The 66,471-nt window shown below is 40.9% G+C and overlaps 3 protein-coding genes across 4 annotated transcripts in view; 1 reads left to right on the forward strand and 2 right to left on the reverse strand.

Moving 5' to 3' along the window:
* Window positions 1-7,806: 7,806 nt before the first annotated feature.
* On the reverse strand, window positions 7,807-31,886 carry CD38 (CD38 molecule). Its single transcript, XM_039698740.1, has 8 exons — window positions 31,416-31,886; window positions 18,415-18,544; window positions 17,668-17,803; window positions 16,899-16,981; window positions 15,157-15,233; window positions 14,443-14,535; window positions 12,162-12,248; window positions 7,807-10,089 (listed from the first exon to the last, which is right to left on the reverse strand). Exons 1-8 carry the CDS (start codon window positions 31,652-31,654, stop codon window positions 10,008-10,010), a joined length of 927 nt encoding a protein of 308 aa, XP_039554674.1. The 5' UTR covers window positions 31,655-31,886; the 3' UTR covers window positions 7,807-10,007.
* A 12,707-nt stretch (window positions 31,887-44,593) lies between these two features.
* LOC120497359 (ADP-ribosyl cyclase/cyclic ADP-ribose hydrolase 2-like) lies at window positions 44,594-62,397 on the reverse strand. 2 transcript variants are annotated; one of them, XM_039698737.1, is made up of 9 exons: window positions 61,997-62,397; window positions 57,820-57,949; window positions 56,667-56,802; window positions 56,101-56,183; window positions 55,629-55,705; window positions 53,050-53,142; window positions 51,498-51,584; window positions 50,974-51,033; window positions 44,594-47,900 (listed from the first exon to the last, which is right to left on the reverse strand). In XM_039698737.1, exons 1-9 carry the CDS (start codon window positions 62,164-62,166, stop codon window positions 47,786-47,788), a joined length of 951 nt encoding a protein of 316 aa, XP_039554671.1. In that variant the 5' UTR covers window positions 62,167-62,397; the 3' UTR covers window positions 44,594-47,785. The 2 variants fall into 2 exon arrangements, with proteins under 2 accessions (XP_039554671.1, XP_039554673.1); XM_039698739.1 differs by having other exon boundaries at window positions 44,594-50,273.
* A 3,747-nt stretch (window positions 62,398-66,144) lies between these two features.
* FBXL5 (F-box and leucine rich repeat protein 5) overlaps window positions 66,145-66,471 on the forward strand; it is a 34,149-nt gene continuing 33,822 nt past the window's right edge. The window contains exon 1 of the mRNA XM_039698773.1: window positions 66,145-66,417. Coding sequence (XP_039554707.1) covers window positions 66,145-66,417 — 273 coding nt within the window. The remainder of the gene's footprint in view (window positions 66,418-66,471) is intronic.

Consider the following 66,471-nt stretch of genomic DNA (forward strand, 5'->3'; position numbering starts at 1 on the left):
ATGAAATAAGCCAACAATCCTCATCACCACTGTGTGCTGACTTTTCAAATGCTCATACAAAAACTACAATTTTCTAGACAATTTAAAAAGTTTCAGATCTTCTACATTCACATTTAAATTACTGAAGTCTGTATCTTGCAAGAAATCACTTTCTTGGCCTCACTGTTTCTTTGGATTTCTAGACTACGCCGACAGTTCTGCCGTATTCATCCTGCCTTGGAGGCAAAACCCCACATTCCAAGGAAGGTCCCAGAGATGGAGGCTGATCCCTTTCATACACCTCACAGCTGAACTTTGCTTGTGCTTCCACTGCACAGAAGACAAGAATTCAAGTTAAATGCTCTTGGAGTACACCACAGTTATCACAAAGCTGTACATATAAAACATTGGCTTTCACCCAAGTTTTTGAAAAAATCAAATAGCAGTAGTAATATAAAAATAGAATCAAGTAGTGGCACCTGGTGCTAGACATTTCATTTAATGGCCATTCATATGAAGAGGTGGATCAAATGTGTAATGAAATATTCAAACAGTCACACCTAAGTGTTCAGTTCAGTCAAAAGCCTACAGTTATTCACTGCTCTTTCATTCTCTATCATCTGTTAATGAAGAAAAATCCTCAGGACATGAGGGACGTGTTTGACTGTGTGTAACCAAATATTTGCTGTGCTTAGTTACAAGCAGCAGTACAGAGCAGCCTCATGGGGCAAGGTGTTGGTGCTTTGGGTCAGCAGGAGCAAGACTTGGGAGAGGAATAAAGTGGGAAATAATGAGCAGCAGCAGAGCAACAGCAATGGTCATGCTGAGCAGTGTTGCAGAAGGCAATGGCCAGGTTGCATGGGCTCAGCCCACCAGCAGCCCTGCACAGGCACTCTCACCCTATCTGAGGATGTTGAATACCTTATTTGCTAATAACAGGAGAAACCTGTTACAATAAAAACTGTAAAGATAGGGGGCAAGAGAAATGTGTTGCAGCATGATTTTCCTTTGGGGAAATAAATCATAAGACCAATGTGCATGGCCTTGCCTGAACTTTACCTATTTTTCCATCAAGAAATGTAGTCCTGGATTCACCTGCAGCATTCACACAGGATTCTGGACACCTCATGACTTAAACATAGCTGAGGGAAACTGCAATGCAAAGTATATGAATGTATTTTGGACAGACTGGTGTCACTTCACATGCTGCCTGCAACCACAGTATATTACTTTTCTTAGAGAAAACAGAGAGAGCAGAAACAAATTGCATCAGCTCTAGGAGTGTGTGACACCAATGCTAATCTTATCTGTGCTTCTTGCAGTTTAGACATGTGCCTTTGATGTGTGCCATTGTCCAAGGTCCTATAAGTCACAGATCGAGTTCTGCTGTGTTATTTCACTGAAAGACTTACCCCAAATAACCCTATGGCTTGCAAGCAGCATACTTTGCACAGAACCTGCTGATTGCAGAAAATTTAAAAATTTAAAACTGAAGCTGACACGTCAAAATCCAACATTAATCAGCTTCGTTTGCTTAATTCTATAGCCAGGAAAAGATCCTTTACCTGAGGCTATCTTGCAAATTTTATAGGCAGGAACATCCCATGAAACAATATTTCTAAAGGGAACAGTTTGTTCTTTTTCAGTAGGTAACAAAAGCTGTGGTTTTGTTGAGATCTGTATTAAGACACTATATCCATGACAGGGAAACACAGAATTATGAAATTAGAAGTTCTTTATTATGCTAGTCCATCACCATTATTAGTAATATGTGTAAATTACCACTAAATATGCATTATTTTATTCAAGCAATGATTTTGTAATTTAAATTCACTGCATTTTCTGAGCATCACAAAGAATGTGGGTGTTTGGAGGCTGTTAAGTGTGAAAGTGGCCAGAGAACCTGGCTAACCCCTCTCTCCTCTGGCTCCACTTTCAGCTGCAGAGTGTATGGTGAAACCTCTCAGAGATTACAACATTTTTACCAAGCGCTGGCTTTTCTGGGCAATCAAAAATCCTGGCAATCACACAGGGAATGAAAATTCACCACTGCCAATGATGCATCATATTTCTTTACTTGTTCTACAGCTCTTTTTTCTGGGAAATGCTGGGTCTGTAGTGGCAGGGCTCCCATCCAGCCGCTGGGGCCTTTTTCCCTGCAGTGGTTCTTGTTTCCTCTCCTCAGGTTTGAGCTCTTGAGCAGGCCCAGGGAATGGCTGATGATTTCCTTCTCTGGGTGGTCTCCCTCGGTCAGCACTGCTCTTTGCAGTGGTGTTCATCAGGAATCCTGGCAGGCCTTGGATTGGGCTGCTGGAGGACAGCCAGGACATTAAAGGCTCTGCTCGCTCCAGGTGCGCGGGGCTGGGCTGGTTCCTGCTTGGACTCGGAACTGGGGACAAAGCAGCACAAAAGGCTGGGCTCTGGCTCAGTAATGATTAACTGGAATATCCCTGGCAATGCTAACCAGGGTTTTAACTGAATTCAGGTAACCACAACATCCTTATCTCTGGGTAGGGATGTTTTGCAACAGATTCTGCTGTGGGTTCATTGACCTGCAGGTGCCTTTGAGCTCACGGGACAGCCAGGCTTTAACATTCACTACAACTCACCTGCTGCTGGAAATCACACAGGCAGGGATATATGAATAATTTCCTATTAATTTTTAATTTTCTACATCAAGCTTAGCATGTCAAGTTGTGATCACAGTAACCTTTCCTGAATGAATTGAAGATTATGTCAGTGAAAAGAGTGAAAGGTAATTTTAGAGAGGCACACTGGTATGGTTCTGCTGTGGGACTGTATAATTTTTGACATTGTAATTAAAAACCAATTACCTTTAAACTGGCATGATTTGTCATGCTGCACATCCCAAGATCAAAATCAGTCATCTCCCAATAAATTATCTCTGCTCCTTTGGGACAATATTGGGAGACTGTGAACAGAAACAGTCCAAACCAAAAGAACATCAAATATTAAGTGATTTTGCTCCTTTTCTTTGAAACATAGATCATCTATTTTTGGCTTCAAAGTTCAGTCATATCCCACAGTCCATGTCCTCTGCCTTCCATTTAGCTTACTCATGGACATCTCTGTTTTACTGGAGAACTGAGTGAAAATGGCATAAACAGGAAAAATGTGTAGAGTTATGGCCAAATGGAACACTTGTGGGACACAAGTGTGGCACTTGAGCAGGGTTGGGAAGTTAGAGGTAACTGCAGAGCATCATCAGGTCTACAGCTATGTCTTCATGATTTTCTGTGCTTTAACTTAGCATTCAAACCAGGAAATACCTCAGGCTTTGGTAAAGAGATATTTAATTTCCTGGGATTACTGTTTTTCTCCTAGTAAATTGAGACAGAGAAATGTTGATGTTGGTGAAATCTTTTAGGCTTTAAGGAAGGCTAGTTATTAAAGTTTGATACACATAATTTGTTCTTGAGAATTCTTTTTCTCAGGGAGGATAGAGTGACAAAAGGTCTGGATTGGAAAAAACTACAACTTATAGTTGTAGTTCTGTTATAGTTCTGTTAAACTAGAATGTTTGGGCTAATAATTAAAGGTAAAGATTATTTTGTAATCAATTAACCATGATCAAATGGTTAATTTTAATTTAATTAAGAGAGTATTCTGATGTAAATTTGAAAAACTTGCCTCCTATTATGTGTTAATTGATGCCATGATGTTACATTATGAAAAATAATGTGTGAAATACATCAAATGAAAGACATACTTGAAAGAGAGGTTCCTTGAAACATTCCTGCAGCCAAGTATTTTAACTTCACGGTCCACCCACTTCTGCTGGTTATTATAGCAACTGGGTTGGTTTTACATGGTAGAGAACCATGTAAACTGGGTTGCTTTTACATGGCCTCTCAACTTTGCCCCAGCAAACTTGTGAATGCTTTCTGTAATAATTTTATTATAACTCATTACTGATAAACACAGTAAAAGTAGGGAGTGCATTTCAGTCTAGCTGTGTCAGTCAACAGGCCACAGGGAATACAAGATAAATATTTGCATTGAAAGAATAGTAAAGAATGGGAGAGGGTGAAGAAAAAAGATACAGATTCTAGCAAATGTATCATCCTGAAATGTTTACAAAGGCTGATCTCTCTAATTCACCGGGAAAAGAACAGGAGTGCCTGGCTTAAGAATTCCTGTCAGGAGGAAAAGCTACCCTTCCCCAGAGAAGAAATTATCTGTAACACAGGATACAAGAGGAAGTTGTTAACACCTGAGTACAATCACAGAATGAATCATGGAATGGCCTGAATTGGAGGTGACTTAATGATCCTCTAATTCCAACTCCCATGCCGTGGACAGGGACAGCTTCCCTAGGCCAGAGCTCAGAGCTCTGTCCGACCAGGCCAGCACAGGCAAACTATAAATTAATTTCAGTGATGGTGGAACAGCCTGTGATGAAAAGTGCTTCACTAGCTCGTGTTATCAGAGAGCATGAGAGCAGTGCTGCTCTGCACACGCTGTGTTACCCAGAGCACAACTCCAGGATGAAACTGAGGCATGACACAGGATGAAACTAAACCACTCCTATTCATAAGAACATATTCACAATATTCATAAGAACAGTTTAGACATTATGATAACCCTTACAATCTTAAAGTTGTAAAATATCAGCTTATCATGCCTCCCATTCAGGAAGGAAATCTCAAATTTGAAGATTAAATTGTTTGCCCAATGTCCCATAATAAGTCCCTAGTAGCCACAGAAATTAATCCCTCTCTACACAGTACATTCAGTACAGCTACGGCTCAAACAAAAATGTAGTTGATTAATGAAAAAAATATTTAAACATACCCTGACCTGCTTAAACTTATCAAGACATGTATTATTATTTTACTTCTTCAGATGAAGCAGCCCAACCTACCAGCAGTGTCTGATATTACTCAAGAAAATTTGGAACATAAAAAAATGTGGAGACAGTCTTCCTGCTTCCTATTTTTAGTAGCATTTTAACACAGGGAGTGAGTAATCTGAATTACAATTGTGTTTATTTCTATAATTTACCTCTGTCTAGACCACTTCTTAATGTTTCCCTACTGTAACCCAAGCACATAAACACAAACTGAACTTGTTGAAAGCTTGCTGTGGGGAAGAAAAGCTGGCTCCTTCTGGTCACCTAAGGTAGGATGTACCTATTACAGCCCAAATTATGCTCTGGGAAGGGTCTCATCATCAGGAAGTCTGTCACCCATCCCAGTGGGGCTCCAAATGACTGTCCAGGGAGTTTCACACCCCTCTGGGTCTGACCCACAGAGATCACTTTGCTGACATAACTTTGCTGATGTCTTCACACAAGGGGCCTTTTGTCCATTCCCTGAGGGCTCAGAGCTCAGCTGCAGAGGTCTAATTGCAATGGAGAGCTATTGATTGGATTATTATTCCTAGAAGAGTAGGAATGGAAAAATGGTTTCCCCCAGAGTTTTCCCAGTCCTCTGCAAACCATTATTTTCACTCTCTTTTATTGACTAATTTATAAATTCATCAAGAAACACACCCCAAGCCCCCATTTTTAAGCTACCTTTTAAGATATTTAAGGTGTAAATATAATTTACACCTGTAGCATTTTTACTCCACTAGGCCTTCGGAAAGAAATTGTCAGATTTTTTCCATGGCAGTTCCATCAGGCAATTTTGGCTGTGCTCGTGTAATTAAAATGAGAAAAAAAGGGCCAAAAATCTAAGCAAGTATGGCATACGCAGAAAAAGAAAAGCCTAAAGCAGCTTTTAGAAAAGCCTAAAAATGTGGTCTCAGTCTTGGAAATTCAGGCAGTCAGCAGAGAACAAGATATGACCTAGAGTGAACAGATTAATAACAATTTATTTTTCTCTAGCAGAATGCAGATTTTCTAATTGACTGCATATGATATGCTCAAATGACCTCATTATCACACAGTCAGTTCCTGAAATCATCAGCAAATTTTAGGACTGTGGCTTTAGATACTCAGAAAATGGATTGTGAAATTATAATTTTTAAACATTTTGTAAAAGCCTTTTATCTGCTGCATTTGAGGGGATCCTTAGATGTCCTTTCCTGCTTTATAGCATTTCTCAGAGGGAAATATATTTGAGGCTAATTTTATGCAACTTTAACTACCCGGAAGTTAATTTTATGAATTTGAGCTGATAATCTAGGAAACTTTCATAAGGAGTAGAGAGAGATAAGGATGTTGTGTTGGAGTGCACAACATCCCTTCTGTCTGCCCTCGTGGAGTGGAGAGAGATAAGGATGTTGTGTTGGAGTGCACAACATCCCTTCTGTGCTGCCCTTAGTGCTGCAGAGCAGGATAAATGCTTTCAGGAGGTGCCTGGCTTGTCCTTTTGTTTGTAGAGGAAGTCTTAATCAGGTGAATAACCTTAAGTGACAGAAAACCTATCTAAATATTGAGCATGGATTTTAACCCTCTCTGCTCTATTCTCCCTTCATGCACACCCAAATCCCAGTAATTAAGTGACCTGTGGGTAAAGCAGCTGTATTGCTGTGAAATGTGCTGGTGTGGAGCACGTGCTGCTCTGTGTCCTTCCTGGGTATTCTGATTTGGGCAATCACTGCCACACAGGAGGGGAGGAACAGCAAGCAGGCAGCTGCCCCCTCCTGCTCCACAGTGCAGTGCTCAAAATAAATATGTTCTTCAAAATAGACTACTTTTTTCCATTAGATATAAAATATGTTTTCTTTTCTAAGCAAGGAAAAATGTATTTTCCCAGACTTTGTGCCTTTCTTGGTTCATCAGGAATTTAATGAAATTTCTGCTGGCAAAGCAGAGGGATAACCACTCAGACATACTACTTGTTTTTAATATTTTCACCAGCCTCCATATTTTGCATGCAAAAAATTCTCTTTGGATCAGCCATTGCTCTTTTCAAGCTGTTTAATTGGAAGGATCAGCATCTTAGTCCACTTAATTGCCATTTTAAGCCTGTAAATGATGCTGTTAAGAGAAAGTTTCTGAGAGTCAGCCTTCCACAGGGTTTCCGACCTGAACACTTGCTGATCTAATTTTTCTCTTCTTTCCACTGAGCTCTATTATGCAAGACAGTGTCTGAGGGTCACTGTTTTGAGTATCAGGAAATCTTCCCAGGTACCCGCATGAAGCCCAAAAAAAGTAAAGGGAAATTTCAGCCTCATACTGATGGACACTGCAGGGCTGCCACTACATCAGGTTCCATCCAAAACCACTCCCCTGTTGCCAGAGCCCAGGGGGACCCAGACCCTCTGCAAAATATGCTGCCAATACTCATATAAACAAATCAAAACCCCTCTCAAAGATTTTTTTCCATATTACAGTGCTCAGGCCAGGCTGAGTGGGGCTTTGAGCAAGCTGGTCTAGTGGAAGGTGTTCCTGCCCATGGCGGGGGGGTGAAACTGTGTGAACTTCAGGGCCCCTCCCAACCAAAACAATTCTATATGACATGAAATCAAACATAAGGCCAAGTGCTGGTTGCAAAGGAGAACAGACCTTTCTATATTTCATTTGTTTCCTAATAAGTTTAATGATTGCAGGCTCTGGTCAGGTGAAGTGCATCAAAGACCAGGGGAGCAGCCATGCTGCTGTGACAGGGTCAGAGAAGTGGCTTTTCCAGCTCTGTGTGGTTCTGGGAGTGATAACATCAGTATCACCCTATCACACAGTTACTCAGATTCCTCTCGTGTTTCTGGGCAGCACTCTAGCAGTGTTTGATGTGGGCCTGAGGCACAAGCCAGACTATTCACCTTGAACAAATTGAGAGTTGGCTTTTTCAGACTAAAAGCATATTTTCAAAACCCAACCTTTTCCAAACCATATTGAGAAACATATATTCCCAAGAGTGAGAAAAATGCATTTTTCCTTTTATTTATTTTCTGTGGATTTGGAACACTTTGTATTGGTTTGGAAGGGTTTTTTGCTTGATAAGGCTTCAGCAAAGCAATAGGATTTGCAAGTATACTTTCCTGGCAGGGCATGTCTGCACGGCATTTCAGATGTGTGATCATGCATAATAAAAATGTTTGTTGGGAATGAGCTTGCTCATGTTCTGCCATGTATGTGATCCAAGCAGCCCAGACTTGCCAGCCACCTGCATTGCAAAGCCATCACTTACTCCAGCACAGTTGCCCATATTAATTGTGCACCTCAGCTTCCAAAAGCACGGTTGGCTTCTTTGCATCTTACTACATAACCACTGACAAGAACAATCATCTTTCTTAACTACTATGGCCAAGAACAATCTATGCTCAAGATAAAGACTCAGGATGCTTCACTTCCAGCCACCTACAAAGACAATAACTTCTCTGTATCAGATGGAGAACACAGCTGGGGAGGAGGCTGTGCTCTGTTTCTCTGCTCTCCTGGGTGGTTCCATGTAGTGTTTCATACATTGAACAGATTTCTGAGTTGTTTTTAGGAAGTGGCCTATTTTGGTATTCTGAGAATCTTTCTTTCTTAACTTTCTGAGGTTCTGTACAATGTCAAACTTAATTAAGAACATTTGTCATCATCAATTTTATTATAGGTCTTGATTTTACAGTTAATATATTGCAACAGAAGAGGTACAAAAGTGAGCATGAAGACAAACTTGTAACTTTCTGATAGTCAGAAATAACCTATTTGAAAGTATTGGTTTGTGTCTATGTTGATTCATCTAAGTAGTTACATAACAACTTACAAATAAAAATACATTTCACTTAATGTAAACATGGGTGAGGTCTTGGGTTGGTCCAGCCAGGCTCAGTGCAGGCCTTCTATTGCTATTGAAGAGATGGGGTTTATCTAGAGATGCTCAAAATTACACCAGCTTGTGTAGTTCCATAAGGATGCTTTGCACTCCCAGTATCATTAAAACATGTGGCAGTACAAGCTTCTCCCTGTGGGATCATGGAAACCCCAGAGTGCCTAAAGGTTTGGCAGCTGCTGGTCACATTGGAAGTATGTCTGTAGCAAAGCCTGCTCTGTTCTTTGTGTCAGTGGCACTGCACAGAGGCACTACAGCCGTGGCCACAAGCTGGCCTCAGATACTTGTTTTGCTATAAACACTGCACTTGAGACTGGTAAAATAGAAATCAAAGGAAATCAGTGAAACCTGCTGCTTCAGTGCACCTTGGCATGTCTGTGCTTGTGAATTATACACCTCAAGGCATCACCTTTCACTGCAGAGACTGAGGTCAAGAGAGGCTCCTTATTGTGGCAACCGTTTGATGTTTGTTTCTATTCCAGTGGATGGCCAAGTTGTGGCCTGAGGGACCTTTTATGAAAGTTGGAAGGCTACTGTTTACTGCTATATAAAGAACAAAATGTAATCTGACCAGCAGTGGTATATCCAGCAGGATTTTAATGGAGCTATCTGAGTCAGTCTCACTATTTTCTCTCCCAGCTGCATACTAAGCAGTTTTTACAGGTGCAGGCAACCCTGTGAGCAGTTTCTGTTTTTTTCTTAGCTCAGCTCAGCTGTCTTCCCACCAGCTGCTTACTGTGATGCCCATTAAAAGGCAAGAACTGCTCTGCCTATTCCATTGCTTGCTTTACCTGGTCAGAAATGTCACAGTACCTGGGAAAGTCATGATTTATACTATGTGCCAATGGCAACATTCCCCTCTGGGGAAGTTTGCACTGGGATGCAGGGAAAACGTAGCATGCTCTGGCCATTTCCTGCTGAACCTCTCAACAGGAAGGAAGATGAGCACTGATCTAGGCGAGTTCTGCCTACCCTGGAAAGTCTCTTTTTCTCTGTGCACGCCCCAGGGAATCCCTGCTCTGTGCAAGCTGTATAGGAGGGAGCAAACCAGGGCAAAGCATCTGCCTTCAATCGCTGACCACAGCCCAGCCCGTCTCTGTGTGTGTGTTTTTGTGGGTGTACAGCAGCACACCTCAGGTACCATCTCCTGCTATTTGGCTGTTAGTATCACAGCAAGGATTTCTGGTTATGGACTCAGCACACACCATGCTACTGTTATCACTCTTAGCTATGTAGCCACATCTCCTCCAGCTCTGCACACAAGTAAGGGAATTCTTCAGTAGTGCGGAGAGCTCTGCCTCACGGAATTGCTGAGCTGTTGGTGCAAAGCCTGCAGTCTGTGTGGTCTGGGCTATGCACACACTGAAGGAGCTGAACAGGCCTGAAATTAGACACAAAACAAACAAATATTTAATGATCAATTTGCAAGTACAACAGAATTACTTCACAGTTACTGAATCCAATGTGAAAATCAAAGTGCATGTTACATCCATGCTTATTAAGCAGATTAATTTTCTTAGGGTAATTTGTTTTGATCTTATTGCAGAAAGGTAACTTTTTGGTGTTTTTAGGAACAAGGACAAATCAGTACAAACTAAAGTAGGATCTGACCTCACAGCATGTCAGCTATTCTATAATATAAAATATAATTATGAAAAGGAAGAAAGATCTCTTGCACATACTGTGGAATTCCTGCCATGCTAGAAGTTCACCATCTGTCTTACTCACTGGTAAACCCTACTGCTACAACAGAAAGCTGTTGCTGTGAATGTCAGATATGATAAGATGTTTTTCTAAAGCATTCAGTGAATCCAGTTTTAGAGTTACTTCTGGAAGATACTGTTGAGATGGAGAAAAGCAAGAGAAAATGACCAGCAGCAGTTGCTACATGGTGTGCAAAGGCAGATGCTCAGCTGACACAGACCCACATGATTCTGTTTGCAATGACTACAGGGGAGTGCAGTCAACTTACACAGTCTATCCTGAAGTTTAGCTTTACCGGTAAATTTTTTATTTTATTATTATTATGCATATAAAATAGCAAAATTAATTGTCTGTGTTGCTCAACCCAATTATTTATATATGTGTTAGTTGAGCTTTGACAAAAAGCCCTACGTGTCACTTTGCCTTCAGCTGGGAGTTGTGAGACACAGCAATGAGTGTCAGGCTCCTCCCTGTGCTGAGCCACAAGGGGTCTAAGCTATTCTATATTTCCCCATCCTGCCTCTTCCCATAGCTTAATTCATCATAGGCTGAAATGATCTTTACCTACTTACAGGTCCTGGGAGTATTTTTTAAAGGCTCCTTTTACCCAAAGAGAAAGTAAGCACACGATTTGGCAGATTTATGCTCCACACCAGTGCTAATTTTTTCACCAAGTGCAGAGCACCCATTAATCAGGTTCAGCAATACCCAGAGAGGAATATATTGCTGTGCCTTCAGACTTAAAGACCTATCATTTTTCTCCTTTGCAATCTGTACCTAGTTACAGGTCCTGGGAGTATTTTTAAAGGCTCCTTTTACACAAAGAGAAAGTAAGCACATGATTTGGCAGATTTATGCTCCACACCAGTGCTAATTTTTTCACCAAGTGCAGAGCACCCATTAATCAGGTTCAGCAATACCCAGAGAGGAATATATTGCTGTGCCTTCAGACTTAAAGACCTATCATTTTTCTCCTTTGCAGACCAATTTTTCGTTACTTAAACTATTGTCACAAACTCAGAAGTTCATAGAAATCTTTGTTTACTTTGGAAATGTTCTTATCAAAGTATGAGTCCTTGACACTGAAAAGCTGTTCCTGGCAGATAAGATATGAGCAGTATTGAATGCTTGCCACTTTTCTAATGTCTCTAAAGAAATATTTTGCTCTGTGTGAAGGTCTCTGAACCCACACATAGGGAAAAAGGGTCTCTGGCTTTTGTGTTTCCTCAGCAGGAAGATGGAGATTTCAGGCAAGTCAGGACTTGGGCTGCAGTTTCACAGACTCCTGATTTTTGCTCCTGACAATGGTAAATTATAGTAATCAGTAGTGCTTATCGTGTCTCATGCCTCACTCTGTGACAAAGCAGCAGGACAGAAAGCATGCTCAAACCATGGTGAAGGAAGGAAGGACCACCCTTGGCACCCTGCATTATCTGTATGCAGCAGGGAGGAAAGCTGCCTCTGTGGTTCAGAGTTTTTCAGGTAAAAGCCCAGTCTGAAGAAAATCTGGTGGCTGGATTGCTCCCTTCCTGGAAACTGCTGAACATGCTCAATGGGAAGTGTAGGGCAGAGAGCAAGCCCCAGAACCAGCCAGCCCCAGGGCTGGAAGCCCCTGAGAAGGACCCAGCCCCACTGGAGGGACTGGAGGGATGTCATGGCAGTAAGGAGGAAGTCCATTCTAGCTTGCTGTAAACCTGCAATATTAGTTTCATGTCAGCAAAGTCATCACCAATAAGAGTGGATAATTACCTGTAATTGTCTTCACAGATGATCTTAAAGTTTCGTTCTTCTAAAATGCTTATTAACCTCTGAATGGACTGACCTGAGCAGGATTCACTGTGGAGAGAAGACTTCAGTTACTTGTGTTCCTTGTGTGTACAAAATGCTCACCTAAATTCCACACTATGTCACTGCTTTATTGCAGGTAAGATTCTTTAGAAGCTTGTTTGCCAATGTGCTGGGAAGCCCCCTGGGTCTGTGGAGCTTTGGCTACCCCGGGCCCTCGCTGGTAGAAAAGCTATGTGGTGTCCAGCTGTGCACCTTTCATGAGAGCTTTGTGCAGCAGGACATCTGTGGGACATGGCTCAGTCCCATTCCCAGTTCAGGGTGCTCTGGAACTGCTCCACCCACAGCAGCACATTACAAGGCTTACTGAAATCTGCCAGAGGGCAAAAGGGTCAAGTCCTCTGAGTGATGAGAAAAGGCCAACCATGAAAGCCAGCAGTGAAGTGCCAGGTAGGAAGTCAGAAGGAGGAAACTGATAGAAAGCAGGGGAGGAGGCAGGCTGTGAGCACCTCCTGTATGTCTGACTCAGTTTACACTGCTGTTGCTGCTGCTGCTCTGTTTTGGCAAGGGGATGTTTCAACCACTTTTGCACTGGTAGGAGCCCTAACTTGTGTATTTCTTTCCCATACAGATAAAAGTTTCAAGAAGCATGTAGCACTCTCATACCTTCAAGATCTGTATCTCTATGTTTAATTTAATTAAATAGCCCAAGGGCCCCAAAGCTGTAGTGAGAGGTTTGACAAATGTCACAGGCACAGACAGAGACACAGCAGAATTCTTGTTACCTCAAGGTAAAAATCATCCCCTCATCCAGAGTATAGGACTCCCTTCTACTACTGGGGACAAGGCCAATTCCTAAAATTTGACATTAGTGGAGAGCACTGCTAGCTCTTTTTTCTTCACTAGACTTGACAAGTTATCAGTGATTCAACATGGAATACAAATCAGAAGTTATAAGGAATACATGCTATTGGGGCTACGCCCCCACCCCACTCTCTCCTTGGAAGCAAGTAGAAAATAAGAAGGAAATTGCTGTGAGCTTGTCACAGGAGCAAGAGGGCTGGCAGGGCACTGCCTTGTGGAAGCTGCTGAGGGGGAGCATAGCAAAAATTGCTGCTGTTGGGAAATGATGGGACAAAGGATTCAGTGCCATGTGTGGGGAAAATGATGTAAAGATCACTCAATGTCCTTTTCTCCAGCAAACCTTTATGCAAAGGACCACAAGACTGAGTCTGGTATGCTGAGCCCAGCACAGAGGCACCATGTGAGCCATGGCAGGTGTGTCAGCTCATGTGGAAAGGGGACAGACACTTCTGGGTGTCTGGGCTGAGGGAGGGGCTGCAACACTGCAGCTGGAGCTGTGTCAGAGAGAGAGGCTGTCTGAGCAGGGCCACGCTCCTTCCTGAGCTGCACTGCATCATCACAGCCTGCTCCCTGACCCATGGCACCAAAGCTGCTTTTCTGTCATGGAGATCATTAATAATAGGAAAAACTGGGGGATTATGACCATGTGAGCCACAGAACTGGCTCTGAAGGGAGGGGTCAAAGGCACAGAGCCTCATGCTTAGTGTTTCAAATGTGGTAGATCTGCAAATGAATCTGATTGGGATGAAAAATAACAGTCAGAAAGGCTCAGATGTGATTTGAGGTTGCTATTCTGGTATCAGTAATCCCATGGTAAACATTTAAACTACAGACTTGTTATTAAAAATCACAGAATTATTTAGGTAAGAAGAGACTGCTTGAGATCAAACCAATATGAGCAGGAAAAGGTTTCCCAGGTCCCAGTTAGGTTTTTAGTATGTCCATAGATGGACACTCCACAACCTGTTCTGTCATTCAAAAATGGCTCAACACAATTATACTACTCCTGTGGACAAACATGTCCATGTTTGGATGGATACATGGACATGTTTATCCTTGCAGATATAGCCTGGTCTCTGACTTCATTGCTGCACCCATAGCAAAGGTCTGTAGACCTCAGTGCAGCTGAAAGGAACTTAAAGTTCACAGGACTTCTTGAAAGCAAGGAAAATGTCATTGTGTTTTACCTATAACTGTTCAGCACTACCTACAAAAATACTAGGGGAAACAACAGTACAAATGTTATTTTTTCCCCACAAAGTAAGCACCTAGAAGGTGAGTGTAAAGCAGATTTCCTGAGTTTTAGACAGTGTTGCTGCCAGTTTTAGACAGTGTTGTGCCTTCCACGCACTGCTCGTCACTGTGCACCAGTGTGACTTACCTTTGAGGCCCACCAATGTTTTGCATAAGCCAAATGTGCACTTCAGTGACTTTATCTGGATCCAGGTTAAAGATCTCAATACTTCCAAAAATGCTGTAAGAATGGAACATGAAACAGCAAAACACTCTTAGTTATCTCAGAAAGATGTAGAGAGTATTCCCCCGCAAGTACCAGGGCTTATTAGCACTGCTGTTACACTCTGTGAGAGAACATTATCTTGCCAATGGTTTTCATAGAATATTTAATTGCCTTATGGTCAAATGTTGTCTCCCCATTCTTATTTCACTTTCAGGAGAACTTTTGAAACCGCCTGCAGACAGAAAGAGCTGAAGTTTTGCCATCTTTAGTGCCTCTTCTCCTGTTCAGTTTCCTGGCTATTGGTTTGGTTTGGTGCCAGGGAAATGACCATGGCTGCTCCCCCAGAAAGCATATTCTTCATTTTTTGATATTATTCAAGACTGCAATTCCAGCCAGGTAGCCAAATCCAGTGAAGTAAAATCAAAGGAACTGTAATAATCAACTGAGCAGTAAGAGCACACTGCATACCCCACCCGCACACCCTCTGAAGGATTTCAGTTAAAGTCCCTGAATAGAAGGAGTGAAAAGAATCAGCTTCACAACATCCAAGGTGTACCAAAATCCCTTCTGCACTGGGACTCACAGGCAGACAACCACATGCAGCCCCACAGAAACATGAATGTGTTGAGTGAATACCTGCTGCTTCTGAAAGCTCCAGCTTCTATTGATCCGTTGAGCATCACTTGAACCACACCACATGCTGCTTCTGCAAACTGAACCAAACCAATGGACATTACACTCTGACACTACCTGCAGTGCCATGGCAGATTTGGGGCTGGTAAAATTCATTTATGTCCTCAGAACTGTCTAATACAAGCAGAGGATCTGGGCAATATTTTTGCAGAACATTTCAGTGCAAAAAAAAAAAAAGCCTCTGAAGGCTATGGCAAAACCGTGCTAAAGCCTCATTAGACAGCTATGAATTGGCAGTCTAAGGTTGCATGGGGCTGGTACAGCAGCTCGCTTGGTTTCAGTTTTTATAGGGCTTTCCAGAGCCCCTACAGCTGCAGCTGTCTGTAGTAACTCAGAGTAATCCTCAGACTGCTTTAACTCAGAAAGTAAGGACAAGACAGAACAAAGGTATCACTAGTTTAAGGACACACAAACCACCACATACTTGTTTCCTTGTGACACATGCTCCATGTTCTTTTGTGGCTTGGGATTTTTCGCTCTTGATATTTTTGTAAAATTATCACTGAAAGTTTTTTATTTTGATTTTTAATATACTGGATCGTGTAATAAATGCTTTTATATTCTTAAAACTCATGCCCAAATATTTAAAGACTACTAAGGTGTATAAAGTACCTACTCTAGATATATAAGCCAAAGGCAAAGAATTTTTAAAAGCTTAATGCAGGTGACTGTACTCATCAAATCTTTCATGTCCTCATAAACAATGCAGCTCAAATTCAAATCTTGAGAGCTGCAAGGTTTCAGGCAGTTTCATTATGCATTACTTTCAAATGTATTAAGCATGAGTTTTACTAGATCTTCAATTTATATGGCAAGAAAGCCTGCAGCTGAGCAAACCTGAGTCTTTATGTGGTTCTATCTCTCACACACTCTGGAACTGAACTGTTTTCACTCCCAGTTTACCCACAAAACTTTTTTTTTTTTTTATGGTGAGTAGACTTTTTCTTGCATACAAGAGAACTGGAGCATACAGGAATGCTTGTTTTCCACCTGGGTAGTCATCTACTAATACTCATACCAAGTGTGAAATCTTGAGAGACAGGTAAAATTGAAGCAATACAGGACATTGGGTTTTTCTCTGGCACTTTGTTCCTGTAAAGAGCTGATTCAACAAAGCCAGGCTAATTGCTTGACTGGGACTAGCAGGATCTCATTCCTGTGATGGGAGTTGGCATTGGTCTGCGGGTGGGGACATCACAGGAGCCTTGCCAGGCACTGATGTGGGAGGATGTGCTCTTCAGGTTTATGCTGGGAACTGCAAGGGGATTCTCAGCCCCTTGGAAAATGTCTGTGCCAATTTGGATGCTGTTTTCCACATTAGCATACAAAAATAGATTTTACCATAGCAATTTATGTTCTGTGATTTAATTAAATGAGGTGATTGTTATAATTGTGAGTATTGCTCACAGAGCCCCAGGTCTCTGCCAAGGGTTGTTCTAGACACTGACACTCAGCCTCTGTCCACAAAAAGAATGCCTGAACTACAAGGACATCAAAGGTTGTACATAAAATATGGGACCTTGGATTCCAACACCATGATTTTAAACACTTGGACCTAAAGCTTTTGTCAACTTTTACTATTCCATCTTTTAAGTCCAATCTGAAAAATTATATTTTTTGGCAACATCAGGAACTTAGTGCCTTTCCTCACTTTTGGATTCAGGGAGATTTAGTCCAGATCTTACCATCTTGGATGCCATTTTCCAGAACACAGAGCCAGGGTTGCTCTCACATTCATTTCGTTTTGGACAAGATTCATAGTTGATTCCTGAGAAAAAATACATTCACAGAAGAGCTAAGGTTAGAGTGAATATTTTTGCAAGGCTTCTGTAGCTTTACAAGCAAAAAGATTTGCCCTCTGTCAAAGCAAGAAGGCTAAATGGGGAGAGGGCTCAAAAAGGAATTTGCAATTGCTCAAAGGTCTTCCTGTTTGCTCACAGTATTTTTGGGGAGGCAGTTGCACAAAGAACTCTCAGAAAACAGGGAAAGGAAAACACACAATCCCAAATGTGAGAGACAGGCTGACTCTTGACAGGTACTGTCTGATTGCATTGAAAAATCAAACTTTGCCCAACATTTTCAGTAATTCCAGCCCAGTCTAAAGGTTCCTAGCCTTAAGCACCAACCCAGGAGTCATGTGGGCAGTGAAACCCCAAGGCACCTGCACACTGCCCCAGCACTTTGACTGGCCCATGGCCAGGTCCTTCTTGAATGACATTCCTGCTCTGCAGTTTGTCCCATAGGAACCACAGGGTACAAGCAAGCAAAGGGGGATGCATGTGGCCATTAGTTCAAGCAACAACTTGGTGTTAAAATAACATCCAAAGTTGTGGTTCTTAATTTAACCTGAGAAATAGGTGTTATTTTCAGAATTCCAAAATATTGGACAGATGAGATTTTAAACTAAATCACTAGAAAATTATGTTAAAAGGACTGTGTTTAGATGTAGATTACCTGGGGTAGAGGGGTCTCCACACCATGAAATTCTATCAGCCATATATCCCAACAAGGTGTCCTCCAAAGTAAGGAAATTTTGATTGGATTTTGTATAACGATGAACAAGGTCACCTGTCTTGCTCCAGAAGAGTGACTGTGAAATAAGGTACAATGTCTGGTAAGTGATAGCTATACTACAGCTGGCCAGCAAATTTTTCTGGAGAAAAGCAGAAAGTTAATGATAATGAAGGAGTTCTAGTTTTATTGAAATGCAGTGAGTTCACCCTAATGGATCAGTCCTTATTTGGACACTGTCGTTCACAGAATATTTTGGGTGGGGCTTTTTTTGGTGGAAAGGGACATGGTTAGCTTTTAAGGGATTTTGAAAGAAAGGTTTGGCTAGTTTTCCTAGGATATTTACCAAATTTGTTGTTTGCTTTAGAGCTGCACATGGAAGAACAGCTTTCTGGAAGCAGTGTCTCTCTAACAGTATGAGGTCCTTACAGAGAGCCACACGCTCAGGGAATGGGGACATCCCTGTCGCTTCACTGGGATGATCCTGGCTTGAGACAAGCCTTACACAGGGATGGTTCCCAGTGATAGATGGGCAGGGTTACTGGGGTGCAAAGGTGTGGCTGCAGGACTGCTGCAGTAAGTGCAAAAGCAAAATGCCATCCTCATCACCCTACAGACCCCCAGAGCTGTTATGGGTGAGATCCCACTGCCCAGACCTGGCATCCCAGCCCTCCCTGCCCTGTGCTGTACCTTGTTGCAGGGTATGGGATGGCTCGCTAGCTCCATTAAAGGCTGGTAATCCTCTGGTGTGATATTACAGGGATTCTTGTAAATGAAGGCATCTCTTAATGATTCCCATATTTTTAGACAATCCTTATCTCTGCCAAAAGATTAAAACATAGTTAATAAATATTTACAGCATTTGTGCCTGTGAAAGATTCTCCTTCTGGTGTGGTCAAACACTCTGGATCAGATGTTAGAAGAATTCCAGCTATGCTCAGGCACCAAATACATGATCCATTATCAAAGCAGAGTATCTTCGGCAGATTCAGTATATACTGAGGAAAGAGCAGTTCAAAATAATTTCTCTTTCCTGCATTTCAAACTCGTTTGCTGCAATATCTGAACGTCATTGAGGTTTTTACCCTTTAAAATGATCAGTGTTGATTTTACATAACCTAAAGATCAAATTTCTTGATTATTCACTCCAAATCATGAGAAACAAATAGCTTCTCAGACTATAGGTTGTACATTTTAAAAGTATGGTCAGAGGACACTGTCCCCTCAGACACAGCAAGCCAAAAACATGGCCATGTATGTCCCTGCAGAGAGTTTGATCCTAGAGAAAAAAAATCTGTAATTTTAGCTAAAACAAAAGCAGAGATTTAGCTTTTTGGGACCTGAGATAATTTTTTTTCATGCACTAATTTGCAGCTATGAACTTTGCTAGAGGGGTAGTTGATTTGCAGAGGTATAACCAAGATCCAGAGCAGGTGCCACTGTACAACCTGTCTGAACCTGAGCCTGGGAGCAGGGACAGGGCACACCAGCCTGGAGGGTCTCCAGCTAAGCAGCCAAATGAGGCAGCCCTGGTGTGTCATGTCATGTCATGTCATGTCATGTCATGTGTCACAGGGCCAGCCCCAGTTGCTTTAGGGATGACGCCTCCCATTTATATGAACCCAATTTACCTCTTGGCAAGTAAAGATGAGTAACAATGAACATTTTTTAATTTTCCTTCATTCAAGAACCTAAAAGCACCTTCAGTTGCATCACTGCAGATATAAGAAGCCAAACTGTGGGTGCTGCAGGTAGATGGTCATTGTTTTGCTGTTGCATTCTTGCGTCAGCAAGAATTCATGTTTTACATAGCAGGACTTAACTTGGGTGTATTAAATTTTCTCCTGGAGGACATTTCTCTGTCTGCAAAGCATAAATAACCCACAGAGACCATACTCCAAACTTGGGTACTTTATTTGGAGTTTAGGAAGTTGTAAATACCTCTCCTTGCCACTAAGGTTACCACATGGAAACGCTGAATCACCCAAAAGAGAGGATTCCTCCTGATTGAGGGGTGACATTAGAGAATAGGCAGCTGTCCCCTTTGCTCTGCACAGTCAATGCTATCATAAAGACAATTTGTACAGCTTGGCTGTAAGCACAGACACATCTCATAAACATTTATATGCCTCACACTTTCTAATTTGTCAAATGACTCCAGGCAGGCCTTTTTATTTTAAGCTACTCCTGAAATCTGCTCTATGTAAGAGCACTGACAGCCACAGGTGACAGCTGGGTACCTGGTGATCTATCCTTTCATAGAGCAAAGTTTTTATGCTTGGTCTCAGAAGACAAAATATTTTTCAAGAAACCATTAAAAAACCCACTTTTTTTGTATTTCCAAAGCAGACGTAGGAGAGAGACACAGTATAAAGCGTTTCTGCTGCTAGACTCAAGCCATGGCCATGAGAGGCACAAAGAAAACCATCCAGGTGATTCATGATCATGCCAAGAGAGATTGCTGAGTCACCAATCAAACACATCAGTGTTCCATCCTTTCAAGACACCAAACTCATCACTGGATGATGTGTGCCAGTGTTGTCAGTATCTCAGAGAAGAGTCTTTATGCACAGTCCTGGCAGAGCTGAGCAAAATTGCATCTTTAATGTCATAAAAGCTGGTAGGTCTTGGCCTGCAAGTGGGGGAGGCTCTTCTACAGCTGCTCATCACTGTGGAACAGCTAGCTGTATCACAGGTAAGGTGTAAGTCATGAAGATGGGTTTTATGGAAACTATGCAATATCAAGCATTGTTTTAGAAATCAAAATACAGATCATCAGGTAAAAAAAATACATAAAAAGCTGAACAACCTTTTCTTTTTGCTGTCCTCACTTATCAACATGGGGGTTTTTTTACAAATGAATAATAATAAATCATTGATTGCCATTGAAAAGCTATTTCTTGGATATGAAGCACAAATTTTGTCTCACATTCTAAAGAGATTACAAGGTACATAGAACTGTGATTTGGGTTTAGATATGATGAGCAGTGAGAAGACTTGAGGGCCTGCAAACCCCAGCTCCAGGAAGATGTGCCATTCTTTCCAGTCTCACTGTTGAGGTAGATTCTGTTTATAAATTTTCACCTGACCTTTTTCCAGCACAGAAAGGAAATACTTGTCTGGTGTGCAGCATTTAACTCACACTGAGCAGAGGTGAGGGCAGAGACTTTCTGTAGCTCTGGGCCTTCTGAAACAACATGACAAGTTTGCTGGCCTGTGGTATGCTACAAATTCCAGCAAGAACATCTTCAGGTTGAAACAAGAACATGTGCCTTGCCAAAAAAAAACCCCAAAAAAACAACAGCATAAGTTTCATCCCCTCTGACTTCAGTTAAACCATGAACAAAGTCTTGCTTTCAGCTCAGCACTGGATTGAAACTGAATACTGAAAACATCTTAAGAAGGGCAGTGTTCCCTCCGGCTGTGTTGTCTCTAGTTTTCTATTCAAGAACTTGACAGTGATGCTTAAAGTATGGGACCCATTTCAAATTTACAAGTAAAGAATTACTTCCAGACTTTGATCTGGAGAACTCAATCAACCCTGCCCATGTTTTTAAATCAACCTGCCAGGCAGAGACACTTTGCTGGTGAGACCTGTTCTCCCCTACAACCAATATCCAATTTTCCAAGGTCCAGAATTTTGTTTCTAAAACATTACAATGTCTTCAGGCCACCCTGAGGTTTTAATTGTGGCCCTGTGGTGAAGCTCTGAAGTTACAGTCCCCTGAGGCTATGTCCCTAACCTGTGCAGTGATCAAATCTCTGCATTTTGTGTAACAAAATCCTTCTCATTTGCTACCATCACTAGCCAGAGCTGTGATGAACCTAAGCACTCAGAAATCTGACTCCTTAAAAAGGAGTTTGTGGTTGTAACATGGGCTCCTTAAAGACATAAAGCCAGTTTTCACTCTTCTGGGGATCTAAGGCATGGATTTCACCTATAAAAATCCAGATATCTCACAAGGGGAATGTGAGATAAATGTTCACAAATGTTCACAAATGTTACCAAATGAACTAAATGGTGTAGCAACATTTCTGCATCTAACAGACCCATCTTTGCCTGTGTCAATTTATTTCCTGCATTTTGATAAACTGTGGTGGCTGTAGACAGCAGGGAAATTTATACATCCATAGTCAATCTCTTTTTTCATGTGAGCTTATGTGTACATATGTCTTTATCTCAGAAATTATATAAGGACCAATTATATAATTGGTATACAATTATAAGGATATACAATTATATGTTGAGAGGAAGCCCTCAGTAACTCAGAATCCTTTTGGTACCTTTTCTGCCCTAAATATTTCAGGGGTTTCATTCCTTCAGCTTTCCCTTCCCTACTTCCAGCCTTGCCGTGTCTCACTGCTGCTTTGGAGCAGTTCTTTTGGAGCTGCTGCCAAGCACAGCCCAGGCAGCTGTGTCTCACTGGAGTGGAGCTAAAAGCAAGGAGAACACTGCCATCAGGTGGGAGCAGGAGTCCCCAGGAGCAGCAGCAGCCCCAGAGGTGTGGGGTTCTTCATGCTGGGTGACAGCGTGACCCACCTGCAGGGCAGGGAGCAGAGCATGGGGACGTGCACACAATGGGTCAGCTCCCTTCTTATTGCAGCACCTAAACCTCCCACCAGGTATCTTTGTCCTGAAAATCAGACAGATACAAAATAAGAGAGGTCGGTCACTGCAATTGCTGAGGATTTGAGGACACTAATGGTCTTAGCATTAGGATAATGGAAATGGGCAAAATTAGCAAGGAAAAAGATGAAGGGAAAAAATACCACCTGTCAATCTCAATGTCTTCAAGCACAAGCCTCTTATTTCCCATTTAGTTTAATTATTGTAAAGTGTCTGCTACCACAGCACTTATGGTAACAGATTTTTTTTCAACACGAAAATGACATGCTTGATTTTTTTGGCAGCTTGATTTGGTAAGTATTGCTTTCTGCTAATCACACAGTTCAAAAGTCAGTAAACAAAGCTTTGGAGGAGCTGACTGGGCATGGAGAGGGAGAACCAGAACCCTGCCCCACAGGAAGATGACTTCTGGAAAGGTTGCCTGTAGGCAGAGCAATTAAATTCTGCATGGCAAAGAGGGGGAGCCTGGAGGTCTGGAAAAAGAAGTCCTAAGTGAGAGTGCTGCTGGGTGCACCCCAGGGCTTTGTGTGTTCCTGTACAGTGAATGACCTGGAGCAAGTGACAGCTCCTCACCTCACCAGTCCTTCACCTTCAGCAGCAATAAGAAGGTTTTAAGGGCAGGAGTACTTGTGGCTCTGGTTTACAGCTCCTGGAGTGTTTTATGTGAGTGGGGAATTGCTGCTGCAGGACAACACTGAGCCTGGTCACCCTTCTGGGAAGGGCTGAGCCAAGAGGTGGCAGCTGTCGCCACTGAAGGGCCCATCTACACAAGCAGATGGTTTTGCTGCCTGGACTTCAGCCTCCGTGGGTGAAAACACAAGCTGCTAAAGCAGGTGGTGTTTTCAGAGGTGCTCTGTAAGTGGCACAGAGCCTCCAGAGGGGCAGAAGTCTCACCTGGACTATATTTTGACAGAGGGTCATAGTAGCTCTATAGTTTAAGCATCCAAGTGAGGGCCATGTCATCAACAGACACAGAGGAAATAAATTTTAGCTGCAATGTTACCCTTTGATCAGAAAGGGGATTGGTAGTAGAGTTTCAATGTTAATATTAAACTTCTAAGAACACTTCTATAACAGTGATCTAAATTAAAGTATGTACAGGGAAATATTCAATGGCTTAATGCACCTTCACTTTTTCCCACCCATAACATGACCTTGCACTACATTGCTTTGTTTTGTTTTGGTTGTCTGTTTGTTTTTAATAGAACTAAAGCCACTGGAATGTGGCATAAATGCAGGAATTTGGGAGAAGCCCCTGCTTTAAGGGTGGGCTCTATCAGCAGGACACAGACAAGGGAACAGACTGGAGATTCAGTAAATCTGTGAGTGAGCTCCTTGATAATTGCTTATTTTGTGGTCATCTCCTGGGAAGAAGAATTCATCTGTAGCATGTTTTTTTCCTTGGACACTTGAGATAGACTTTCATTTTACTCTAGAGGGGAAAAAGGATCTATCCCTCCTATCCTTATGGATAACCAGAGATATATTTCCTCATGGTGCTCTGAGGTGTTAAAAAGCCCTTGAGTTTTAACCATACCTTAGCAATGACAGCTGAATTGTATCACCTCTGAGTGTGGGGTTTTTCTCACTGACATCTCTACAGATGTTATAGAAGAAAAGAAGCAGGAAAAAGTGGGAGAGAACAGTATTCCCCTTTACAGCAGCAAGCTCATAAAAAACATTTAATAACTTCAATCCTAGGGTGGTGCTATAATTTAGACATCCACCAGACATTGCCCTGTAGAGTCAATTCTATAAACTCAATAAACAAGAGAGAAGGTAAAGAGCAGGCAGCTAGCTGACTGTGCTGCAAGGAGTTACAGTGGAAAACTAAGTTGAAAAGTTTTTCATCAGCAAATACTTCTGATCAACATGTAGACAATCAGCAAGACAGAAAAATATTCTCTCTAGTATCTGGGATTAAAACCAAAGGAGATTTTGACTGCAAGGAGATTTTAATATAGTGATGCATTATGTGTAAACTAACCTAAATGTGAAAATTATTCTTGCAGTAAGAACCATTAAATATATATACACTGTAAAATTAATGTAAAAAAGTTTTGTGTATATGGGAAATATAGAGTCATTTAATAACCCAATATAGAAAACTGATAGGTGAGTTGACATATGGCTGTCAAGTGAGAGATAAACTCAGATCTCAACAAGGTTTCTGTACCTTAGCAGTACATTGGTGTTGGCCATGGACAAAGATAATTTACCTTTTGACATCTCCCTGTTGCACGTGCTGGATGCTCAGACCTCGGGTTTCTTGTGGAGTTACAGTGTGGGAGGGTAGATTTTCAGCACAGAACTGAGCCTGAGCTTTTCACAGAACTGGATGGCTTTTCACTGCCTAGCAGTGGCATTTATACTCCAGAAGAGCAGAAATAAATATGCTGGTGATTAATTACGTCAAGAACAAATAAATTACAGCTACCCAATGCCCTATGAACTTGTCTCTTGCTAAAAGAAAGTTAATTTCTTTCTGATGAGCTTCCTTTAGAAAGAGATGACAACAAAACCCAAACAGAGTCCTACCTCACAGCCCAGAGGAGTTATGGAACTAGTTTTAAGCAGCATGAGGACTCTTTTGAAGGACAAACTCCAGAGCCCTATATTCTCAAGTACTAATCACTGTCTTTTTGTGTCCACTAAACATTATATTCCAGTTCCCCATTAAAGCTCAGTACAGCCTATTTCAATAGAAGTGTACTTTTAAGTAGGACTCAGAGAGTTGTTAATATTTATAATATCTTTGCTACCAAGAAACTACAAGAACAGTCAAAGTCACTTGTATACAACTTAGGGAAAAACAAGTGCAAAAGAAAAGCTTGTTATAAACATTGAATAACAGAATAAATAAAAAGCAGAGCAATGCAGATTTCATATAACAAAGACCAACACAGAGAAGGTATTAAAGTCAGCACACAAGCACATGAATTAGGGAGAGGAACTTTAATGGCATACACAAATGTTAGGACTTGGGTATTTTAATAAGAAGTGTGCTATTATGATGATACAGTGCCCATCTTAATGCTGAGAGAAAAACCAAATGCAGGAACAAAATATTAACACAATTTTCATTAGAGATGAGCCAAAACATTTCTCCACTGCTGTTTGTCCTAGTTTCCCAGTGGACTTCTTACAAGTCTAAAAGCAATTCCTAAGAAATGAAGCAGCATGAGGAAAGAAGGCACTTCTGGTGATTATTTAGTCCAACCTTCGTCTCAGAGAAGGTTTCTCAGGATCAGGATCTGTCTTGTTTTGAATATCTCCACGGATAGAGACACCAGTCAACCTGTTCCAGTCTTCAACCATCCTCATAGTGAAAAAAAACCTGATTTTTTTCCCCTGTGTTTAAATAGGACTAGTCCAAACTGTCTCAGAGAAGGTTTCTCAGGATCAGGATCTGTCTTGTTTTGAATATCTCCACGGATAGAGACACCAGTCAACCTGTTCCAGTCTTCAACCATCCTCATAGTGAAAAAAAACCTGATTTTTTCCCCTGTGTTTAAATAGGATTTTCTGTACTTTAATTAATGCCCATTACCTCATGTCCTGCAACTGAATTCCATTTTGAGAAAAGCTTGACTCTCTCTTCTTTACTCCCCTCATCTGGTATTTACCACCCCGAGCCTTCCCTTCTCCAGGCTGGACAGCCTCAGCGCTCCCAACGCCTCTCTGTGGCTCAGACACTTCAGACACCTTCATGGTCCTTCACTACATGTGCTCCTGACTCCCTTGTGGTGACAAGACCAGAGCTGGAGCCAGCACTCCAGACACATCTCACCAGGGCTGAGCAGAGGGGAAAGGGCCCCTCTGTCCCCTCTGCCAAGGCTCCTTCTCATGCAGCCCAAGGCGCCGCTGGCTCTTGTCACCAGGGCACACCGATGGGTCACATCCAGCTTGTCACCAGGCCTGTGTCCTTTTCCCCAGACAGTGCAAATAAAGCCTTTTCCTTGCTCTGGGACCAAAAAAGATGGCACAGCAATGATAACAGATTTTTTTTTTAGAAAGCATATTCTTCCAAACAAACAAACACAGAGCCCTTTGCAGTTTGATGGATATCAAATTAGGAAGCTCTGGAGATCTGCTGAGCAATCCAAGAGGGTCTAATGCATTACAACTAGGTAGTAATTTGTACTCTTCAGAAGACTGGTTCGGTAATGGTTCCTCTCATGCAAGACACATTTTCTCAATGAAAAAACAAGACTTAAGTTTCAGTATAATACCACGGCTATATAAATAAAGCTAGGATTTTTGTGACACTGCATCAAATCACGGTTATTTAGAACCATGCTTGATGTGAAAGCATTAACAATCAGTGAACAAACACAAAGAAATTAGATTAAAAATGCCTAGTAAAGCATGAAGGCAAAATGCAAAAGTAAGCATACAACAAACCCCAGATTTATTTCGGGAAGAAATTATGCTGTGAATGCCATAGTATCTCACACAAAGTCATGGCCCATATGTTCTTTTTGACAAAATGTATCTCCATCTCCACAGGATGCAAAGGAATGGGAAGGTAAAATGCATTCATGATTGTGCAGTCAGGAGACAGAGATCTCCTGGACATGCACCAACTCTTACTAAATTTAATGGAATTATAGACTGTTAAAATTTGTTACAACAGACCTTGCCACTAACAATAAAAACAATATTGGTTGATCTAATTATATTTAAGGGGGAAACATATTCTGTGTCTATACAGGAGTGCATGAAAAATGTATTGAAGTTTTGCACTTTCAGCTTCATCACCAGGTTTTTGTATTGCTTAGTCAGGCACAGTGGCATTGTTTGGCCTGGCAGTTTCATGTGTTATTGAAACTGCTCCTGTCTCTCCCCATCTGTGTCTTTGGTGCCCTCTTCCTGTGAGAAGTTAGACAAAAAATAAGCTGGTTTGACTTCAAACAATTTTTAAATTGTAAGTCCTTGCCAGCTTCTCTGGTCACAAACAGCCCTAATGTTGTAATGTGGTAATGCTGTGTGTAAACACCCATGGGTAATGTGCTCTAGGATGATCCTGCTTGGGCATGGAGGTTGGACCTGCTGACCCTCTGCAATCCCTTCAAACCTGTCCCATTCTGTGATTCTGTGATTCTGTGAATTAAAGACCAAGAAGTGACTGCAGCTGTGAGGGGGGAGCAGTCATCAGCTGAGAATGAAAAGTCTCTTGAGCTGCGAATGTAAAATCAGCTGTTTCTAGATCCAAAAAAAGAGCATCTTTTATGCTTTGGGCATTAGTGACTACGACATTTTAGATAATATGGCTTCTCCACAGGTCACAAAGTGCTGCTGGCTCCTGACCTCAGCCTGCCAATTCAAATGTGGTGAAGAAGAAACCTAAACCTTAGGTTTCTTAACTTAGGCTACAGCTGTTGCCACTTTTTCTGCCCCAACAGGCACAGAAGCCCAAATCATCAGAGGCAGCATCCTGCGAGTGATGGGTGAGTTATGGGTCACCACAGGTGTCTGTCAGCACGGATCTGCTGGATTCCCTGACCTGTGCAGGTGAGCCTGCCGCCCTGAGCCCTGCTGCCCTCGCCGCTCTGGATGTGCCAGGGATAAATTCTCGGAAAATTAGCAGTGCCTGAGACTGGAGGCAAGGCTTGCAAGAGGTTTGGCAGCCACAAGAGGGAGGCCGTGTTACTGGCAAGGAGAGGACGAAGTCATTGGAGGTCAAATTGTTGCTTCAGACCAAACTGCTTTTGGCTTTATTCAACCCAAACTACCACACACGCTGATGGCCACGCGGGATTTTTACAAGACTGCTGAAATCAGAACTTCTAGCTTCTGTTCATGTCGAAAAAAAGGTAAGACTACAACCTGTGACACACTATCGCTTTGGAGCCATTATTTTCCAGGGGAGTCAAAAGGGAAATATTATTTTTTACTGTCACTATGTAGGTGTGTGACTCTGTGTGCAGGGAACAAACACCTTAAAGCCTGCTGCTGTACCACCCACATGGCTAATACTGAAAATGCTTCATTGAAATGTTTGGTATTATTTCTCTTCCTCTTTCTCATGAACTTTGTCGTGACAAAGTTTATGCAGGAAGACTGAGGAAATCGAATGTGTACAAATATTGAGAGTCAGCTAGCAGCAGAAATAAATCTGAGGATTGTATGGCATGCAAGCAGTCAAACAAAATTATTACTGGCAGATACCATAACACGGTACCAGAGAAATGTCCTTTTGTGAGCAAGTTCAACGCAGAGTTTTGATGAATTTGAAGAATAAACAAATCAGCAGGATAAAATCTGATTGCAAGAGGTGTTTACAAAGCTCAGCTGCAGACAGCAAGAGCCTTTCAGTGGCCTCTCTGGGCTTGGGTTCAGCCCAAAGATTGTATTGGAAAAGAGAAGAGCATGACCAGAACGAGCTGGCTGGGCATGGTATAAGGGCTCCAGTAAGATGAGGGAGAAGGCAAAGAGGTATCCTCTAGAATTAAAGAGTTGTGATAGTGAAGGTGTACACTAACATGTCAGAGGCCTTATTAAATGATTTACAGCATACAGATACAAAAGCAGAGCTAAATGGAGGCTGTAGAACTCTGCTAAAGCCATCTGTGATAGACAGAAACAATACAATATCCATAGTCATGTCAACCACTCCCCTTTTATATTGAAAACCTGACAGTTATTCCAAATTGAAATATGCACTCCAAAATGTAGTAAATGTCACTAACTACCAGAGTGAATAGATTTTATGTTCAGAAAATATCATCAAAAGTGAAACTTAGTAACTGATATAAAAAATGTAAAAATACACGGAAGTGTCCATGAGTTTACCAAAGGCGGATATTAAAAAAAAATATATATATATATATATATATATATACACGGAAGTGTCCACGAGTTTACCAAAGGTGGATATTAAAAAAAAAATATATACATCAGTGTAAGATTAAAAGAGCAAGAACAAAATATGGACAAATTTATGAGAAAATGAAATTATTTCTAACCAAGATAACAAAGTTCCCATGGTGGGAAGTAGTGGCAGCAACAGTCCTGGCAGAGTACAGGGCACAGCTTGCCCAGCTCATAAGACTGCCCATGTTTCTGCAGTTCCCTGCTCCTACTCTTCTCTTTGATTAAGTGAACCACAGATCCCATACAACAGAGGATCCAAGGCCTCCATTAACGATGAAAGAGAGAGAGATGAAAGATCCCACTCTCTGATGTGTCCTAAAGGCACCCAGGTCATTATCAGAAAGAGCCAGCGACAGAAGCGGTTGGTTACACAAACTGCACAGAGCTCAGCACAATCAGAAATGAGCAGAATTTCCAGAAAAGCATCTGCATTTAATTCTCCATTCAGGAAACTTCTGAACATTTCACACGTACATAAACAAGCATATTTTTCATTCTTCTTTGCTCTAAGCTTCAGAAAAATTTGTCTCTTAAATAAAATCAAATAAAACAAAAAAAGGGTTGTACGATACAGAAGTAATTTAGTCTGAAAGAAAGTGAGCTCACAGCCACAAAGGTATTAAGCACTGTTGAATTATGAATAGGCCAATATATTGTGCTTTGTACTAACAAACATTTTAGAAAACTTGTGATCATGGATTTGTGTTTTTTTTATAACTGTCCTTGAATTAATTGCCTAAACAAATCATTCCTAGAGACATTTGTGGTCCAGATTCAGACTGTGCTGTCAGCAAAAACATGTGTGGCCATGGCTGAAAGTGCATTCACACAAAGGTGGTTTTCACATCTTCAGCACCCCAATTTGACTGAAACAAGCCCATGTAACAAAGGCTATTAGGACTGAAAACAATTTCAGATTTAAATATTAAGTGTATAAATCTTTAATAAATTAATTTATGCTTTTAGAAACCTATGTATGATTTTGTAAGTTTCAGGAGCTTTTGAATTTTATTTGCAAAAGAATCGCCCTTTCCCTCACTAAAGCCACTCAAATATTTAACCTAAAGTGTGAACAAGTCTCTGTGTGCTTAGGCCATGATTTTCCACATGACCCTTCAAATACTGCAGATCAGCTTTTTCATACAGTGCAGGATATCCAAAGCCAAAAGAAACCCAAATGCAAGCAAACTATATACAGCTTTGCTCTCATCAGCTCAATGTCATGAAAACAAGAGGTGCCAATTGCCTATTTTAGGACAGAGACCAGGATGGTTCTGTCACCAAGGTGTGGGGCAGCCCACAGCACTCAGCCCAGGGTGAGGCTCACTGCAGAGACTAAGCAGGGCAGCTGGTGCCTCAGAAGGATGGATGGTTCCCTGCTGAGAGACCCTGGCTGCTCTGGATCCTGTCCTGGGTGTCCCCAGTACCTGCTGGGGGACTCAGGGCACTCTTTATTTCATAATTTGCCTTTCTCTGCAAACAAGGGGATCAGAAAATCAGTTCTCAGCTCTGATACACTGTTGCAGACCTGGGCCCATGGAATTTCTTCTGCAGGAGAGGAGGGATGGGATACCTGGAATGTTGCACTACCTGCTGTGATGTGCTGAGCAAGAACCACCTCTGGGGGCAGGTGTTTCCAGGGACTGATGAGCTGGTATTGTGATCCACCTCTATTTCTCCATGCAAACTCTCTGAGCTCATCAAGAAATCTTATCCACATGCTAAAACCAGTTTTGGATAATCCCAAGGTACTTCTGAATGTTTTTCTAACATTTTTGTCTGCTCTATGGATCTGTGTTGAACCTTGTCCTTTCCCTCCCTCCTGTGTAGTTTAGGTTACAGGGCTGCAGTGTCACATTACAAACTTTGGCAGATCAGCTTCACAGCAAACTGTTTCACCTCCATGTACTCAAACCTGTTAGAATTCAGCTTTTATTTCAGCTGGCATTAGGGAAGTTGTAAAATCCATTTATGATTATGTTTTGATTAGTGTTACTTTTATTGCCCCTGCAAGTAGTTTCCTTAAAAAGCCACCACTGGGGCACCGAGTTTCTGTTTGTACATTTCTTTCTGTTTCCACAAAAAAGGGTTTTTGACCCCCTGATTTCTGCCTGCCACTGCAAGCCCCGTGCCCAGGGCCAGGCGGAGGCGGGAGAGTTCTGCTCACCTACCCCAGACCTCTACTCACCCCAGCTCCGGGTGCTGCGCCGTGATGTAGTTGTAGCATCTTCCCAGAATAACTTCTTGCAAGTTCTTCGTGGTCCCCCTGTCCTTCCACTGCAGCATTTTGGGGCTGACCTCGTGCCTTCCGTGGGTCAGGAGAGAGGCCAGCACCACGGCGAGGACGAGGGCGGCCAGCAGGACGGCGATGCCCGCCAGGAGCACGGTGCGCTGCCGCGCCCGGGCAGAGCCCTGCTGCAGCGGCATCGCGCTGAGAGGCGGCGGCAGCTGCTCGGGGCACAGCGGGGACAGCGGGGACTGCGGGGACTGCGGCCAGCCCGCGCCGCCCCCGCCGCGGAGGATGCCCGGGAGGCCGGGCTGACCCCCGCCCGCCCCGGGTCACGGCCGAGCGCGGGGCTGTCCGGCTGTGCTGCGCCCTCCGGGATCCCCGGGCTGTCCCTGGATCCCTAGTCTGTGCCTGGATCCCTAGTCTGTGCCTGGATCCCCGGGCTGTCCCTGGATCCCCGGGCTGTGCCCGGATCCCCGGGCTGTCCCTGGATCTCCCGGGCTGTCCCTGGATCCCCGGGCTGTGCCTGGGTCCCCGGACTGACCGCGGCCACTCGGAGGGGCAGGATCCGCTCCCGCCGCCCCCGCCCCGCCGCTTTTAGGGCCAAACGAGGGATTTTTGGGGCTCCGGGCGGGAAGGTGAGAGCCTGGATGCTGTTTGTGCTCTGTGCCTTACTTTGCCGTGACTTCCCCGAGTTAAACTTCGGGAAGTTATCGGAGGTAACGCACACACGTGAACTCCGGGAAATTACTTGTAAAGTTCTTGGAGTCCTCCTTCAAATAATTGCAGCGACGTGCTCCATCTAACGTGCGAGTAAAAGATGAGTTCAAACCACCACAAGTCTATTTACCCTAAATTAATAGTTTTGTACAGGACAGGGGTTGAATCTGACTTCACCTAAGGCAACTTTGCAGAATCAGCTTGGATTAATTGTCACAGGAATTGCTAAAACAAGTGTGTAAATTATAGGTGTTTGAGGCTGTGTGAAATCATCTAAGGAAGTATTAAGAGTCCTCTGCAAGAGGGTTAGTTCCTTACCGCAATCTTCAAAGAGGGCAATTCTACTTCTTTAGTCAAAAAGTCAAAACCAAATAAGACTCAGATCTCTAAATCTTAACAAAAGAAGCGATGCAATTCCAAAATATTAACTAGAAATTATTCATAGATTTTTAGTAATTGCTTACCAAGCATCTATCTTTAACAGATTGAATTTGAAAAAGGGAATTTGTGACAAATCTCAGCCAGCTCTAAGCAGTTCTGAAAGACTTGAGGAATGCTGTGCTCTGACCAAAGCCTGCACAGCAAGTGGTATTGCTAAGCATATTTTTCTGATTACATTTTCCCAGAAATCATGGGAACTTTGCAGAACTGAAACCTCATTTTTAAAGTGACATATCAGGCTGCCAGATATGAAGTGGTCAGGCAGTTATAAATATCATCTCCTCGTAAAAGGGACATTGGTGTTCTCTCTATGACACAGCTTGTGACCCCTGTGGTCCCCCACTGCTGAGAGTGCAGGAAGTGCAGGAAGATCTGTAGGAGAAAGTTCAGTAAGAATTAATTCATAAAGTAAGTTTTTCCCCATATTCCTTTCAATAAGCATGTGGGTTTTCTTTGACAGGCTCCATTGATTGATCTTTATTTTTTCTTTATTCCTGTAAATGTGAATGCAAGGTATTCACAGGTGAACAGTGAATTATTTTATTATATACAAATACAAGAGAAGCTCTTGAATTTAATATTTTTGTTCTGTTGTTTTTTTTGTCTTTCCTGTGTTTTCTACTTGTGATTTTAATTTCATTAACTAAGAAAATATGTTGGAAAAACCAGCTAGTTATCTTGAGCAGTTTATGCAGTAACATTGCAATGTCTGCTGTGGGTATTGAAAATACATAGCTTCAGTAAGTGTAACAGTCACTTTAAGAGTGGAACGATGGAATAATTAATTTAAAGGCTTAAAACTTAAAAAAATGTTATTTTTGAGTAGTCTGATTTGTGAAAACTTTTTCATCTTTTCAGACATGACAATGATTCACCAAGAATGAATAAGGAAATAAGGTGAGTGCAGACTCAGAGGCTCTGGAAGGTGTCCTTGCTGCTGATTTTGTAACACCTCAAACTACATAAGGAGTGTCAAAGACAAGTAAATGTCAAGCCTCCTTTCAGGAAGCCTTGGCAGCCCAATCAGGGTGAATAAATAGGACAAGCAGAGTTGAGCAGGCAGCACTAAAAACCAGCAAAAGCTCGTACTCCCAGTGTTTCAGAAGGTGGCAGATTCTTTCCCAGCATGAATGCAAGCATGAAATCACTCCTCACAAACTTTCTGGACCTCGAGTATTTCCATGAGATAATAAAAGTGCCTCAGCAAAGAAGAGATGAAATAGTATTCCCTGAATGGGATGGGAAGGAAGAACAGAAGATAAAGTGAAATGAGGAGGGCTGAAAGGGGGTGAAAAGCAGAGCAAGGGCCCTGCATTCCCTCAGCTCTGTGGAGTGAGCTAAGGGAACGAGCTGGATCTCATTTCTTTCCTGAGAAGTTTTCCCAATGCCAATGACCTCAAGCTGAATGACTTTATTCCACGGGAATTCAGTTCTGTAAACAGGACCCTACTGAAATCCAAACTTAGGATTTCCCCCATGATTGCAGTTAAGGTCTCATGGATCTCTATTCCTCTTGAACTGTTTTCCTAGTGCTTATTTTTCCATTCTGTAAGGAAAATCACAGCTTTTGAAAGCATTATATCTTATAAACTGATAGCTAACCTCTGGAATATTCTGAGCTGTGTGAATTTCCAAGATATCAAATCTAAATAGATGTTTTCAAAGTGTGTGTACTTTTTTGAAAGCCTTTACACTAAATCTTCAGGCAGGATGATTAGAAAGTGTTTGTAAAAGACCAGAATACAGAAATATTTCAGGAACCTAATTGCCAGCCTCTTCATGACACCATGTATTGCAGCAGGGAACTTGATTAAATACAGGGAACTGTATTAAGTACAATTTATCCAACAGCATAGGAGTACTGTAAGACAAAAGCAGATAGTTCCCACTGCTACCTGAGAGTCCTGTGGATGATATTTTTGAGGCAACTGGGGATAAGAGACTATAAGAGTCTTCCATTCCTAAGGACTGATCACTCAAACTTTTGATTATTCTTTTCTTTTTTTACTGTCAAATGTAGATAGTTCAGGCACCCAAAGCATGGCTGATGAGAGAAAGGATCCTTCATGGTAGAAACTCCTGATAAAAGGGGGTGTGCAGCAGGTGTGACTGAATCTTTCAAAACAACCACAATATCCACAGTGTTACTAAACACTCCCAGTACTGTGGACACCTGTAATTTCTGGATGTCACTTCTCAGCAGAACTTACAAATGAGAGAACTTGATCTGAAAAGAGCATAAACTGTTATAAGAATTAAAGAAATTATATCTTCCCTGGATATTGTTGGAATAGCAGTGGCTGTAATCTCACTGATCCCCAATTTCACAGGGCAAATGCTGACATAACTTTTAGGGAGTGTTTGAGAGGAACACTGAAAATTACGTGATCAAAAGGCTGAGACAAAGAAACCAGCTAGTACAAAGAGACAGCTGTGAAAAAAATATGTGCCATCTAATCACACACACCATCTCCTGCAGAAAAAGCCTTTGTAACTCAGTGTCTGGGCATCCAGTTCAGCTCTTCTTTCTTTCACCTCTTCTGTAGATGCTGCTAAAATATAAACTTTCCTGGTGAGTGGTGCTGTGGGCCCAGTGCATCACCTGCAGCATATAGGAGTTATTTTACCTGTAAGTTGCTCTCTATTTTCCTGGTGGCAGCCCCCACTGCACCTAACCTAGAGCTATAGGCAGGCAAAGAGACTGGCAGAACCTGCACTGGTGGCCATCTAAAGCACATGAAAAACACTCCATTTGTGTGTATTTCATCTTCTGCAAAGCCACATCTGCTGCTGGGCACACAGGACATGTTATACTCCTGTTCACCAGATGAGCTGCCTGGAGTTGGTCTGAGCATCATCATTGCCCTTCCAACCCCAAATCTTATTTTGTTCACCTGGTTGATGTTATATAGTTTTCTTCTTCAGTATTGTCATATTGTCTTGATCACTTTATGTTACCCCACACAGATTTTGACTGTATTTACACTTGCTTCTCCTGTAAATTCTTTAAGATTACTTCTGATGACAAAATGCTTCATTATATGTCCAACTCTAAGTACCAGATATCATGGAGGGTTAATCTCTTCAGAACAGGATGCTGTGGCTTCCATTCACAGAAATAATAGAAACAGGCTTTCTGCAGCCCAGTACATAAGATTCTGGTTGAAATTGGGTAATTAGTGCACAAGAAATTGGAAGGAAAAAGACTGACAGAGAGAGGAAGAGAGAAGCAAACCAAGTGATTGCACAGGCTTCCTTTCTTTTGTAAACTCAAGGGAAATTCTCTTCCTACTTGCAAGGCTGCAAACAGCAGTGGCACAAAGTGTGATAAATGAGTGACACCACTTGCTGCAGGTGCAATATAAAATCTACCTGATGGATGAGGTAACTGGCTGGCACACCTTTTCCAGCTGATCTGATACTACAATGTTCCATAGTATATTGAAAAAAAATTTAATCCCTTCAGCATGACCTTTTCCAGCTGATCTGATGTTCCATATACATATGTTCCATAGTATATTGAAAAAAAATTTAATCCCTTCAGCATTTTCTCAATTCTTTGAAAGGATATTGCCTCCTTTTGTCTCCGTGCCTTGCTGCACAAAAAAGCTGTTTGCAAGTTCATAAGCCTTTCTGTGTTTCCTGTGTGGTTTGTATACAAAGTGCAGGGCTCTGCTAGCACAAAACTGCCTTGCAGTTTGTAGCAATTGTGTAGCAAGTGTAGAGATAGACTAAGTTTCCTTCAGGCTGAGGGTTTGCTGCATTTACCTTGTAACTTTGGACTACTACACCAAATTCCTATTTCCTTCAAATGGAGATTTAATTTATACCTGACCTGTGTCTAAGTAGCTCACTGGAGCAATCAGTAATCTAGATGTAAAATTGACCATTGAGTTTAAAGACACATAGCTGTATTTTCACTGTTTTATTTCAGATACTGGCAGCTCTTCAAATCTCTAAGATTTCAGTCCTGAACTCGTCTTCTAAGTATCCTGAAAAATTGTAAAGAAATTAGTTGTGCACCAGACCTCAAAACTAGAAATGCTTTCTGTGTGTGTGAGGGCAGGTACATTGTCTCACTGCTACTGAATTTTTGTGAGGAGGTGCTCCTGAACTAATTTGTTGGGAAAATTAGTAATTTCTTAATTGCTATCTGCCTCTAAGTGGACACTTGTGGACTTGCTAATGCACTTGGGTTTAAGCATCCAGGACTTCTCAGTGCAAACAGAAACACTATTAGATCTTAGGCATCCTTGTATTTAAGAATTTCTGGATAGAAAGTGGTGTGAAACTACTTTCCCAAGTCCTCATACCTATATTAGTCACAAATGTGACCATGCACTCTCTGAGTGTTCTCAGTATGTCCACTTTATTCTTATTTTGCTGCAATGTTATTGCTGCATCAAGTTGTGGATGCACACACATTGCTCCGTGCTGAGGGTATGTTTTGGGGCCAACCCCCCTGGGTTTGGAACTGGGACTTCACCCAGGCTGCTTCATGCACAAGTTCTCCAAGGAATGCTGCAGGCAAGAGCAGACCCACCTGACCTGTTGGGTTAATGGCTGGGCTCCACGATCTTAGAAGCCTTTCCAACCTAAGTGACTTTGTGATTCTATGACCACAGAGCAACAGGCTCAAGCTGCTGGACCCAGGGCAGAGAAATTCACCCTAGAAATTGATGAGTCATTATTTGTAGTTTGCCCACTACAGGCTGCTGGGGCTTTCCATGTCTTTCACCTGCATCACTTGTAAGCAGCCTGTTTTCCTTGTGCAAGTTGATTTGTTTTGTTTTGTGTGCTGCAGAGGGGTTTGGGTGGGGAGAAGAGAGTGCTGGATCAGCCCATGCTGATGAGCACAGTGCTGTGTCCTCTCAATAATGCACTCTGCTGTCTCCACTGGAAACAACTATTTTTTTCCTATGCTTTCTCACACAAGAGAGTGTGGGAGGACCAAATGTCACCACTGTGCCTCGTAGCTTTTGTTGGTGACCTTTTTACTACCCTGCACGCAAGCCTGGCTAAACAGGATGTCGTTGCAGTTGCTTCTTGAAACTTGAGCAGGAAGTTGAGGATATAAGGAAAGAAAGAAGTAACAATCTAACAAATCAAATCTAACAAATATGATAGTGCTTCTGCTTTCTGTGTAACTAATGTGGGAAAGTACATGCACAAAGAGCTTTATGCTGGACTGCACCAATTTTGAATTGGAGAACCAGAAAGAGCCAGCATAACAGCACGTGACAAAGCAACATCTAAAATGAGAACTCTTGATTCACGACAAAACCCTCCTGTATTTGCACAGCCTCATGGCAGTCTCCTTCCCCCATCCCTTTTCCCTCCTCTTTCTCAAATACAATACTTGTGCACTGCTGAGGGGCAGGATGGGCATCACATAAGGCCACCAGCACAAAGCTGTTTTATTCTTGTGTGAGTCACTGGATGAGCTGGTCCATCTGTCAATCACCTGTCAGACCTGCAAATGGGAAGAAGCTTACACGGGGCCCAGTGGACCTGCTTGGGCTGCTCATGGAGGTTCCTGTTCCATGCTCACAGCTTCTTTTGCCATCTTCTGCAGCTCTCTGCCTCAGCCCCACTTCTGCAGTTTGTCTGTGCAAAACCAGCTTCTCAGGGCAGATCAGTGCTCTGGTGCTGGCCACCAGCAGTGACTGGGTTGTCTTTCAGTGCCCTGGTACAGTAGAGAAGTTGTGCTCCCCTGTTTTTTTTTATGGGGGATGAAATGATCTAGTAGTAGTTTTCTCAAAACTCATAGAGTCAGTCACCTGTTTCTAGATGTCAATCAGCAGGACGGGAAATTTTGTGATCACAACAGACTATCAGTCAAAAATTACTGCTTAAAGAATGTTGAAAAGTGGTTTTATGAAGGAGAACAGATACAGAACTGTAAATGCACTAAGTTTGGTATGATAGAAACATTTGTGACTGAATGACTGTGGTTTCTCAGAGGCCTGGTGGGTGTGACCCAGGATGTGATGTTCAGGAGCCACTGAACATCAAAGGAAGCCAAGAGAACAATTTGATTCAAGGACAATCTCAAAGCATGACAGTAGCCTATTCCAAAGGTCAGGAAGTCAAAGCTGTGGCAGGAGTCCAACTTGGCCAAATCAGGAATTCCTGACCAAGATCAAATGTTGGAAAAAAGAATAAGGGGAGAGCAGAAGCAGGGATGGACTATCTGGGAGGAATGTAGAAGCATTTTCCAGACTGTTAAATTATGTAGCAAAGCTTATCTGCACGTCCACAAAGGACCTTGGAGAGACAATGGTGGGATGGGGAAACCAAGTAACGTTCCTCCCGGGATATATTGTGGGATGCAGGAGAAAAGCAGTTCATGATCACAGAAGACTTATACTAAGACATTTAGGAGGGGAAGCAAGGTGGGACAAGAGGGATTTGGGTAGATTGTGAGGAACGAGAATGGTGAAATAGACAGGTGAGGGACTTGAAAGGGCAGCTGCATATGAATAGCTGGCTGGTCAGTTTGCTTGGCTGTGCTCTCTGTCTGATTGGGCCAGTCTGTCCTGACTTCTCCAGCTCCTTCCCAGCTCTTCCCTGGGCGATGGTTTTCCAGTCTGTGTGCCCTGAGTGTGAGTACAGCAGTGGGTCTGTGCAGTGCCCAGTCCTGGCGGCTGCAGGGAATGTGGGTGTGGGAATGATGGTGTGAGCTGGCGAGCAGGTGACATGACTTGGGAGCAAGGGGGTGAATGTGTCTCTAAGGTCCATTCTGGATGCAGCAACACTGGGATGTCTCTACAGTCAGGAGCTGTGGGACCAGGGGAGTCCTAGCTGGTCCTGTGTGTGTGGCAAACAAGCAGGGAAGAAATTAAGAAAGCTGAAACTAAAACGAAGTTAAAATTGGTGAGGTGTGGAAGGGCACCAGGAATGGCTTCCACAGACACACACGAAGCTGAACAAACACCAAGAAAAAGATGGGGCCACTACTGAACAGGGTAGGTGCCCCAGTCTCTGATTAGCAGAGGTGGCTCAGAAACAACATTCTTTTCACTAGCAAGGTCTGTTCTCATGTCTCATAGGGTCTTTGTGCCTACAACACTCACAGAGGAGCTTGGGGCAGAAAATTACTCCTCATAGCAAAGACTGAGTTGAGGACCATTTAAGCACGTGTGTTGAACACAAGTCCCAGAGGAGACACATCTGAGGGCTGCAAGGACAAGGGGCTGATGTCTCTGCAAATATCCTCCTGTCTTGAGAGGTGCCCCAAGCTGTGACTCTCTGAAACTATCATTTTGTGATAATGGTTTGCAGAATGTTTTCTAATGACTAACTAATGGAACCAAAGAACTTTATCAGACAGGTCCCCAAAGACACTGGGATTTAGGGAATTGAAAACAGATGGAAAACTACCTAATGTTTCCTTGAAGAAAATGGCTGAAGCCAATTACATGTAAGAGAAACCTCCAGGTAGCTTAAGGTTGACTGTGAATGCAACATGCTGTGGAACATTATTTGTGCTGCCTAAATTAAAATTTTAAGTGTTCTTGATAAAACATATTAGGCATCAGGTTTTAAAATAAATGCATCCATTATGACTGCTAAAATTCTATGGATGGTTAAGGGTGTTATAAAAATAAAGCCATCTTTCCAGTTAGGCAGTAGTGTCATGAAATAAAAAAGAGGACAATAGCGTGACAGGCCCATCCAGAAAGAAAACACTTAGTCATTGCCATTCTTGGAAAACTTAAAATATCACTGAATGATGTAGGGATGTCTGCAGGTTATCTGGCCCCAGCAATTGCTCAAGTCATGGCTAAGTATCAGGTTAAATTTGGTTACTGAGGGTGTTTAGTTCTTCAGTTTTTTTCTTCCACCTTTATGGATGAAGTGTCAAGAATCTCTTTGGGAAGTCACTCTCATGGTGATTTTTTTAAAAATGTTTAATCAGAATTTCCCTGCACAGTTTTACCATTGTCATTTGTCTTCTCACTGTCCACCCCTGAAAAAGTATAGCTTCATCTTGACAAAGCTCTCTAGATAGTAGAAGAAATTATCCTTTCTGGATAACTTCTTGATATCCCTTTGGAAGATTTGTTGCTGTAGCATAAAGAAGTGTCTCATGCAGAGCTGTGGTGTTCAGACTTTTACAAGATTCTGACTCCCATCCACTCACCTTTGTAAAGATTTTTTAGAAATCTAAAGCATTTTTAGAAATGCTTCCTCTTAGATCAATATTTTTGGAAGAAACTGATGAGATTAAGGGAAGCTGGGATAAAGACCATGGCTGCAACAGGAGCAATTAGGGTTTTTTTCCCCAAAAATTATTTCCATTAAGGATTTGGTAAATCAGAAGTTGTGGACTCTGAGTCCTTGAGTCCTAAAATACAATCCTCCTCTCACCTAATTTGTGTCCTTCCAAATGCATTTACTTTCACATGGGAGATCACAACTGGAAGAAGAAAGGAAGAAACTGTATTTTCCCCTCTTCAAACACTGTGTTAAAACACTGAGGATAAATCTTTTATCAGTAAGTGCTAAATTTTCCTGATCAGTAAATTAACTTACAAAATCTTTCTGATTGCCTGGTAAGGTATGTTTATCTTCATATAGATGGTTACTCCTGTGAAGTTCTTCTTCACTTAATGGTTCAGGGATGTTTTGAAAAGCTTTTAAAATGTTGTGTTTATGTATGTTAATTTCTCTAAAAATCTTTCCAATCAGGAAACTCCTACCAGACATACCATAGAAAACTACCTCAAATTTTTCCTATGACATTGTTTCACACCAGGCTATGGAGACATCATAAGAAATAAGAGCTTTTCAAGGCCAATAACAGAGCTTAAGATTCCTGAATTAATTGCCTATTTTTTCCATGGGTGTCATGCTCTGCTGAAATGGCACTGGAATGACACATTTTAAATTGTTTCTTTCTAGGATGTGATGTATGAACAGTCATATTATTTCAGCAGAATCAAACAACTGGTGAGATGCACTGACATGAGCAGAGACATATCCTGAGCAGTCTCAGAAGTGGTGACATCTGTCCTTCAGCTCTGATGTTTTGAATCAGTACTGCAGCTTTGACTGCCCTACAAATTAATACAATATGGGTGGATGTGCATTCAAAGCTCATGTCCAGGGCAGGGCTGTTTGGAAGCAGCTACTCCTTGATCATTCTCCACGCAGACATGCACAGCCTGGTTCCTTTCCCTTGTCTGTCTGAGCAGCCCCAGCCTCTCTGTGTTGGCTGTGCGAGCTTGCTGCCAGCTGGAGCCCTGACAACACTGACGGTGCTGTTCTCTGTCAGACAGGGTAACAGACACCAGTTACTGATTTTTTCCTTTGTTCATTGTAAACAAAGATCCCAAAGGATCCAAAGCATTCTCCCTATTTGGATCAAGTGTCTTCCTCCCATCTCTGTGTTTGTTTCCCCTGCTGAATCTCTTTAGTGTCATCCCATCTGCTCCTTCCCCTTCTCTTGGAGAGCCTGGCAATTCTACAGGTGCATCCTGAGCTTTGCTGTTCCCGAAGAATTTCCTGCTGCCACCAGTGCTGCTTCTTGTATTTTGTAATTCCCAATTCCTTTTTTCTTTAGCCAAAGTGCGGGGCTTGTGACAAAACAAAGTCATAGCTGGGGTTTGCACATTGATTTTGCCAAGAAATGAGGCAATATGCCAAGAGATCTCCTACATACCAGCACACTGCTCTGGTGAAGAGGGACATGGAGTAGCTCCAGAACAGTTTGGGGAAACAGGTTACTTCATTCTTTTGTATCATCTTCACCACTTTTTGTTATGCCTTTCTATTATACATGTCAGAAAATTATGTCCTTGGCAAACTAGAAAACCACATTCCGAAGTATATTGTTTAAAGCACAGTTCTGAAGAGTGGGAGGCCCAAGTTTAATGACTCATTCATTCTACTTGAGTCAGGATATGAAGAAAGTGTTTTTTACTGATGACATATTTAATTTATAAAGAAATTTAAACAGCTGTGATAGTTGAGCTTGCAAGTGAGAGTTGTACCAAAGCTACATCCTATCTGTGAGGGATCTTACCACGATTTCTGATGAGGTTACTGTGCTTTTTTTGTGCAAACCATTTTCAAGGTTTAATTTAGTGCAGAGGAAAAGCACATGCAGTAATCTCACCAACTTTCATGAAACCGAGTGCTTGTCTTCCAGCCAGCACTAATTGTTATGCTGCTCACACATTCTGAAGAGAAATACCCACAAGGCTCCCATCCCACTGAGGCAGCCAAGGAAACAAAGTCGATACAGAATTAGGCTCTTCAACTCCAGGAGTGTGTAAATAGCACAATTACTCCTACAAGAACTATATAGGGTAGGTATGCCACTTGTAAAGGCTTTATGTGATGGCTCAAAGGTCAAAACCAAAAAAACTTGACAAAGATCTTGTCTAGCTGACAGCTATGTAAAATATGCATTTGTATGCATGTGTAGAAATATTTGTCTGGGATTTAATGCTGCATTTTACAAGAGTATTGGTTATACTTACTGTTCTTAACTGCTTTTGAAGTGACATATGTCATATAACCCCATGCTAATGTGCAGTGGTGACAGAAAGTTCTGGGTGAAAGCCCAGAGCATACATTCTGAGTTGTGGAAATACCAGCTCTGGATCTTCTGGTACCTTTCATCAAAGCCAAGGGATAAGTAAAAATTAACACAGGCCAGCATTTCCTACAGTTGGAACTTGGTATCAGAAGATTAAAATTTCCATGGGATACTTATTTCTATTATTTTTTTCTTTGCTTGCTGCTTTTCAGAATGGCACAAAGTGACCTAGGATCTTTTCCACATCTGTACCTTGACACAGTGTAGCAGATAGAATGCCTGTCATTTCTTTAGCACTCTTGACTTTACCAGCTGCAAATAGGGAAAAAATAAAAAATCTTCCTGCAGTTTGGTAACCAGAATTCACCACAGTCTTGACTTATAATTCTTGTTTCTGCCTATGGTACTTAGATTCTTTGTTAATTATTTATTAAGTACTGTAACTAAGGACATAAGATACTCCAGGCATACTGGAGGAATTCTGGAGGATCGTCTCTGTCTGCACTTATGGAATTTACCACACTTACTGCTTCCACAGCCCACAGGTATTCTTGGTCAAATGGCCACAAGTGAGACATCACTTACATAATTTCCACAGCACTGCCTGCTGCTGGAAGGAAATGTACACTATAATATCCACCTTTGTTTTCCTCTTACAGAATTTCCAACAGTATCATTTTCTGCTCACATATTCTGCTAAAAATACAAAGTAACTCATGTGAATGGAGATCAGGTTCACCTTAGCTGCAGAGACAGGGAGAAGGTAGCAGGAGGGGGCTGCCAGGCAGCACGGGCCCTCTGGCACAGGGTGAGGGGACATACGTGCCACCCTCCCAGGCTCCAATTTCCTGCAGCAGTCTCCCTGCCAGCCTGCACTGCAACTGCGCTGCTGCCCTGAGGGAATGAGGATCTCTGAGCTTGCCTTCATAATTGTCAGGAAGCTAGGAAATCAGATGCCTGTAGATTATAAACAAAATCTGACAGATTATATTCTTTGCCTCTTACATAAAACTGCATATAAATTTAGACTGGGTAGAAACGAATTAGGAAAAACCTGAAAATCAAAAAGAACTTGTGAAGTGTTTGAGCCACCCTGACATTTGGCTAAATTAAGATACTGTGCCTCCCCATACTGAGCTATTTTAAACCAAACTACTTGGCTCTGCTAAAAGCACTCTTCTTCCACTTCACACTATTGTTGAAGCAAAATACATCAGAATTATTTCTAGGTAATTCAGTTGAGAAGAACACTATCAGAAGAGTTAGCTTTCATGGAACAAAAAGTATTATTCAAATTATTGAGGTTTCAGGTCACATTTCACTACACTTATGATTGTTGATTGAAAACATAGTCATGTCAGCTGAATATCACATCGAGACCAATATGACAAAAATAAACACCAGCAGTATAAAAAGGGCAGAGAGGTGATCAAGTTGTCCTCACTTTATTCTCATAACTTTTTACTCCAGAGCATTCAGGACTTTACATTTAAAAATAGGCAGAGCAGGTGTGAACAGGTGTATATGTGTGCATGCTGGAAAAAGGAACTACTCTGAATTAGAGTTCAGCTTCTGTCAGATACAATGACTGAAATGCATGCAGCAAAAAGAAAAAGTAGGTTAGTAGGAGGAGAGAGTATATTAACTTCTATACAGGAATAAAGAATGTGAGGTAACTGAGTTCTTACGAGGTCCACAAAATGGGCACAGCAGGAAATACTGCCTTACTTTCAGTAGCTTCCACAGGTCTATCTGCAGAAATGCAGAAAACCTTGTAATGCTCCTGTACATGATGTTTTCATTTGCCACAAGTAGTTGGATATTAATAGGTTTACACAGCATTTTGGCACCCAACAGGACTCAGTATTAAATGATATACATATTGTTTCATCTGAAACATTTTCTCCCTCAAATTCACATCTGGAGACAGCTGTTTTTGTACTACTGCTAGTATAAATATGAACGGTTGAAACATTTTCACTCTATATTTGTGAACTTACCCAGGCTTGAATGAGTTTAAGGAAAAGGGCAGATGCCTTTTGGACAGCATGATTTCTCCACATTTGGCACAGCTCTTGCATTAGACATTGCTAATCAGAGCATTTTCACATTTTCAGAGTGTTCAAGACATAGCACAGGCTCACCTGGCTGACAGTCACTACTTCAGTGTAATACATATCTGTAAATAGTGCTATTCGTATTCTTATAGATGTAGAAATTTTAAAAAAAGTCACGTTCATGCTTCTCCCTCCCTCTGGGAGTAACAAATAACCTTATTGTTTCTTGCTTTGCTGACACTCCTGCCCCTCAGCTCCCGAGGTGCCAGTCACACTGCTCTTTTGCACAGATTAAAACCATTATGTTATACTGAGAACAAACAATTCACACTCAGCTTGAAATCTGCTGCCTCTAAAAGTCTCAGGAAACCTATGCATCTAGAACTTTGCCTTGCTGTTGTTGATTTTTTTTTTTACTAGCTATATTAGCTGGTTAGCTATAAATCTTTACAGATCTTCCCAAGTTTTTTAAGCAAGTTTGAGACACTTTATTGAACAGGTATTAAAAAGAAATTGCTGTCATTGCTACTGAGTTGAAGTAATGGGAAAAGAGGAAAGAACATTAGAAATAAGAAAATACTGGAAGAGGTTCTGAGTGTGTTGTTTTTGACATAAGGCTATGTATTAAGTAATCTCAATTGTTTAAACTGAAGTTATCCTACTTAATATTTTAATTTTTTTCCAAGAGAGAATTATTTAGCACTTTCTACAGAGTGTTTGGTACCATGTGTAACTGCCAGCACTGACTGTGCTGCTGGAGTCAATTCCATGCAGAGGCTGGAAAGCAAAAGCTGGCCAGCTGGGATGCTTGGCTTGTGGCTGGAAGTTGCCTAAGAGGCTCATGGCTGGTGAATGGTATTGAGCTGTTCTCTGGAGCTCACACACAGGGCAGCAGGTAGCACACAGCAGCCCTGATGATAGCTGGGACACCTGGCAGCCTCTCACACACTATCTCTGCAGCCTGTGGCCCAAAATGTGTCATGATATGATCTGCTGTGGGCAAACAGAAGATTGATCACAATTGCTTGGCTTTAGCTATCTGAGATGTGACTCAGGTACCTTTAGCTACGAGGTGTTACAGACACCTTTCTTACTACTCTGGTGGCTACTGTAAACAATAAAACATGAAACAAAACAAAAAATGAACAGGATGTTCAAAGAACTAATCAAAAAACTAAAGTTACAGCACAGATAGGAAACAATTTTGAGGCATAACACAGCCCAGATTTTTAAAGGTCTGTAACTTCTGATTTCAGTACTTCTGTACTTTCAGTACTTTTTTGTGTCTGAAACAGACACAAAAATCCTTCAGGCTGGAGCCTAAACCCACCTGTGATGTAGGCAAACCCAAATACATGTGCAATATAAAGAGATTTGCATTGAACCAAATTAAAGATTATTACAGGCAGGGAAACAAGACAAATAAGCAACTACAACATATTTTAAATACTTTATCTTTCAAACATACAACATGACACAGTTGCATCAGGGATTGAAAGGATGTAAATCTATTATGGACCCTTAAATCAGATTCACTGAGATAACAGGAACATCCTCTCCAAGATTCCTGGCAACCATTCTATACAAACACAAATAAATAATAAAGAAGCTAACACAAAATGTGCAAAAAATAGCTACATACAATTATTCTCAGTAGAATGACTACTTTTTTTCTGAAGATTTATGTGTTATCCTGGTAACTGGATGTCCTGGTGGTTTAGAGAAACCTCTAGCTGAAGCACTGGAATTCACACAAGTAACCCAAGAAACCTCCAGGATGGCATCTGCTGTCTCCTCAGTGTTTTCTGAACCCTGTATCCGAGTTCACTGCAAGCAGGCCAGTGTCTGACTTGGCAGGTTCTTATCTGAATTTGATATACCATAAATCACATTGTGGTGGAAAAACTGTGGAACTTTCTAGACCTGTTATTTCTGACTATTTGCTATCCAGTGGCCAGGAAACAGCCAGCTGAGGAACAGCTGTGCAGATGATGAAACAATTGATATTATGTAGTAAATTACTGCAGGCAAGTATGCACCCAGAATCTTGCTGTACCCTAGTTTTTAAGTTTAGCCCAAATACTGGACCACTTATAAAAGTGAGTTTACTTTCCCACTGCCTTACCTATTGCATCTCGTATTAAGTGAGCAATCTAAGATCTCTCCACTTGAATTTATGTTTCACCTTCCCAAACACAATAATCAGTCACTTAGTTTCCAAGGTCAGATGCTAGGATGGCTTTATAAACAAGTAATGATGTATGCTTAGTCTCATTTTTCTTTCTGAAATATGTGAACAGGAAATATTTTTCTTGGTTTAATTCTGGAGAATAAAGATAAGAGGAAATAGCAATGAACTTCTAGAAAAAGAAAATGAAGGATAAGGCTTTCTAGCAGCAGTGGGATAATTTTTGATATTAAAACAAGCCAGTATCTAGTATGCAAGGTTTTAATATGAAGGTTTTGCAGTCCTAAAAGCAGGATGAAACTGCAGTTAGAAATCAGCTGAAGCGAAATGTATAGTCAGCTAAGTCAAACAGAGGATATGGATTCAGTTGATTAACTCAGTACACTAAAGCAAATCTGAACAAAAAGCCTGCAAAAGAAACAAACATGAGCTTGTTCCAGTTGCCTCCTCTGTCTGAAGATATAGGTCCTCTTTGTGCTGCTGGTGCAGATCTGAAGAAGAGAAAACAAACAGGATGTTCACAGCACAGAGCTGAGTTAGGATTCTTTTAAATATCAGGGGTTTGTTGCCAAGGGTGAAGTTTGTGGCCCAAGTGCTAAGCTAGAAGTTTCTTTATATGAGCCTGCCAACAGATTCCCTTTGGCTGTCATGTTTCTATAAACAGAATATCTTTGCAAAACCCTGGGAACTCTTCTTTCTACATTCACACAAGTGCCTTCTTGTTTCTCTACATCCATTTGCTGTATCTGGCCTTATGCTTGTGATTTTATAGTGTTCTTCTAGACAGCAGTGGTCCTGGAGGAGTGTGTTTTCACAGCACTTGGTGCAATAGTACCCAGATCCACTTCTGTTTCTCCCTGACATTGCAATAGTGCAAGTAATCCATGCCACCACCACTAACAGCTTGCATCTGGCTTCCTTCCTGCTCACATTTGTAAGCCATCTCTGCCATCTAGTGGGTATTTTTTACTCACAAGTTTTTTTCTAACATCAGGGTGTCACCTTAGCCTTCAGCTGAAGTCCAAATTTGACTGAGCAGGAACATCGTTCAAGTCTGGAGAGGAGTTAAGGGGCACCACCACCACACAAGAAACCCCAGGTACATTACAGCACCTTCTAGGCCATCCTTCTGCTACCCTGGCCCAGCTCTCTCCTGTGCTATGCCCATGTAACAGGAGTTGTGGTGACATAAAAAGTCATTATTGCCCAACTCTGATGCTTTTGGGCTCAGGACATTATTCACTGGAGGCTGAGAGGGCAGCTATCAGCCCTGTAATAGCAAACAGCCCTGGTGAAAGGGGATGCATGAACCCCTGCATGCTGTTCCACTGTCTACTATGGAAGTATGAACACTGACAGCACCTACTCTGCAAAGGAAACTTTTCCTAACACATACCCACTCCAACAGTGGTACCCCTATTGACCAGCCCCCAGTCAGTTAATGGACCATCACAGAACGCAGAAAACTTACCTAAGAAGGTAATCATCAAATCATTTATATGCATTTACTTAGGGCTCCTTCTGAAAAGGCAGCTATGGAGGTGGTGTTATTTACTGCAGAGAATTGAGTGATTTTGGGAAGAATGTAAGTATTCATTGGCTTATAGTGTTTAAATTATTTAAATTTCAGGGAGAGGAAATGATAGTTTTGCATTCAGATTGGGAAACTCTATTGTGATTTGGGATATATAAGAAATTAACTTATATATCCCCAACTTATTACAGTGGCATGCATAGAGAATGGAATAGAGTGCTCATGAAGGAAACAAGCAAGGAAACTTTTCCTAAGGAGGATGAGAACAGCTGAGTTGCTCTGGAGTTACCCCAGGAGAGTGTGAGACTGGTGTTTCAAGTACACCAGGGATTATGTTACTCTGAGTACATGGATGGGAAGGAAGGGGCGGCTGCTCCCCTGATTACACACTGCAAACGCCATGCAGCAATACTGCACAACTGCAGCCTCGCCCTTAGCTGAAAGGAAAAACACATTAATGGTTTCCAAAAACCTTCTCATCCAGGTTTCCTCAGCTGAGTAACACACACACATCACAAAACTTTGAGGAAAATTATTTAAAACCTGGGAGAGGAGAAAAATCTTCTGTCAAGTGCTCAATAAAACATTGTATTTTTCAAAGTCTTGTGCTTTTTCTTCCAGTTTGTTAATACTGTCACTATGTTCACAGCTATTATTTTGAAGGGGATAACTGTATTTCCATTTGACACGTTGTCCTGGGGTGACCATTCAATTTTAGAACAAGGAAACCCTATTTTATTCCACTGTGCAAGGGCATTTTGTAACCAAAGCCCTAACAGGAAGTCTGTTCTATGAACTACTGCCTAGAGGTCTGGAGCTATCAGTGGTATTTATAAACCCACCATTTTCATAACAATTATATGCTGGTGCTAGGATATAATTTGCATGCAAGAATACATGTTGCATTGCAAGGTGAGTAACAGTTTGCAGTGACCAGCAAGAAGGGGGAATACTCACTTTCTCTGTAAGTGTGTACCAAGAACTGGACACATGTTAGAGAAGGTGATGTCCACCTCCTTTTCTGTACTGCATGAAGCACTACAGCCCCTCCCAGAGGCAGGCAAGCTGGGGCTGCACCCCTCTGCTGCCATAACCAGGGACAGCAAATCAGGACCTTCATAGCAGAAATTATCATTGCAATACCACACAGGTATTAACGCACAAAAATTTGCATGTGCTTGAATAGGGAAGAAAGGACAGTAAGAAATAAAGCATGGATTATCCATAAGAAGAATATAACCACAAAACAGTGTTTATGTATCGATACATTCTACAGCATTCCAAACAGTGAGGAAGTTCTCATTCAGATGTTCAAGTATCTCATGTGTACCTATATAAGCAACAGCATATAGATTATGAAACATAGTAAAAATTGAAAACAGTAATCTTTACTGTAAATTCACTGAAATACATAATAAATTAATTTAATGCTCCTCATATAATATAGATAAATATGGATAAGCAAGGAGTTTGGGAGCAATGTTTGCTAATTAAGAAGTTATATCTTGGATGTAAGCTGCATTCTTTGTAGATAACTCACTGGCCCAAGGTAAATACCAAAATATAGAGATTAAGTCCCACACAAAATGGAAGATTTAAAGAAAAGTTCCTCAAAATTTAGAACTGAAAATTCCAGTAGTTGGATAAATGTGCTTTAGATCTGTTGCCATTTGATCTATACTTTGATTATTCAAGAAATGATATCAATGAAAGCAACTTCAAATTTGTAATAGATTTTATATCAGAACAGTGATATGTACAAACTTCACATCATCAGTGATATACAGTGTTACTGTGTGATCAATGAGAACCCATTAACACCTAATTTTGAACAGCAGGTGCTCACAGACAGCTGTGCATAATTTGTGAATAGAAACTGCTAATTCAATTCACAGTAACTAACAGATTCAAGACCACTGAGTATTGCATATGGAGAATATACAACAGGTGGTAGAGGTGGGATCTGTTGACTGCTGCCTAATTTATTCAGTTGTAATGACACTGGAATAGGTTGAGCTTCTTTTACTTACGATGCAAGGGCACACTTAGAATCATCAGGACTATCCAGGCAGAGTAAGAACATTACAGACCTGTGAAAATACTATCTTATTTAGCACCTTTCAGGCAGACAACTGAGAAAAAAAAACATGAAAAAAATTAAACAAATTCACAGTACTATCATGTGTAAATCTTCCCTTCGTTAAATTTATCTTACAATCTGTGGGAATGACTAGAGCTGTGAAACCTATTGTGAATATAACTGGTAATTCTGCAGACATTCAATAGTGTTTTTAACTACTGTTTAGATTTTAAATCCAAGTAAATGAGGCCGTCTTCTGTGTCTGACATTGAGTAAGTACAATGTTCCACTCAATCATACAATAAGACATAGTGTTTTGCTCAATAAACAACCAAAAAATGCCAAGTCTGAAAACTGTGACATCATCCCTCCTGAAGACATGACATTAATGGCACTTCAGTATTGCACAGCAAGAATCAAAATAGATAAGGTACTTCTGCAAATACAGCATAATAATAAAAGATTTTCACTTACTTGTAATTGTCAGTGCAAGTGACATCAAAACCAAGAGTTTTCAGCCTGGTTTCTAATGTCTTTACACTATTAGTTCCACAGGAATCTCTGTGAGGAAGGATTTCAATATTATTGCAAATCTTTTGTTATATAATTTCTTTTCATTGAACTTGATGGAATTAGTAAAGTAAATCCCCATTACTTTGCCTCTTCTGTATTCCATAACACCTCCAGAAGAATGGTGTACATTGCTCTTCATGCTTCATTTGCTTACATTACTGTTGTTTCATAATTTATCCTTTTTACAGTTTACAGAGTCTGGAAGATTAGGTTCAGCCAGTGTAGCATTTTTAGATTCTATTCACTAATAATCCCACATTTAATATTTGACTAGACAGAAAAAGACCTAAATAATTTTGTAAAATAGTGTTTTGTTTGTAATATTCTTTGGCAACTATTTAGGTAAGTTGATGCCATCTGTCTTTACAGAATAAGTTCATTTTAATAAATGAGTATTATACTTGCTGTTAGAAGCTTGTTCTCTCTATTGAATATTGAATAATAGAAAAATACAGAGAGAAAAAACCCAGAAACAATCCTCAACACAGCTCCTGTTTCTAGCACTGATTTTTTAATTTGTAGTCCAATTAGTATAAGAAAGTTTACAGAATCTACTGAGACTTCTAAACTTGCACCAACATAAAGTCTTAAGGCCAGTGATACTTATCTGCTGGTCAGTAAACACCCATGACTAAAGAAATCATATGGAGACCAACAAAGTAATTGTAGAAAACAATTAATAAAAATATACAATTATTCCCATGCATCCATTTACTGAAACATAAATTACAATGCAGTGCTTGTCTTAGCTTTTCTTTGTAAAAAGGGAAATTTTTGCAAAGATTAGCTGTATGTTTTTTCCCTCCCAGAGGGCATGATTCTTTGATTTAGAGAGACAGGCTGAAAAATGCTAATCTGAACTATGCTATGTAGACTCCATAGCATTGTGGTAAAATACACAACATACAGCCCAAACTGTTTGGACTGATCAGTTTTGTTATATTTGTTTATTACTTATTTGTTTGTTTGATTTATTTAAATTACCAAAATTAGACACTTTGAAAGCATACATTTTATTACTGGATTAATTATTGAGAGAAAAAGAGCCATCCGTTGGTATTTGCCCACTTCTACAAATTTTCAAACAGTTAAGATAGGTGAAAATGAAAAAAATGCATATGGCAAGGTGAAATAAATATTACTCATCAGCGCTAAATCTGAAATTCAGATTGACTTTTAGAAAAACTGTTCATGCTCTATCTTGATTCAAGGTCTGAAATCCACACACACATCTAACCAAGAGTTGGCTGCAGATCTAACATTAGAATTCATTTATATTTTCTCTAATTCTACTCTCTGAGAATGGTAGGTTGTGTCTCCTGTGTTCATGAAAGCACCCAAAATATTTTGTTTTAAGAAGTATGCAAATATAATCAAACAGAAAGATAAGGCGAAATTTTAAAGACAGGTACAAAAGGGAGAAACTAATTTTTATTTTGAAGACATAACTTACCTATCTGGTCCTTCAATATCATCCACAACCCAAATGGCAACTTGTGAGATTTTGTCTTTCTGGAAATTAGGTATTTCATAATCTGCAAAGAAACTGATTCAAGAAAAACAAATTGAACTATAAAGAACATGAAAATTAAATAGTCCTTTTCCTCCTCTGTATTAACGAATTCACCTAAAAGTGAACAAAAATTAACTTTTAAAAATGCAAAAACAAATCCAAAAGCCTTTGATACTTCCTTATAATATCTAATCTAAGAAGATATGAAATGCAAAGGTTGATTTTAATGTCTCTAGATTGGTTTTTTTTTTTTTTTTTTTGGTGAGATGCTGGCATTTCAAAGCCATAGATTTCTAATGTTTTTACCAAGATGTGATGTAATGATTTCCAATCTTTTACAGGTTTTTTCACTCAGAAAGCTTGTAAAGGCTGTGTCCTCACTGAATGCCTGGTCCAAGTCTGGGCCTTGGTCTCTCCTCTAACTTGCTATTTGCCTATCATGTGTCTTCTTAAGTGTCTATATCAGCACTACAGTGTCTCTGAGCCCTTTTAAATGTTCTGAGATCTCCACAGATAAGAAGGGACCATTAGTTGCCACTTCCTGGGTGGGACCAGCAGTGACAATGTGGGTCTGTCATCCCGGGGCCTTCAGGCTCTGCAATGCAAGCACAGGACAAGTGCTGCTTGCCAGTCTGTTGGTTCATGAAGTCAGAAAATTATTTTAAATTTTTGGAGAAGTGGATCAGGAGGACAGATACCAAGAGTTGCTTTCTCTGCTCCAGTCTGGTATGGTGGTAGCTGACCAAAGACCAGTAGCAGCAACAGCAGGTTTGCCTTTCTCTCCAAGGCGTCCAAGCCTGTCTAATACATAGTGAAAATATAACAAAAAATAAAGATTCCAACTCATTTACTCAGTCATGCATATTCTATTGCCAGAAAAAAAGAAGCTTGCTCCCAGATTTGGAGAAATCTTTAACTAAAGATGTCAGAAACTGTAGAGGAACAATGTACAACTGACTTCAGTAAAACCAATTTTTGAACTGGCTTCTATCATTAAAGAAATCTGCCAACTAAATTCATACTGTGTGAATGAGCAAAGTTATTTTGCCATGAAATGAGAAGTAAATCTTAACTGAAATGATATCAGGTGACTTAATGATGATTTAAGTGTACAAACTTTAAAATCTAATAAACTTTGAAAGGGGCTTTGAAATACTTGTAAACAGACCAGAGAGATGGTTAGGAAGACAGGCAGATCTTTCCGATTACTTTCTGGTATTAATTATTCAATTTCCAGCTTTTTTCAAACATGATCTCTTAAACAAATTCAGTCATAAATGGAGCAGAAGATACACAGCAAAGAAAACAGATGGAGCAACTGGCTTTGCTTTCTCCTTGGCAGTGTGAGATCTAGTGGTGATTTCACTGGTTAAAATACCACTGGACTGGCAACCCAGGGAACTGGTGGAATTAATGTGTGTGTGAGGTGTTTTTGAAATAAGGAATCTGTAAATTAACAGAAATAAGGAATCAATTTCAAAAATAAGGAATCTATAATAGATTCTGGATATTGGCCTGCTGCCAGGTATTACCATCTGCAGAAGATTTGATCCCAGCTGACCATTTGACCAACCCAAAGAGACTGTTTAAGTCTTTGTGATTAGCTGAAAGCTGTGTACAGAGACGTTCTGGGGGACAGAAGTAAGTAGTTAGGAGGTGTTTTAGAAAAGATGGTTCTTGTTTCTCTCTTGTCCAAAGATAAAATTGCCTTTTCAATGGTAATTTTTAGTCCTCAGTGAATACACAGGAGGAGGATGTCTTCTATGGGTTTTTAAAAGATATAATTTTTCATCTGCCTTGACAGGACAGTTGCTGAGGTAATGAAGGATGCATTTCTTACCACAGGCAAGCAGTCACTACAGACACATAGTAAAAGTTCTAAAGGGTGTACTTTTAAAATAAATTTTGAATGTAAGCTTAGATGAGCTTCTGCATGGTGGTACACCTCTGAATCAAGAAAAATACACGTGTCCTTAATATAAAAGGAACTAAGAAGGAGAGGAAGCTCATCTTTGCCATTATCCTCCTCAACAAACTTTTTTTTGCTTTCTGAAACAATAATAGACCTCAGACTACACTGTTGGTCATGGAGAAATACATACTTTCCCTTTAGAACTTACCAAGTTTGCTGGTAGGCCTGACAAAAGCTACACTCCTTGTAACAATATCCTCTATTTGGATATGTCCCTGAGGAGAAATTTTGTTAACATTCATCTTTTTGAAGATGTACACATTTTGCCAGAGCATTCACCATGCTTGCCACAGCAGTTTGTAAAATGCAGGAGTTGAAAGGATCGTTCCCATCCACTACGTATTAATCCTTCAGCTAGGGACAATTAACATTTGTCCCCACAACTCAGCAGACTTTGATGTAACAGGTCCTTTCAGCTACCCTTCCCATGCTTTGTGCAGCAGAAGACCCAAGTAACTGGTTGACTTTTCTTTTTTATAGTCGTGCAGACTCTACACAGAAAATCACACCACACAGGCTCTACACAGAAATCAGTCAGTTCTCTTACCCTGGCTGTGGATAAGCTCCTCCCTCTGCAGAACCATTCAGCAAGACCTGTACCACCCCCGAGCTGTGCCGTGCATACTGCAATAGATAACAATGCTTTCAGATCTCACAGGTTGGTCATGTAACTTGGTATTTCATTGCAAACAACAGTAACCAAGGAAAGAATTTTACCGTGAAAACTATCAGAACTGCAAAAATAATACTGGACTGGCACCCTATCAGGTCACTGAAGTAAAAAGGACAGGAACCAAACAGGCCATGGTTTAATTAACAGAATTTTAACACATTATCTAGCTAAGGTGAATGTTAAGTTATCCATGCTTGAACACTGCAGCTAGTCTAAAACAGTGTATTTGTAACAGGGGAAATAATCCAGTAGAGTTACAGGTTTAAATCTGTTTTGAACTAGCAGTTCCTGAACCACCCTGGACACACTCGCAGATGTATGCAGTCAGCACTAATAAAATATTTACAGTGATCGAGGCCATCCTCCAGAAAGAATCCACTGCATTGTTTTCACACTCCGTCATGGTAGGGCAGGATTCATAGTCCAGGTCTGTGGGAAGGCATGTGATTTGTGCTATTAGAGAGACCATAATGACTATAAAAAGTGACTTTAGCAAGCAACTAAATATTTGTGCATCACTCACTGAACCCACAACCTATGTGTAACATAGCACTGAAAGCTGTTGTATTTTTTCAATAATTTTCCATCCTTTGTAGTTTACACACACAGTGGCATTCTGAGGATTCAGTAATTTGGCTGAAATGGTTCTAACTCTGTTCCTGGGATGCAGGGAGCTCCAGGTTCAGAAGACTAAGAAAGAGGTTTATCCCCAATGCAGGACCACTTAGATTTCACTGTGTGCTCCCCTGACTGCAGTGTTAAATAGTCACATGATACAAGAGAGAACAAGACAGTGAAGCCATCCCTGATTTTTCATGAGGTAAGAGCAAATTTGGTTTCTCCAGGACACAGTATTGGTCTCCATTGTGGTTTTACAGATAATAAATAATTAAATAGCCCTCATTGTCTTACCAGGGCTGTCTGCCTGCCCACACCAGTTCAGAAAATCTCCAACGAAGCCAAACAGAGTATCACCCACAGACATGTAACGACGTCCTCTGTCAGCAAAGCTATTGACCAGTAGCTGATTATTTTCCCAGAAAAGAGACTAGGAAAAAAAAAACATAGAGAAGAAATGTACCAACACTTGGGTGCAGACACAGTGAGATTATGGGGTATTGAAAACAGTTGAAAACATGTTTTGGTATTTCTTTCAAAATCAAGCTAATAACCAGAAATGTTAGCTACCCCTTTAAAGGAACAAAGTTTTTTAATTTTCCAGAGGTATAAATTCTGATCAAAAGTGACTTGAAGAACAGTAGTAGTTTGATGAGAAGGGATATGGTCCTATTTTAAATATAGTTAGGCCTAGCTTTGCCTGCCTCAGCAGACAGATTTAGGGGAAGAAGAAAAAAGGAAGATATTTATAAGCCAGATATATGTTACCAGAAATCTCTCACATTGCTATGTTGGCTTAGGGTGTGAAAAAACCCCATATGTCTAGATGTTATTTCTGTGTTTGTAGAACTCCTCATGGATTAAGCCATGTTGACAGTAGTATTTGTTGGTTTAGCTTGTGTCATTTAGAAATGAGGAATAATTGTGCTAGAGGAAAAACTGTATTAAAGCACAATACGTCTTTTGTACTTCCATGGTTCTTTGCAATTGCCAGCACATCAAACCCTTACTGTCCTCTGGCACAGAACAATGTCCTCTCTCATTTCTGCTTTTGCTTGTTCAGCGCGTCAATGTTTAACATGGCACTGCCATGAGACTTAGCTGTGAGGAGTAAAAGCAAAAAGTGATAGCAGGCACAGCATTTGCAACCAGAGCACCTAACTTAAGGAAAAGTAGAAGTGGAAGTTCAAGACCTACGGCAAAGCTCCCAGCACAACAGGAAAAATGGGGGTCTCTGTAGTGTGAAAAGAGAGACATTGCTGAGAAGTTACTGCATAAAATAAATGGAGCCAAACACATCAAAACATGCTATCAAGTCTGAGTCTAGTTTATAAACTACAGAGCAGTAAAAAAGAGTGACTCACAAATCAGTTACAGAATGATTCGTCAATTTTGAATGTGTCATCTGTTGTATGTCACAGGGCAATTAACATAAAAAAATTATTACCTTGTTAGGTGGAATCGTGTGAAATGTGAGGTTGATAAATAATTCATAATCCTCAGGTAGAATGCTGCAAGGATCCTTGTTAATAAATGCATTTTTAAATGCTTCCCATATCTGTGAACAATTCTTCTCACTGTAATTATTGAAACAAACAAATAGCAAAATTGTTTTTTCAAAGCTGAGCAAGAAAGATATTTGTTCCCAACTCCTTCAAATACCCCAATTAAAATCTGTATAAGGCTAAGGCAGAAAACTGAAGTCAGGGTGGTAAAACACTTGTAGCTCAGGAAGACCGTAGAGATCTTGTCTTCTGAGTCATAACTGCAGCACATAAGGAAGTAGTAGCAAGGAAAATATTAGCATTTACAGTGTGGAATTAGAAACACATTATGATTCAACAAAAATCTTAGTAGGTATGGTGTACACAGTGAGTTTGCTATTCAACACTGTAGAAATACTGAAGAAAAAGCTTTATCTGAAATTTCCCAGATTCAAAGAGCCATTTCAAATGAACCATAGCTAAATATCCAATGCTGCTGGAACACAATACTATTCTTAAAATTTCAGATTCAAATGCAGGTCAAGTTGCTAAAAAACTTCTATGGTAATGATTGTCACCCTGTTCTTGTAAGTTCTTCTAAGCCTTCTGATGTTTACATTTTTGTAATGGAGTTCTCATGCACTTTTATGTTGTTTTTGCATTCCTTTCTGGAGGAGGAAAAATTTGATGGACTGTTGGTTGACCAGTGTCATTGGAGAGGTGGCAATTTCATCCTCCCATCCAGGGTTACTTTTCAAATTCTATATATATCGAGGTCGAGAAATAAACTTCCTTCTTTTTACCCTGAAGGTTTCAGAGTGTGTGTCATTCATCTCATGTCCTGTTGTGACATAATGATGGTGACAGATGCCTTCAGCTTCTGGGCCCTGGGACTGTGCAGTTTTATCTTGCTGGAATCAGTACAGTGATCAGGGACTGTGTGACAGGGACACACTGTCACTATGCAGTAGTTACAAGAACTACAAGAATGTTGTTAGCATGCAACACTTCAAGTGTTGAAATAAGATGCTAGGCTGTGCACTCCAACATTTCCCTTCTGCCAGCTCTGTCTTGGGGACAATAAACTCCATGGAGGGACAAGACAGGCTGTCTACAGATGGAAGTCCTATCTCTTTGGACTTTCAGGATCTCACCTGTCACAGCTCTGAGCCTGCCAGGAGCAATTAAGAAGAGAATTTCTCTTTTCACCACTTTTCCACAGTACCTTCCCCACATAATGCTGTGACAATGTCTATACCAAGAACACTCTTCACAGGAGAATAATTATGCTATGTGCATACAGCCTTCCTGACATGAATAGCTGTCATTGCAAAGCCCTAGCTTGAACAACAGCAGTCCTGATAAATAAACAAAACTTTACCATTACAGTGTTTTGCTCATTTAGTATCATCCATAGACAGCATGGTTTCTGCTGGTACAGGTTCTTTAGGGAGCTGCTTTGTGACACTGAATGTCACAGACACTTTAAAGGAGCCCTTGTGATGACCTATGCAGGAAACAGACCACAGATTTTCTTACAGAAATCTCTGGGCATGCTTTCAACAACTATGTAAAAAATTCCCTATATACTGTAAGCACATATGGATCTTGACCTGGAAATTTTCAGTGATGCAACATGATCCTTGATCAGTAGTTTCAAGGTTTAAACAGATTTACTTAATAAAAGAATTTGGACTCTATTTCTGATTTCAAGCTGTTATACTTTGGCTTCTGACAATTGTATATACTTAGGTCTCATTTTGCTGAAGAGCTTTCTACTTGAAGCACTTACATTAGTACTTGTGGGTTACAATCAACCGAACTTTTAAGATCTTTCTTGACAGCTGCATCCATCAGTAATTTTCTGGTTAACTCACATATTGCTCTTTTTTTTTTTCATGACTTCTCACCCAGTTTTGAACAGCTTGTAAATCAAAAGGGTTATTCTATTATTCTGCCCTGATACTCTTAGCTGGCAAAACCACTTTTTGAAACTACAGGGTGGGGAAGGACTGCTTCAGGACAATTCCTTCTAATCTTAGTAGACACTAATAAGTCAGATTAATTTCACACTATTTAGTTAAAAAAATGGTTTTTAAAGCTTTCATGATATACTACAAATAAACAAATATGGACAAAAAGCATTATAGGAACATTTGTGTTATTTAGTGTACTCCTGTAAGGAAACGTCAAATATGATCTTAATTCAAATTCCTCACTTCTTCATGGCCACAGTGTTTTGTAAAATGCCTCTTTTTATTGCCATTTTGCATGCTCTATTTTAACACGTGGGAAAGTTTTTCTTATGTTCCTATAAACATCTTTATGTTTTAACTATCTTGCAGTATAAATACATGTTTTGCAAGCTTCCTTTAATTTAGCAAAGTATTTTTAGAAAAGTTGCACATAAGTTCAGAAGCAAAACCTATCCAGCTGGTCATGTCTCTGTAAAAGCTAGCCGGGGGCAACTAAGAAACAGACAATGAACAAAGGGCTATTAATAATTGTAATATCTATTTTGCAATAGATATTACAAGTGCAATTTTGCAATAGATCTGTGCAATGTGAAATTTCCATTTTGTTTGCATAACATTATTTGCTTGTAGACCTAAGGGAAAGAGAAAAATCCCCACATTATAAGAAATTAGTTGCGTAGCTCTTCTTTTAATAATGCCATTTTTGGTCTAAATTCAGGAAAGTAGTCCTAATGTCCTGCCTGGCTTTATGCTATCCTGAGCAAGAATGAATGAATACTTTGATGAATATGTTCAGACTTCTCCATTTTAAAATCATGTTGTGAAAATGTAACCAGAATTCAGTGAATCACAAAACTATCATAAACATGAGACGTATAGAAATGTTTTCCAGAATATTGCATTTATATCTCTAAAAGTCCAAATCAATTAACAATACAGTTCAAATTTCTACAGTAACTATCCTTTATGTTGCTCATTTTAGCATATTCTGTATTATTATTCATGTCCTGCTTCGGATATAGATCAAGGGGCATCTGTTAAGTCCTGCAGAAGCTCTACCTATCTAGAGCCTACTGCATGACCAGACTACCTACACAACTGTAAACTAAGTTCACATATTTTATATTATGTAATATATTGTAGGAATGTAGAAATCTACACTTAAAGTTTACTTCCACTTTCCATTGTGACATGTTTATAAATTTGCCAAACTTGAACTGAAATTCGTGCACTGTGTTATTTGCATTAGGATGATCCTTTTTCCTTCATAAAAAAACTTGAAAGAAAACACTTCTAATAGGTTAAGAGTATTATTGTGCAGAAGTATATTGTTTTGCCTTTGTTAAAAGCGAAAAATTTGTTTTAAGACCTGTATCTTCCTCTTTTGCAACAGGAACTGAAAATGGGAGGTTGGGGAATCGAGGTGATGTTTGCAATATCATCTAATCCTGTTTTAAGACAGCAATTCCATGCCACAGGAACTCAGACAGGGCCCCTCTGCAAATACCTCTTCACACTTTTAGGACAATTTTTAGTGACAGAATAAAGGGCTGAACTCTAGGAGATTGTCCTTCTTATTTTCTTCCTTTTTAGTGAAGCCATTGCAATGCAAGGAAGACAGAAAAGTGCTCATTTTAGCAAAGTGTGTGATTTACCTGCAGCTCTGTATAATTAACACAACCAATAGAAGCTCACAGATAATCCCACTGGAGCAGTTGATTAGCACTTGACTTGTCAGGTGGATGAGCTAAACAGGTTCCTTTAGTACCACAGGATAGCTGCAAAGTGAGGTGTTCCCCTTCTACATGACCTGATATAGGGGCATGCAAGGTAAAGCTGGTCTTCCCAGGACTGCTGTCAGATTTGGTACTTCCAAAACACCATCCCTGCCATTTCTGTGTGTTGTTCTCCTTTCAGAAAGTATTGGGGGGTGGGGTGGGCAAAAAAAGTGAAATAAAGAACTGAAGAATTAAGTCATGCCTCAGTTACTGTACTTTACTTAAAATATTACATCCAAGAAAGTAATATTGTTATTTCCAGACAGCTACAAGAATGTTGGCTTCAAAAGGATTACTTTCATGGCTAGAAGATAACATCAAGCTTCTGATTAGCACCCATTTTGTACAGAACATAAAAAACTAATCCAGAAACAAGCAAAACTTACCCAACAGCAGGGTTCACAATTCTAACATAATCATAGCATCTTCCAATGACAATACTTTCCAGGTTTTGAGTAGTACCTTCACCTTTCCATTTCTTTCCCTGCACTCCTGAGAAGCTGTTCATACACAGAACAGAGACAAATAAAAGAGGAAAAAAAAGGCTCATCATCATGAATTCTTGACAATCCAAATTCTTGACAGAAAAAAAAAAAAAATGGAGTTCAATGATACAATTTAAATGGAAACCTGCAGTCTGAACGTGTAATATTTTCAGTACTAACTACAGCTCAGTACACAAGACAAGGCGGAAAAAAAAACCTTGCTGGAAACTATAACCTAACTATTTCCTGCAACGATTGCAGCACAGGGATACATCACTTCCTCGTGTCTAAACTATTCCCCCACTTCAGAAAATCGAGAAACTTTGAAGGCCACCTGGTGATAACCGAAGAGAATTGCAGTATATCTCCGTAAAGCGAGGAAAAAACCCCTTAGCACTTGAATACTTAGGATGCCTTTGGTTGGCTTAATACTCGTTGATGTGCTACACTTCCCTAGACCATTAAAAATGCTTGCAAGCAAAACAAACCAAAACCTAAAATACGCAGTTACAGCAAGGACAGTGAAAATATCCAAGTCCTCGAGTTATCTTGTATCACACACAGGGGCAACATTAGTCAGTTCTTTTTCCATCTCTCCCCTGGACAGCGACAGTGGCATTTTGGTGTGATGATACGTGCATCATGTCTTTGTGAAAAAAACCTGCCTTGCAGTCATGAATCAATCATAACGAGAAATATAAGGATTACGACTTACATCCTGTGCACTGAACAAATGTCTTCAACTTCATGTCTTCATGTCTTCAAAGAGCTGTCATTCTCCTCCAGGCTCTTTTCCCTTAAATACTCTGTTAGAACATCAAAAGGCACCAATCAATCTAATCTTCAGAATATTCTCTGATACACCCTGCTGCAAATACAACCACACTGGGGTTGTTTTCCTTTAAAAGATAAATTCAACCTCCAAGTATTTTGTATGCAACCTCCAAGTATTTTTGCACTCACATTTTTGAGGACCATGCTGGTTCTCTCTTTTTTCTCTTTTCTTTTCTTTTCTTTTTCCTTTCCTTTCCTTTCCTTTCCTTTCCTTTCCTTTCCTTTCCTTTCCTTTCCTTTCCTTTCCTTTCCTTTCCTTTCCTTTCCTTTTTTTCTTTTCTTTTCTTTCTTGTGCCTCAGTGAATATATAAATTTTTGTGTACATATTTATGTAGTGTTACACTTCTGTTGATGCACTGATACTCAGCTGCTGGTGGATTTTGCTGAAAGAAAAATCTTGCTAATCATTGAGTAAATTCCTGATGATGGATTTCTGCTATAAACATGATAAAAGATAGCCAATTGGTTTGCTACCTGCAGCAGAGTCTTCAGGAAAGCCAGATTTACACAGAAATGGATATTCAATGTTGTGCTCGATTTGGTGGAGACACAGGAAATGATGTACTTTACTCCTGTTGCTTCTCTAATGCTTTTTCTTCCTATTTCTCTTCCTAACCTCTCTATGTCCATGCTGATAGGGTGCCAGAACAATAATCAAATGTTTCAAGTCAATACTTTGGATTCAGAATTAGAGAGTGCAATATCCATGTAAGCCACTGAATATTTTCTTTTATTATTAACTTTGCTGCAACGAAATTTTGCTCAGTAATTTCAGAATCTAACAGAAACCAGAATGTGATGTGATCTTCTATACATAAATGTGCAGAAATTGGCACTGATTTTTTGCATTAAGGCTAGAACTTTTGCTTAAAATATGCAGTGTAAGTTAAGAAGTCACATAGACAGATACTCTCCAAGTACCTACTAGGTTAGGATGCAGCACCTTGGGGAAGAAGATGTGGCTTCCCTAACAGACAGATAAGCTGTCAAAACATCCCAGAGGAACTGGATCCAAGAGTTGTTGGGATCCCCATTTCAACTCCTGTCAAGATTTCTTTCCTCACTGGCAACTTCTAGAAACACAGCATCAGGCCAGAAGGGCCTCTATCTGACTCAGCACAGCCATTTTAAATTCGTGTTCCTAGTTTTGTCCTAAATATTCCACTTGAGGTCTAAATTAACAACTTCCAAGGTTCCAGTGGTTTGATAGCCTCGAGAGAAAAACCTTAGCTCTGGCCTGAACCTGTCTACTTTTAGCTTCCAGTCACTGAATCTCATAATATCTTTTTTTGTTACACTCATGAAGAATCCATCCTCAGAATCATCTCTCCATGTAAATTCTTGTAAAAAAATTACCAAGTCTATCCTTAAACTAGTCCATGAAAATTCGGTATTTTAGTCTCTTTATAATGTAATTTATTTTGTAGTAATTCACGAGTAATTCACTTGTAATTCACTGCCACAAACTGGCTGCCCATCTTGCCTCCTGAGGTCTGGCAATTCATGGTGGATGCAGACATGAGTTCCTCGCTCTCTCTCCTTTCTCTCCTAGAAGATGTTATTGCTCATGAAGAAAAGTCAGAAAATTGGCAGCATACCTGCTCTGGAGATACTGTATTTCATGAACTGAATATTAACCCAAAAAGACCCCCATGAAATTCAGCACATGTTTACATTCTGAACCCCAGAAGATGAGGAACCAACATGTTCTCTCCTGTTATTTCTATCAGATAGGAGTGGTAAGTTCCAGCAGTAGGAAGGTGTAACAGATGGTAACCTTAATCCTCTGTTACTACTCAAGCATGAATTTCTGAATAACCTCAATTCTCTATGACCACATGCTTTGGGCCTGGAAATAGGACCTCATATTCACAAGCTCCTCTGTAAGCAATGAACTTCAAACATTGTTTCTTAAGGGTTTGTGTCTTCAGTGCATAAGCCTAGCTACAGCAGTAACACAGGGTCTCACCTGCACCTTTGTGTGCCAGGGCACACTCCATGTGAAAGACACGCTCAAGCCCAAGCCCAGAGCTCTGCTCACTTGCCAAGCAGTAAACACAGCTGTGTGCTGGCTAGCCAGCTGTGTGACACCTGGGCTTTGCCCTCCTTTCTTCCCTCCCATGTAACTGCTTTTTTTTTTTCCCCACCCCGAAGTTATAAGAATTTAACCTTCTGAGGTTTGTACGTATTTGCAAACATGGCTAAGTAGGTCAGTGTATTCAAAAGTCCTTTGAGGAGGAAAGGATTCATGGAAAATGCCTAGTACTGCAATTGCTTAAGACTAATTTCCTTAGATAAAGAGATAGAAAGATTATTGTGCACAGTGTCAGCTAGGTAATGCTCACAACACGAGCTCTTCTGCTTAGTTCACTATTTACTGCTTTTACCAGCATTTTATTCCCAGCATTAGTATGTTGAGAAATACCAGACTAAAAAACTCACATGACTTTGCTGAAACTATTTCAACATATTTACAATGAATTGCTTACACCTATGACCTCGCTAGCTCTTAATACATTTAATATCTGCAACATAGACCTTGTACAGCTTTCAGTCAGAAGGGTCTGCTGCACTTATTGTGTGTTTGACAAAGTATTTTGGTGACATTTACTGAACATTGCAATGCTTGTCAACAGTTTTACAACACTACATGTTGGTTGACAGTTACAGCTTTTGTCAAATCGATGTGCAATCTCAACTTGGCCCAGTGTTCCTGTTTACTTTGAAAAGTTGCACAAGCAGATCAGTAGGACAGGCAGGTGTTTCTGGTCCATTTGCCTCAGATGTTAAACAAACACACTTCACTTTACTTGTTTGGCACAAATGCTGCAAAAGGCTGGGTGCAGATTCCGCACTGCAGCATAAACAAATAGTTTTCCTAGGACCTTTCTCGATGAGGTCACACTGCAAACCCTGTGTCCAGCTCTGTGCCCCTCAGTTCAGGAAGAACACTGAGCTGCTGGAGCCCGTCCCGAGAAGGGCAACAGAGCACAAACCCTGTGAGGAGCAGCTGAGGGGGCTGGCGGTGTTTAGCCTGACTCTCTACGAACACCTGAGGGGCGGCTGTAGACAGCTGGGGCTTGGTCGTTTCTCCCAGGCAAGGAGCAATACGACACATCCTACACTGCTCCAGGGAAGGATCTAGGTTGGACATTAGGAAGATTTTTTTCGCAGGAAGGGCGATTAGACATCGGGATGGGCTGCCCAGGGAGGTGATGGAGTCATCGTCCCGGAGGTGTTTAAGGAAAGGCGACGTGGCCTCAGTGCCAAGGTGCACGCCACGGGCTGGAGCCCATGGCCTCAGAGGTCTTTTCCAGCCTAACTCGTTCTGTAATGGTTTTTACATCCACAAGCTGCGACCTTGGCGTTGCCAAGGCACCGACTCCCAAGTCGCGCAGTGCTGCAGCTCACTTGGACGACCCGAGGGCAGTGCACCGAGCGGGATCGCTTCCCGCACCGGGAATTCCCGGCAGGAGCCGCCCGGCCCAGCAAGGCCCGGCTCCGCCGCCGCCCGCGGGAAGGGGCGGGGCCGGCCGCGCACG

The sequence above is a fragment of the Passer montanus genome, unplaced genomic scaffold (genome assembly GCF_014805655.1).
Source record: "Passer montanus isolate IOZ18808 unplaced genomic scaffold, ASM1480565v1 scaffold13, whole genome shotgun sequence".
In the NCBI taxonomy this organism is placed as follows: Eukaryota; Metazoa; Chordata; class Aves; order Passeriformes; family Passeridae; genus Passer; species Passer montanus.

Bases quoted from the DNA above. Each gene is read 5' to 3' on its own strand.
- CD38 (XM_039698740.1), bottom strand. From the start codon at position 31,654: ATGCCGCTGCAGCAGGGCTCTGCCCGGGCGCGGCAGCGCACCGTGCTC. The intron at 17,804-18,414 runs GTACAGCACAGG...CTTATTTCACAG, and splicing joins ATCCCATACCCTGCAACAAG to TCACTCTTCTGGAGCAAGAC. The intron at 10,090-12,161 runs GTAATTATCCAC...GTCTAATTTCAG, and splicing joins ATCTGTGAAGACAATTACAG to GCCTGTTCAGCTCCTTCAGT.
- LOC120497359 (XM_039698737.1), bottom strand. From the start codon at position 62,166: ATGATGATGAGCCTTTTTTTTCCTCTTTTATTTGTCTCTGTTCTGTGT. The intron at 56,184-56,666 runs GTAAGACAATGA...GCCTTCCCACAG, and splicing joins TGGGCAGGCAGACAGCCCTG to ACCTGGACTATGAATCCTGC. The intron at 51,585-53,049 runs GTAAGTTATGTC...CCTTCCTCACAG, and splicing joins GATATTGAAGGACCAGATAG to AGATTCCTGTGGAACTAATA.